Source organism: Ochotona curzoniae, unplaced genomic scaffold (genome assembly GCF_017591425.1).
Source record: "Ochotona curzoniae isolate NIBS_2020 unplaced genomic scaffold, NIBS_Ocur_1.0 contig_2723, whole genome shotgun sequence".
Taxonomy (NCBI): Eukaryota; Metazoa; Chordata; class Mammalia; order Lagomorpha; family Ochotonidae; genus Ochotona; species Ochotona curzoniae.
In genome coordinates this window covers 1834858-1906946 of record NW_024465573.1, presented here as the reverse complement: position 1 = coordinate 1906946, position 72089 = coordinate 1834858, and the positions used below count along the sequence as shown (strand labels likewise).

The following is a 72089-nucleotide window of genomic DNA, read 5'->3' as shown; positions in this document are numbered from 1 at the left end:
CCCAGTGGATGTGTATTTTAGTTTGATTTTGTAAAAATAATTGTCTATTGGACTCTACCTTGGTTCCTTAGTTGACTTTTATGGTATTTGTTGTAAGGAGTTAATGGAGAAGCGATTAAGACACCTTCTTATGGAGACATGCCTACCTAGGTAAATCTTTTGAATTCAGCTGCTACTGGTCACCATTCCTCTGCAAAGCAGCTCTTGATCAGCATTCATTTTGCATGGGCTGCAGATCAATTGGAAATTGTATTGGTACACTTGGCCAGATATCACAGGGAAGACCTTCATTCTACAATGTAAAAGGATAACAACTGGTGAAAGAGAACTAAGATCACCCGTGGAATTTCTGGAATTGCTGCCTTTGCCAGCCTTTAGGAAGAAGGGGCCGGAATGGCTCAAACAGCTTGTGTAAGGAAGGGCAGATTCCTGTGATTGGAGGTAGTTGGCAGTGATTAAATATTCCAAACACCAAACAGAAAATCTGAGAGGATGAGGATCTTGACTATGAATAGGTGGTCATCAACTTTAGCTGACTGGGAATATCAAATGCCTCTTTAGAACTTACTTATTGATATCTGATTAAGAGCATGTAGTTCAGCTTAGCATCAGGAAGCTTAGGGTACAAAGTAACAAAGTGTGTCCAGCTGTGTCAGCCAAGTATTCCCAATGAGCAACTGAAGAAGAGACTGTTCAAACCCTAATTGCACTGTCAGAGCTATTACATGGGGAAGCAGAACACATTCATACCTTAAGGGTTCTTGGAGTCAGATTTCAGGACTTAGCAATGTCTGCATCAGGAGAGGCAGTTTATCCTAGCCACCTGAATGCATGTGCTATAACAAGGAAATGTTATGAATGATCATCTGTGACTTCAGTTTTACATCTAAGCACCTCACTTCTGCCTCAGATCCTTGCCCGAAGCCAACTGAAAGAGAGGGTTCTGGGAATAAGTGGCTGTTTCGACGGGACCCCTCTGAAAACCAGGACAATGTGCCCCAGGAGTGTACCTTGCGCACCCCTCCACCAGTTAAGCTGTTTGGATCTCTCGTGCAAGATATCTGTGATAACGACAACCTGCCTAAATCTCTTTTGGTAAGTCTCATTTTGGTTTTCTGTAACTCAGCTTTGATTAGAGAATTTGTACTGGTTGCCTCTTCATCTGTTTATGGCTACGAGGAGAAATCCTCAGACGACCGCCAGCATTTTGCTGAGACTCTTTGTTCATGCTACTGCAATGAAGGAAAATGTTATTCAGGCGTTGCAGAATGATGTCAGAATTACAGCAGAAACAAGATGCTCTTGCCTACGCCACTCATTTCAGTAAAAGCCCATAGACCTATGCACAGTAAATTCACCAGCAGCTGTGTGGGTGAATCTCCGTGAATCCTTCCTCTGCTTCATTCTCCTTCCTCATGGCTGCTCCAGAATATGAATCATCCACTGATCTCAGGTTTTCTCCCATTTCCTTTTCTATGTGATTCAATCTTACCGCCCAACACATCTCACACATGTTCCGTTTGTGTCTCAAGGGCTTCAACATAGACAACCATCCTTTGGTATGTCTTATTCTTTCCATTCTAACAGAACCTGTGAAATTAAAGCTGCACATTTGGAAATACACTATTGAAAAATTTTTGTACTCAGCAGTGTACGTTTTGAACTCCCCTTTTACTTACGGAGATTTTAGGCTACGTGTGAAGAAGCTTATCATGTTAGTACATGGTCAACACAGCACTGAGGCTTGCATCTTTTATGGTGATTGAGGACAAAGATGGATCATCATCTCCCACCTCACCAAAGGAATAAAGGAAAGAGGAAAGTTTATTTTTATCACAATGTCACTGAGATAGCCACCTGCTTATGTCCTATCTTACCGAATATCCTTTGGGATGCCTGTCTCTGAGGAGTCTTCTTCTGCACTTCTGCAAAAGCAGAACACTAAGGATTGAGAAACTTGTGATGTAAGAATGTAAGCCGAAGGTTCCAGAGGGATCACAGGTTTCAGTTTTGGTTTTTAAGGTGACTTGGCACTCTAGGACATAGACAAGGGTAATAGTCACTCTAATGTGCATACAAATAGAAAACCAGTGTAGCAATAAGGTGTTCACACTTCGATTTTTAACATAGATTCGTCACATGATCTAATGGTTACACTGCTGGGTATGTAACTAAACGACCTGAACACAATGAGTCCAAGACATACCTACACCATTGTGATAGCAACACTTTCACAATCGCTGAAATTTGGAATCAACCAAGCTATCATTCATCATCAGATGTGTGGATAAAGAAAGTATAATCTACATATACAGTAGGAAATCATTCAATCATCAAAAAGAATGAAATTTTATCATTTGTAGCAAAATGGTCCGTAATAAGGGTATGCTTGAGCTTGGGACTTGTAATATGAAATGTCACGTCATTTTGTGTATTTTTTCACCTGTAGGATTTGATTTCTTTTATTGAACAAAAAGGTTTGCACAAAAAGGGCATTTTTATGTTTGGCTGTAAAAGCAGATTACTAAAAGATAAACTAAATCGTGGACTCCAGGTGGATTGGGAGCATGAATCTGTTACTGCGGCTGCAACCACATTAAAGGTAGGATATATTCTAGTATCATCTGCCCACGGTAGGAAAGCTGGAGGGTGGTTTCCTTCATAGTAATCACTCCCAAACAGCAATAGGCCTAAGGCATTACTGTTCTGAAACACGTTACAAAGTTCATGTTGAAGGCAGCTACCTTCTGAGTTTTGGAGAGTCCCATGATTTGCTCTATCCTTTTCCTGATCATTCCACATGGCACTGTACTTCCTCAGCCTCAAAAACCCTTGCAAACATTGTATCTCTTTTACTGTTGATGAGAGAATGCCAAACCTACCCTTCGACATAGAGAATGTTGACACAGACAAAGCTTCCTATGCTGGATAACTCTGACACTGTTTTTGTTACAAGGAAGAATTCTGACAACGAAAACATTTAAGCTTTTGAAAACTGTCAGGGAAACTGTGTAACATACACTTGCCTTGTAGTGAATCAGCAAATACTCAAAAGGGAACATCAAAACCTCGACTCATTTCTTCATCTTTCCCTCCCCTGCCTCCTGTGTCTGCGGCTTACAGGCAGGTTTTTAACATTTAGGACTTTTACCACCCTGCTATACTTGTTTATGGGTTGCAGTGTTTAACACACTACTCATAGGAGTCAGTGTAGAGTAGCCTCCCTTCCACCACAAATATTTTCTTCAAAATCTCACCATGGATATAGACATAATAGCCACAATGAGTTCAGAATAACGAAAATCAGTTCATGTGTGTGAAAAATGGACATTTTCGACCATGGTACATTGCTTTTCATTTTTTATTATTACTATCATTTTATGATACAGTTCCATAGGTCCTGGGATTTCCTTTACCTTCTGCTCCCCCCTGAGTTTCCCCTATATTATTACAGTATTGTAGTTCTTCATATTCTGCCATGAGTTCATCATTGTGGGCATGGGCAGCATCCTATTGTCAAGATATAGTTAACAGTTTCATCGAGAGTCCATCTTTGATCTGGAAATAGAGATACATACTGCATTGTTCCCTTATATCTGGATAAGATAGTCTCCATTACACAGTTAGTATACATCCCCTCAAATGACAAGCCACAAAGCAAAATCAACAACGGGAAAAAACAGAAATTTAAAACATCATGAAGTTAAATAACATGCTATTGAATGACCAATGTGCCATTGAAGAAATGAAAAGGAAAACCAAGAACGCTCTTGAAGAAAATGATGCTGCTGTTTGACCTATGAGTCAGTGAAGAATTTAATTAGAGGCAAAACTGTTTTGACGAAATGAAACTAAAAGCAAAAACATCAAAATTCATGAGATATAGTTTTCACTGATCTTGGTTGACGAGATGTGTCTCCTATAGACAACAAACACATTTTAAATCCAATCTAATACATTTAGGCTTCATATGAATAGGTGGCAATTTTGGTCATTTTAGCAATGAGTCAGATCAAACTAGAAGAATGGGCAGTTCTTCATCTGGGTTTACCTCCTGAGTGTCTGATAAGTTCCCCTTCCCACCTGGTTGCTGGTGGAGTTCTGATCACTGCTTGCTTAATGCCACTGGGATATGGTCACTGCAACACCACATCATCATCTTAGCTGCTTTCCCATGTCTGTCAGTCTGCAGGTGCCCCTCTGCCATTGGTCTGGCTTCTCCTGTTTTCTGGGATGTGCCCTGTCTGCTTCACCCTGGCTAATGTTTGTCTATCTTTTTAAACATGTCCTCACACTATTCTACCATCTTGATTCTCATTCACCATGCACATTGCTATACGTAGGAAGTAAAACAGAGAAAAATTTACTTTACTAATTGTCAGCAACTAAAAAATGATGGCAGTGTGGTCATGACTTCAAATTCTGTAGATGTCACCACAATGAAACAGTTGGTGGTGTTTCCTGTTTCTCCATTTGTATTTGGCCATAGGTTAAATAGCAACAATATACTGATGACCTGTGTTGACGCTTCCATGCTTGTATTGTAATAATAAGTAAACATGTTGAGCTTTACCCTGTATACACATGAGATAGATTTAATTTCCCAATGACACTCAGTTATTCCCCTGAGGATTTTGCAATCTAGTCCTTGATAATATCATGCTGTACAACCTGGAAATTTTCTAGCCTAGACACAGGAATATGAGCAGGGCTACATTGATTTTGCCATGTGGTGTTCTAGAGGCAGAGGTCAAACAGATGACATACTTTGTTTCATATCTTATGTTCTGCTTGTGTTTTGACTTCAAAGCTAGCTCCACCCATGGGTAGTGCTGTGGAAGCCAGGAACCTAGAAAGAAGATAAATGATTGAGTGTTAGTGGAGTTTGCATCAGCCAAAGGATGCCGTGAGTGTACTAAACTCCCAGGCCAGCCAGAACTCAAATAATCCTGCTTTTCATACACTGGGTCCACTTGATGGAACACGGAGTGAACATATATTATTTCCAAGCGATTCTACTGGACAGCATATATATACACTGTGTCAATGCTGTCCAGTAAAAAATATTAATTATAAATATATTAATCATATTAATATATGTTAATTATATATAGTAATATATATACTGTGTCAATGCTGTCCAGTAAAAAAATATATATATTAATTCTAGTTATATATATATGTACTCTAATTATATTATGTTACAGTTAAATATATATACAGTTATATATATGTATTACAGTAATATATATATTATTACAGTGAGACTGTTTTTCAAATACTCTATATTCAGCACTTCTAACAGCTTCTGGGACAAATAGTGGCTCAATAAACATGAAAAAGGCATGAACCTTCATTGGTTATAATGATGACTGTTGCCTGGATGCATTTCCTAACCCTGCTCCTACTACAAAGATTAATGGGCTCTATAGTGAGAAGGATGCAAGTAGCACTACAATGGGATGTGGCAACTTCCCTTTACCATCACAGCAAGTTAAAACTTCAGAAAGTTTCACGGGGTCAACTTAACATATGGACCAAATTTCCACGATCTTCACTTAGGAAGCTTAACTGTGATTCTGAAAGACAAAGAACTAAAACTGTATCCTATCTAAATTATGATTGTTCCCTTTTTGTGGGGATTACACAACCACTAGATTACAAAGAATAATTTGTGGGTAAAAACTAGGTGTGTGATATTGGATGCAAGATCCCTCTGGTCACACCTGTAAAGAACTGAGTTTCTACAAAGACTTGAAGAATGAAGCTTTGATGAATGTTTTTCTCCTTAGGAGAAAACTTAGGTCAGAAGGTCTACTACTCACTTTTGCATGGTTATTGATATTTCTGTTATTTGATTACAAACACTTCCTGCACAAACAAAAAGCATAGAACTGGAAATAAATAGACACAATGTATATTTTATTTCTTATCAAGAAACTGGAGTAAGGATGTTTCATCAGCAAACCATGCTTCTATTATTTTGTGCTTGTGTTGGTTTGTAAAAGTACACCTAAGCAGGAAGTGTCAGATAATGGGAGTAGACTTTATCTTCATCCCTACCACTGCCTAGAGTACACGTATGCCTCTGCTTTTAGCCAGGAAAAATCCTAGCCTGTGATCCAACACATGCAAGTTAGTAGAAAGTTGGAACCAAGCTCTGTGTAGCTCAGAGTTGGAGTAGCTGTGCAAAGAAAACAAAAACAAAACAACAATGCCACCAACAAAAAATAGGGACTAAATTGAGTGTTTTAATTAAAACTTTTCTGTAGGCTGGCCAAATCACGTTTTCTGTAATAATAATGTTTTTTTATATGTCTCTGTCTCTATAAGGATTTTCTTAGCAATATCCCAGGAAGCCTGTTTACGGGCTTCCTGTATGATGACTGGCTTCATGTTCTGGATGAAGGGAACGAGGATGCTAAAATAGCAGGAATTCAAAGGTGAGGATGCAATAGTTGTTCAGAGTGTATTTGAAAAAAGCAACATTCTGTTAAAAACTATTAGCTATTTTACCAATTTATCTGTTAAAATCATGACCTCTGACAAAGGATAGTTTTGGTCATGCAGATAGAGGTGGGTTTAGAATGGGATGTAGGCTGTGTTGCTGCTGTTTGTTTCTTGTATTCTCTTAACATTCACATAGAGTTCTCAGTTGCTGCACATTTTCTTTTTTCTTTTTTTTTTTTTATTGTTGCTTACATTATATTATGTAGTACAGTTTTATAGGCGCTGGGGATCCCCCCCACCCCTCCCATACCCCTCCCCCCATGGTGGATTCCTCCACCTTGTTGCATAACCATAGTTCAAGTTCAGTTGAGATTCATTGCTTGCAAACACCTGCCTAGCATAAAGTTCAGCGTCTTATTGTCCAGATAAGTTCAGTGGCCTCTTGGGGAGACCTTCTATGGTCTGAAGATAGGTCTAACAGAGTAAAGATCCAGTCAGTTAAAAGCCCCAACAAGGCCTCAGTATCATTATACAACATTATGGAATTAATTGACATAGTATTGGGTAAACAATATGTTAAAAATAATGCAAGTTCCATTCTTCGAAACATCTGGGTTGAGACAGTATCAATGACAGGTTCAAAAAATAACAAACCACCAAACAAAAAATTACAGGTTAAATCAAGGCAAACATGTGGTATCTAATCTTTTGGGATTCGCTCATTTCCCTTAGCATTATAGTTTCCAGTTGTGCCCATTTAGCCACAAAGAACTGCATTTTGTTTTTTTTAATAGCTGAGTAGTATTCCATGGAGTAGATGAACCAAAGCTTTCTTATCCAATCTTCTGCTGATGGGCATTTCGGTTGCTTCCATGTTTTCGCAATTACTGATTGTGCTGCAATGAACATAGGGATGCATGTTGGTTTGTCGTAAAACAGGTGTTTTGGATATATTCCTAGGAGTGCTATTGCTGGGTCATATGGTATGCTGATTTTGAGTTGTTTGAGTGTTCTCCAGACTGATTTCCATAAAGGCTGTACCAATTTGCAGCTCCACCAGCAGTGGAGTAGGGTTCCCTTTTCCCCGCATCCTCGCCAGCAAGCGTCGTTGGTGTTCTTGTTTATGTGGGCCAATCTTACTGGTGTTAGGTGGTACCTCATCGATGTTTTAATTTGGATTTCCCTTATTGCTAGGGAGCTGGAACATTTTTTCATATGTTTGTTTGCCATTTGGATTTGTTCCTTTGTGAAATGTTTGCCCATTTCCCGTGCCCATTTCTTGAGTGGCTTGTTTGTTTTGGTTTTTTGGTTGTTTTGAAGTTCTTTGTATATCCTGGAAATTAGCCCCCTATCGCCTATATCGTGTGCAAAGATCTTCTCCCACTCTGTGGGTTGCTTTTTTACTTTGTTGATTGTTTCCCTTGCTGTACAGAAGCTTCTTAGTTTGATGAGGTCCCATTTGTTTATTCTGTTCTCAACTGCTATTGCTTTTGGTGTCCTTCTTAGAAAGTCGGTACCTACTCCTAGGTCTTGCAGGGTATTTCCTACATTTTCTTGCAAGAGTTTGAAGGTTTCTGGATGTAGGTTTAGGTCTTTTATCCATGTAGATTGGATCTTAGTGTATGGTGATAGATGTGGGTCTATCTTTTTGTTTCTACAGGCTATCAGCCAGTTGTCCCAACAACATTTACTAAAGAGGCCTTCCCACTTGCTTAAGCTGTCATTAGTCTTTTTGTCAAAGATTAATTGGCTGTATCTGTGTGGATTCCCTTTTGGTGCTTCTATTCTATTCCATTGATCTTCCTTTCTGTCTTTGTGCCAGTACCAGGCTGTTTTGATTACCACTGCTCTATAGTATGTCCAGAGGTCCGGGATTGTGATTCCCCCTGCTAATTTCTTATTTTTCAGGATGGTTCTAGCTATTCGTGGTTTTTTGTGTTTCCAGATGAACTGTTGAATCATTGTATCCAGTTCCGTGAAGAATGTTTTGGGCAATTTGATTGGAATTGCGTTGAAAATGTATATTGCTTGTGGTAGTATAGACATTTTAATGATATTGATTTTGCCTATCCAGGAGCACGGGATGTTATTCCATCTTTTGAGGTTTTGTTCAATTTCCTTTTTAAATAGTTTGTAGTTTTCTTCGAATAGGTCTCCTACACTTTTGGTTAGATTTATTCCCAAATACTTCATACTTCTCTCTGCTATTTTGAATGGTATCCTGTTGGTTAGATCTTCTTCCATCTTGGTGTTATTTGCGTACACTATGGCTGTTGATTTTCGTTCGTTAATTTTGTACCCCGCCACTCTGCCAAACTCTCGTATAAGTTCTAGCAGTTTCTGTATTGAGTCTCCTGGTTTTTCTATGTATAGGATTATGTCATCTGCATATAGTGAAAGCTTGACTTCTTCGTTTCCTATACGTATGCCTTTGATTTCTTTTTCTTGTCTTATGGCCTCTGCAAGTACCTCTAGGACTATGTTGAATAGCAGTGGTGATAGTGGGCACCCTTGTCTTGTTCCAGATCTCAGTGGGAAGGGTTCTAGCTTTTCTCCATTCAGTATGATACTGGCGTTGGGTTTTTCATAAATTGCTTTAATTATGTTGTGGATTTTCCCATCTATGCCTACTTTGGCTAGAGTTTTTAGCATGAAGAGGTGTTGGATTTTGTCGAAAGCTTTTTCTGCATCTATTGAAACTATTATGTGGTTCTTGTTTTGCAGTTTTTGGATATGGTTTATAACATTTATGGATTTCCGAATGTTGAACCATCCCTGCATTCCAGGGATGAATCCTACTTGATCCGGATGAATGATCTGTCTGATGATTTTTTGAATTCTATTGGCTAGGATTTTGTTGAGAATTTTAGCATCAATGTTCATCAGAGAAATAGGTCTGTAGTTTTCCTTCTCTGATGGTTCTCTATCCGGTTTTGGGATTAAGGTGATGTTGGCTTCATAGAATGAGTTTGGGAGGGTTGCTTCCTCCTCTATTGTTTTGAAGAGCTTGTAGAGGATTGGGGTTAGTTCTGTTCGGAATGTTTTGTAGAATTCTGTAGTGAAGCCGTCTGGGCCTGGGCTTTTTTTCGTTGGGAGATCCTTGATGACTGTTTCAATCTCTACCTCGGTTATGGGTTTATTTAATTCTGCAGTTGCCTCCGGACTGAGTTTTGGTAAATGGTGGGAGTCCAAGAACTTTTCTATTTCTTGGTGGTCCTCAAATTTGTGGGAGTACAGTTCTTTGTAGTAATTTCTAATTATTTTCTTAATGATTGCAGTGTCTGTTGTTATGTTGCCTTTTTCATCTTTAATGCTGTTGATTCTCACTTTCTCTTGTTTTTTTTTGGTCAATCGGGCCAGTGGAGTGTCTATTTTGTTTATTTTCTCAAAAAACCAACTTTTTGATTTGTTGATTTTATGTATAGTTTTTTTGATTTCTATTTGGTTTATCTCCTCCCTTGTTTTGATGATTTCTTGTTTCCTATTGTGCGTGGGACTCTTCTGCTGCTGTCTTTCCAGATCCTGGAGGTGTGAGGTTAGTTCCTGTATTTGGCGTCTTTCTTGGGCCTTGACATGCGCTCCGATTGCGATGAATCTACCTCGTAGCACTGCTTTGGCGGTGTCCCACAAATTTTGGAATGTTGTATCAGAGTTTTCATTGGTTTCCATGAATTTTTTGATCTCATCTTTAATTTCTTCTCTGACCCATTGTTCGTTTAATAGCATATTGTTCAATTTCCAAGAGTGCCTATACTTCCTGGGGAGTTTTGAGTTGTTGATTACCAGTTTCATCCCATGGTGGTCTGAGAGGGTACATGGTATGATACTAATGTTTTGGAAGTTGTTTAGATTCGCTTTATGTCCTATCATGTGGTCGATTCTGGAGAAGGTGCCATGCACCGCTGAGAAGAATGTATAGTCTGTGGCCTTAGGATAAAAAGTTCTATATATGTCTACTAAGTCCAGTTGTTCTATTGTTTGTGTGAGCTCTGTTGTTTCTTTGTTGAGTTTTTGTTTCGTAGACCGGTCCATTGTTGTTAGAGGTGTGTTGAGATCGCCTACAAGAATTGTGCGGGTGTCTATGTCTTCCCTTAAGTCTGTAAGTAATTGCTTTACGTAAGTAGGTGCATTAAGATTCGGTGCATAAACATTAATGATGGTGATTGCTTCTTGATGGATCATTCCTTTCACCAGTATAAAATGGCCTTCCCTGTCTCTTTTGATGTTAGTTAGAATGAAATCTATCTCGTCTGAAATTAGGATAGCTACCCCAGCTTTTTTTTTTCGTCTATTGGCGTGGAATATCTTTTTCCATCCCTTCACTTTCAGTTTCTTTGCATCCTTTCTGGTTAGATGCGTTTCTTGTAGGCAACAGATGGTTGGGTCTTGTTTGATGATCCATTCTATTAATCTCTGTCGTTTGATTGGTGAATTTAGACCATTTGTGTTGAGAGTTAAAATTGAGAGGTTGCAATTTTGCCCTGCCATGTGATTGTGTTGTGTGTGTGTTGTTGCCTATGTAATTGTCTTGTTTGTGCGGCCTTTAGTTTGGAGACCTTCTTATTTGCCAACTTTGTTTGTGATTTGCCTCCTTTTTGTCCGGGACTAGCGCATTTCTAAGGAGACTTTGCAGAGCTGGTTTTGTGTAGACATATTCTTCTAGTTTTTCTTTGCTATTGAAGTATCTGATTTCGTTCTCATATACAAATGAGATCTTTGCTGGGTAGATTATTTTTGGTTGACAGTTGTTTTGTTTCAGGACTTGGAAGATCTTTGTCCATTCTCTCCTTGCTTGTAGGGTCTCTTCGGAGAAGTCAGCAGTGATTCTGATGGGTTTTCCCCTGTATGTGATCTTTTCTCTACTTCGTACTTGTCTCAGGATTCCTTCTTTGTCTTCATTGGAGTAGAACTTGAGCACCGTGTGTCTGGGTGAAGATCTCTTTGGATCATGTCTGTTGGGAGTTCTCTGCCCATCCTGTATGCGGGGTGGATTCGTGTTCCAAGTGTTTTGGAAGTTTTCCTGTATAATTTCATCGAGCACTGCTTGCATCCTAGATTCTCTTTCTACTCCCTCGGGGAGGCCGATGATCCGAATATTCAATTTTCTAAGGTAATCCTTCATCTCTTGCATCATTTTATTAGTTTTGCTGAGGTTTGTCTCCAGCTGTTTGATTCGCTGGGCACTTTCATTTTGTGTGTCTTCTGTTTCAGAGATCCTTTCCTCTGCCGCATTTATTCTGTTGATGAGGCTTTCAATCTTATTATCTTGGGCGTCCAGTTTGGTTTTGATTTGTTGTATTTCGGTGATTATGCGGTTCTGGTAGTCTTCCAGCTTTGTGTCCACGTCTCTGAGAAATTTTAGCATTATTTTCATCAATTCCTTTGCTGGTAACACTTCCATGTCTTCATCTCGTATCGTCGATATTGATAATGGCTTTTGGCCCTTGTTTGGTGGGGTGCTGGCTCTTTCATCTGGAGCACAACTCTTTCTGGTGGTTTTTCCCATTGCGTTGGTGTATTCTGGTGAGGCAAATGGACCCGTGTGTTGAGGGGCTGTCAGGTGCTTTCCTGTAGAGATTGGAGCCTGCAGGCGTGGTGTTGCCGGGCGTGGTTATTTTCAAGGCACCGTTGGTGCGTTCTCAGGGCCCGGGGCTGTAGAGCACCACCTTGGGGGCCCAGTGGATTCCAGGCACACTCTGGGCACCTCTTCTACAGGTGTGACACCCCAGGGCGTGGAGGGATGGAGGCGCTCTCTGGGTGTGCCCCCTTCACGGGAATCCGCAGGGCGTAGAAGGTTTTATGTGCTTTCTCCCTGCGTTCTCCGTGTCAGGGACTGCAGGGTTTTTCAGAGCCCACCTGGTGCGTCTCCCACACACGGGACTGTGGGTGAGGCACTTTCCAGGCGTGGCTCTTGTGCAGTGAATCCACCACTCGTGGTGTGTGGGTGTTCAGAGCCCCTGCTCCCGTGTGGCTCCCCCACACAGGCCCTTAGCGGAGGAGTGACCCAGGCGCCCTGTTATAATGACTTCACGGCAGGTTCGCACCGTGTCAGTTTGGTGCAGGAGTTTTCAGGGCTCTCCTGGTGGGTCGCCCACGCTCAGAACTGCAGGGTGGGAGGCGAGAAGTGAGCAGTTCACTCTATGGGAGTGGTACCTGCGTGTCAGGGACACACAGCGCTACACTTCCCAAATCTGAGCTCTCCTGACACCTGACACCTGCGCTGCGGAGGTGCTGCTGCTGCAGGCGGGGCGCCCAGCCCGCTCGGTGCGGCGCGCACTCACCAGTGCGCTCGGTGGTTTCGTGCACTCACCAGGCAGGATGTGGGGGACTCCAGACCCTCGCCAGCTGCCTCTGCGCACCGAGCTGCACTGGTCCCCTCAGTGCAGGAACTTCCGAGGCGCCTTCCCGCGGCCCCCCCTCAGCCACCAACACAACACCACTGTGCGTAGTTCCACACAGACCCAACAGTTTCGGCCGCCTGCTCCGCCTTCTCAGAGGCTGGAATCTCAGCAGGGGGCGAGAAATGCGGAGGCTGCCACGTCAACCCCGAGCTCACCAAACGTCCGGCTGCTGCAGTCTGCCTCCACCGCTGCCGAAGGCCTCCCGCCAGCGACGATCCCCCTGATCTCCCTGCCTCCGAGCTGGCCGCGTCTCCCGTCAGGCCGTTTTCAAAAGTGACTCAGCAGGTCTAGAGTGGGATGTCGGTTTCTCTGACTTTGCCCTGCTCCGTTCTCGTTGTTCTTCCGAGTTGTGTGGATCTTTTTGGCTCCACACTGTCCCAGGGAGCTTCACGGACCTCTCCCTGCGGTTCCCTGCTGTTCCTCTTTGCTGCTTCTGTAGCGTTCTATCCCTCTCTCACTAGACGCTCCCTCACAGCCTTCCTCCTACGTCGGCCATCTTCGCTCTCCTACGCTGCACATTTTCTGAAAGCATGGCTTTTACGTGAGAGGAAATCCACTTGTTCAAGTCGAAGGCAGGAGCTCTAGTTGGCCAGTGGTCTTTGTGTGGGATTGTCAGAGTTAGCTAATTGCAGAAGTCTACTGGAGATGGAGGAGTTGAATTGAGCTGCATTTGTGTATGCATTCCCAGCTGTATTGAGTCTGTATTATAATGCTTGGTAACATAGCTTTGCACTCATGTGCTACTACCTTGAAAAACAAATAAGTCCTTTCTGTTTAATCTATGATTGTATTTATGAGGAAGCTCCTGGGTGGTCAAATTATGGGATGCAACACATTCTTAAACATATTTATGCTAGATATTAATGAGCTGTGCTCCATTTAACACATGATATAGTAGATTCAAAGAAATATTGCAGATGACAGTTCGAGCATTGCGACATTGATCAGTATTTTCATTGTGTTTTCTTAGGGACAAAAAGAGATCAGTTCCTTTTCTCTACATGTACAATATCTTGCACTAAGAGTGTACTTTTCTGTTTTTAGACTTTTAGATAGCCTTCCAAAATCGAACAGGAACCTCATACATTCCCTATTTGGCCTCTTGGAGAAGATTGCAAAGCATTCATCTAACTACATGACAGCATCAAAGCTGTCATCGTGTATAGCTCCAAGCCTTTTCTGGTTAAAGGAATCTACAATCTTCAAAAGAATAAAGGCACACAAGAGAAAGGTAATTCTATGCCTCACTGATATGCTGTGTGGCTATTGTTTCCACTTTGCATCTGGAATTCTCCATCCTACTTCTGAAGGACCGTTTTTAAATGTGCATGAAGACATTCCTCTGGAGGGCACAGTCACATATCTTTCTGGCTGTTGTAAGCAGGTAGGAAATAAAGCAAGATATTGAGACAAGGAATTAATTATCTCTCATCCAATAATCAGACCACAGACAGTATAAAGAAAGAAGAGAGTCAAACAATGTTAGGAACAGGGGTGAGTTCAGCGATGCTGTCATTCCATATCCATGTCATTCTGTGCTCAAGTTCAGCTTCTCTGCTTCTGATCCAGCTTCCTGTCCGATCCAGCTTCCTGTCAACAGGTCCTGGGAAAGGCAACGGGAGACGGGCCAAGTAATTGGGCCCCTGCCATCTACTTGTGAGACCCAACTGGAGTTTTAGGCTTATAGCTTCAGCTTGTCCCAATCCTGACCTTTGCAGCCATTGGGGAGTGAACCAGCTAATGCAAAATCGCTGTCTCTTCCTTTCTGTAAATTTGCCTTTCAAACAAAGAAAAACACATCTTTAAAAAGACATACATGGGATTTGTGTTAACAATTTTTAATTCCAGGTCTTCACCGAGTGCTGTCTGATATTGAACAATATCCTTAAACCAAAGATTCCTCAAGTAATGGTAATTGTTTTAATGACCAGAGGAGCCGAGTGATTCTGGCAGGATGACCTGGACGATATTGACACACACTGTCCTTCCTCTGCCAATTGTGAATCATTTAAAGCTATGCCTAGGTCTGAGTTCATTTGTGCTGGTGGAGTGTAACAAGTGAAAAATTCTAGAATACTTTAATGGAGTTAATATGCCAAAGGGGCCTCAGCTCTTCACCTTACTCTGTCAAAAAATCAGACTGAGGTGTAGCAGGGCAGTGCACATAGACTGAATTTGGACAAGCAGTCATTTTTTCTACATCTGCCCTCTTTCTTGCCAAAAACATCCAGTGAGAATCTTTGCTCTTCATAAGTTTAGGATACATCTGTGCAAGGGTTTTGCCCAAGCTTGCATCTATCTACTGCTTTACAAATTTCAAAAGGGGAATAGACATGTTTACCCAATCATCATAGAAAAGTTAAATGAAAATATTATATCTAAAAAAAGTGGCATTCATTGATAAAATTGCTCACTACTTAGTTCAGAAAGTATAAGGTTTTGATCCAATGTATAATTCTGGCCCAGCGCTGTAGCCTAGTGGCTAATGTTCTTGCCTTATAGGCAACAATATCTCATATGGGCACCAATTTGTGTCCTGTATGCTCCACTTCCCTTCGAGCTCCCTGCTTGTGGCCTGGCAAAGCAGTGGAGGAGGCCCAAAGACCTGGGACTCTGTGCCTGTGTGGGAGACCCAGAAGAGGATCCTGGCTCATGGCTTCGGATCGGGTCAGCTCTGGCCACTGCAGCCACTCAAGGAGTGAACCAGTGGATGGAGGATCTTCCTCTCTGCCTCTCCTTCTCTCTGTAAATCTGACTTGCAAATAAGTTAAGAAAAAAAAAAAAAGAATGTAAAGGTCTGGGCTCAAGAACTCTCAAACTGTGAGCATTCTTTTCTCAAAAACTCACATAGAAAACAGGCTTACAGAATTTTTGCAAAGCTTGAGTTTTTCCTAAAATTCCGAGTTTTACATTTTAAGGTGAGGTCTCTGATTCATCCATGAAATTCTATGTATACTGATGACAAATATTTAAATACATTCTATTTCCCCCCTTTGTGTTACAGGTTGCTGTTGTAAAATTTCTGATTAAACATTTCTCCCGCATTTTTGAGGAAGCTGTCACTTCTCCTATGGACGAAAATGCAATAAATCTACACAGCTCTTCAAAAACTTCAGGTAACCTGCTTCATTTAGCTGATTTTGGCAATGAAGTGACACTTATTTGCCCTTCAAAAAATAAACTTAATACAGATTTCCCACATGAATGACAGCAAACTAACCACTGGAACCCAAGCTATTGCTTCACCTATTTTTGATGGATTTTTTTTTTAATTCATGGCTATTACTTCCATTATATAAACTTTCCATACATTAATTCGATTTGTTTAAATAAAAATAATCAATGATTTGATTTAAAACATTTTGTCACTACCTATGGATTTAAATATTTGATTTAAAACATTTTTTTGCAAGCAAAACATAATTATACTTTTATTCTATATTCCCACAAATGCTTTGAAGCCCTGTTGTAGAGATTGTCAGTATGTTCTGAATTAAACCCAAATGCTGAGCTCAAAGCAGTCCCTATTTGATTTCTCTCTCATTTTCTGTATAACATCCAGTGTCCTTTCAAAGTATTTTCAGAGAAACCAGAATAATTAAGAAAATATGTCCTGTTTTACTGTCAAACCATCCATCTAGAACAGCATACTTCCTGTCACCATTTTCTTGTGTTTTTTGGCCTGTTATTCTCTGTCAGGCTCAGTTTCTTTATCTTTAAAATATGGACAAGAAGCATGTTCAAATATCAGGCTTACATTATGGGTCAAATATGGATGCTCATTAAAACAGGTAGAGAAAAGGGAGTTCATATGGCAGCAGAGATTACACTGAATCTGGAAGCTAGCTTGTACTCCCTCAACTTGGCCAATTGTAGCCAACAGGCCTTTCATTTCATAAGGTAGAACTTGAGGACATGTGTGAATATTCCCTTCAAATGTGAATCTTTTCCTGGTTTTATGACCTTCATCTGGTCACTTATGGGAAATCATTGGGAAAATCTGTTTCATCAGGAATTGGGATGCCTTGAATGCCTTAGAATATTTGTGTCAAGATAATTTTTTTCTTTTCAACAGATAGTGCATCAATATAAAGCACCCACTACTGCAGAAATCCTGATACGTGACAAGAAACCAAAATTGATGGATAATGCCCAGACTACACCTGCCATTGGCTCAATCGACTGCCCTTTAATTTCCTGAGTTCTTTAATTCTGACATTTGCACATACATATGACCTTTATCCCATACTTACTTTCACATTGGATTAAGAATTATTTGACAGATGTTCACAATATTTTCCTAAATTTTGGATAAAATCCTTGCTTTCTACCCAGAAGTAATGGAATATATTAGTAATGGAATGGACAGGAAGCACCTTCAACTTAGACAAATTCACAAACATCATCTTTTCCTTTATAGGAAAATGTGTGAGATTTTGTTTTCTTGAAGACACTCTTCATTGGTCTTATAGCTAGTACAATTACCTTACACACCTGTTTTTAAATATTCCGGAGGTTCTTATGGTGAATTTCAATGTATCATAAAAAACTTTGACACACACACACACAAACACACATAGAGCAATGTGTATTAAAACAATTAACACTTTAAAGAATCCAATCACATACCCTACCTAGAAAAGCAACTTACTCAGTTGAGTTACACTTAAAGTTTAACAGTTTGATACATAAAGAAATGTAGTATGCCACAAAGTATACGGAGCACAGACTCAGTTTGCTGCCATATTCCTATTAAGGATTTAGTTTGTATCCCTCTTTCTATTGCATTTCTTTATTGCTTATATTTCTTTTAAAATTTATTTATTATATTTTTTAATACAATAAAAATTACTTTATCACTTACTAGCTTTGGCAAGTATCGTATTGGGCATTTCTGCAAGCTTCTGTTTCTCTCTGAGTCACACAAAGGCATGCAGTCAAGGGCGCAGTGCCACTGGGAACACCTTAGGAGTGTTTGGTTTTAAGTTTGCCCTTTGTTGGCCTCCAAATCTTCAAGAGGGGAGCTATACCTTCTGTATATTAAGGAGGAAGAGTTTCAAGAAGAGCCAAACACTTCTCAAACCCTCTGCTTGCTTTATATTTTCTTGCTCTTTAAAAAAAATTATAAAGTTTATTGCGAAAGTGAGGTGGTCAGAGACATATGTGGGCAATGTTCAGGAATACAGTGCACCAGGAAGGGAAAGGTGAGAGAGAAATGTCTCTGCCTTTTTATCTTGTGCTCATGGGAAAAAAAGAGAGAGCATCCTTTTACATTGCCACATATGTGCTTGGGGAGCGGAGTGGTTACATGTCACTACCCTCAGGTCCCCGATGGGGAAATGTATGTCCCTGGGGAGAAGGGGTCATTTGATCAATAGATAGGTATGTGAGAGTTATACAGAGATGGAATATGTGACTTCTGACTTGTGACACTAAGCTGGCAACATAGCTGCTCCATTTTATAAATCTTAAGGGTTGTGGGAGTATAGATTCATCACATCTTCTGCAGTGACTTTCTGTCTGATTAGATGTGTAGGGCTTACCCATCCTGGTTGTAAATCTCTTATCTGATCTAATGCACCTCTGTCATGAATCAGAGAATTTCCAGTCAGTGCCAATGGTTGTCCTTGCACTGTCATCATCATTCTGAGAAATTGCTGGTTTCCTTCAAGGAGCCAGTAACTGAAGTGGCCCAGTCATGAAGAGTATGAGACAAGGCCAGTCCTTGAAATGGGAGATCCTGATATATAGGAGGTCAACAGGACATGAGACAGGGACTGCCTGATGATGCTAAAGGCCGTCAGTGAACTCAGAACATTTGGTGTTGTGTCCTGGGTCAGGATGCCGTATTGCACCAGTCCTTCAGGCTCCTTGCCTGGCCTACCCCAACCCAGCTTCACATGCAACAGTGAGTTCAGTGACTTGGGCTGGTGAGGCTTGTGGGATAAGTTCTTTAGGCTTCCTGTCAGCCTTGCCTCACCCGTGGCTCTTGCATAAGCTGGTGGGTTCAGTGGCCTGGTGATGATTTTGTCAGCATCAAAAGCACTCAGTGTCCCCAGCCCAGGCTTACCTCATGGGTAGTGCCTCCAAGAACCCCCAGCAAGGCTGCACCAGTGGGTACCTCTAGGTTTGCTCCCAATCCACCACAGGAGTCATATGGGGAGGTAGGTTCTGGCCCTGAAGGAGCTCCTTCATACTTTCTAATCTCCCATTAGTCAACGTCCGCTGGCACATACTGAAGCTCAGATCCATTGGAGTATGGGCTGCAAGACAAACTACAACATTCTAAGGCGAGGGGGCATGCATTATTATGGAGGTTTATTACTCTGTGACATGATCAAAACTCAAGGCCACATCATTATCACTCTTTTATTCACTAACGTCTAACAATTTTCCATCATTCCAGAAGTCTATTGACTTCTTCCTCATAAGAACAAAGACTCAAGGACTTAGACTGTTATCTTTTGCCTCCAAGAGTCTGCAACTATATTGGAAATGGTTTAACTGGAAGTTGAACCAGGTACTTGTACATGGTATCCAAAGCTGTAACTTAACCATTGTGCCACATGCCTACATACAACATTGTTTTTCAGACCAGCATTGTAAGAGTGGTGGGAAATACCTCCCTCTCTGAAACTCAACTTTCAAAATAAATAACTAAACATTAAAAAAGTGAGTCTCCTTGGTAAGCCAAAGCTATTTGAAGCATAAGGATTTAGGTTAAAAATTTTATGGAGTTTAGCAGGCCTGTTAGCCTTATGGGACATGTTTCCCACTTATTGAAGAGGCAAGAAGGATTCATAAGAAAACCCACTCAAAGACGTGTCTTAAACAGGTGAGCCAGAGTTTCTTGTCTCTCAACACAGATCAGCTAAGTAGGGTTGTTCCTGACAACACACTGGATTTGAGGGAGTTAGGTCTTGGCAGCATCGACACAGACTGGCTCTGCTAAACCAGAGCAATCCTAAGATCTCAGTAGATGTTAGTACCTGAGGGAATGCAAGGCATTTTTCGTCAAGGCCCTGACTCCTTGGCACTAGAATGATGAGAACACAGATAATCCATGGGGAAACATGAAAAAATCCTGTATTTCTATTATCTGGTATCAGAGGATCCAATTAGAAATTTGTAGGCAAGTTGAAAGCAGACAGCAGTGTATGCCTTACACCTCCTAGTTTCTTATGCTTAAATTGATAACATATTTAAAGAACACTTGATTCATTCCTGTTATTCTCAAAATACAAGTGTGGAAAAGGTATTTTTCTTGTGGAAAATAAAAATTCCCATTGCCTGTGAAAATCATACAGAAAAACTTCAGAGAAGAAACCCAGAATTTCTCACCTGCTCCAGACCATTATGGAGTAACACAATGATCCTAAGACTGTAAATGAATAAATATCATTGTTAATTTATAATGTTGAGGTTAAAAACTTTAATCTGCATTATAGTCAAAGTCTTAGTGGTTGCAGTTAATAAGAAATATGCAAACATACAAAAAATTGAAAGGCCATGGTGCAATGAAGAGTCAAGATGTCTGTTACATTACACTGATTTCAGATAGAGAAAACAAAGGAAGGAACAGATTCCAGGGGACAGATTGAGAGCAATCTTTGGCAGAGAATGGACAGAAAAGAATAGGGACTCTATGGAGCAGTGAAGATAAAGTCACACAGTTGTCTGTCAAGAACCACCAGTGACTCCTGCATATTCAATGGTTGGAGCCCATCTAGGAAATTCCATCTTCCCAGGCAAGGGGAGTGGTGGCTATCATAACCATTGACAATGGCATTTTTGACTGAGGGAGAATTTCACAGTCCTTACCTGTGTTGACACGTGGACCAATGGAACAAGACAGAAATTCCAGACATTAACCCATGCACCCACATTCATCAAATCATTGCAAATAAGCTTAAATTATTTCTTGAAGAAAGGGCGATCCTCTTAACAAACTATGTTGGGGAAATCGGATTTCATATACAGTTTTAAAGAAGAGCTCTAACTTACATCCCATTAAGAAAAAAAAAAGGCACTTGGAAGTGGATCTGAATCTGAGTTTTGAAAGCATCAAATTCCTGAGCAAAACATAAGAGAATCACTGCAAGACATTGACCTAAGCAAAGACTTGGCGGGAGAGAAAGCGGGAGAGAATGAAAGAGTCAGAGCACTCTCACTCCTTGGTTCATTCCCAGCCTCCATCAGCTGGGAGGGCCCAGACAGAGTTGGGAACTTAACCCATGTCTCCCTGCCTTTGGTGACAGAAACCCAGACTTGAGCTACACTACCATTACCAAGATCTGGGTTAGCAAGAAGTTGAAGTCAGAAGCCTGAGCTGGCAGTTAAACTCAAATCTTGTGATGCCACATGGTGCTTGATAGGGCACATACTTATCCTGGTTTTGATGATATTAAATCTAGAAATAATCTCCATTTTATTTTTGTAACATTTTAACCATTCATTTAGGTATTTACCTATTTTATACTTTTATTTAAAAGTCCAGTTAGCACTTCATACCAATCATATTAAAAAATGCATGTAAAATTTTATCAATATTTTCTTTTTTTTTAATGATTTATTTTTATTATTTTCTCATTGGAAAGGCGGATATACAGAGAGGAGAGACAGAGAGGAAGATCTTCAGTCCGATGATTCACTCCCAAAGTGAGCGCAACGGGCCGATACTATGCCGATCCGAAGCCAGGAGCCTCTTCCGGGTCTCCCACGCGGGTGCAGGGTCCCAAAGCTTTGGGCTGTCCTCGACTGCTTTCCCAGGCCACAGGCAGGGAGCTGGAAGGGAAGCGGGGCTGCCGGGATTAGAACCGGCGCCCATATGGGACTCCTTTTGCGTGCAAGGCGAGGACCTTTAACCACTTGCGCCACCGCGCCGGGCCCTCAATATTTTCTTTTTTCTGAGTTATTTCTGTTGTAATAACACCAAGATTTACTCTTGGATGCAGACTATTACCTTTCGGGATGTCTCACTCCATTTTATCCCAATTATGAGAAGTTCCAATGAATTTTCTTTCTCAACATCCCTTTCATATATTTCTTTCAACTCACAGTGGCATTGTTAACTTAGGGTATCGTGATGACAATAAGTCATCATCAGATAAACTGTAAAGATGATTACCTCCCAACTCATTCTTCCTGGGTCACTCTGTGTCAAACTTGGAGCAATACTTTAATTTTATATTAAAGGCAAAGAAAAACCTTGACTGGCTCCTGATGGCCTTTTATAATGAGCACATTCTTTTTAAAAAAAATTTAAAAATTTTATTTTGAATTTTAATTTTATGGTGTAATTTCATGGAGTCTAAAATTTCTCCTCCCCTACAAATCCATCCCCCACTGATTTTCATCATATTTTTACAATAGTGTAGTCTCTCAAGGAGTTATAATTCTTGAATTTTTTTTTACTATGATGATTCAAATTTGTCTTTGATCTGAGGTCATGCTACTTTATTCCTATGAAAAGAGACATTGAGACTTTTAGAGAGTCTATAAGTTTTTGGCTGTGAGACAAGAATTGCTGCAGGATCGAGTAAAAGTTCCAAGAATAATGGATAAGAGGTTATTATTAATTTTCTCTTTTATTATAAAAATATGTAGTAGGTACATAACAAATGTGCTAGGTATTCTTCCAAGTTGTTGAGTAAACAGATTTGAAAAAAAGTATTCATACATGAATGACCACAGGTGTGTTGTTTTGTGGAAGAGCTTGATGCAAATTGACTAATGTGTAGTGTTTTTATATATATCCATAACATCTATTTTCATGTTCTACTAGTGTGTGACAGGACTCACTTGGAAGAAAAAAAAACTATATGTAAAACTAGTCAATGTGATAATGAACTAAGCTGTATATGCAGGGCTAGGTGAATAACTTTTTGGCTGCAAAGCCTAATCTCTGGGGGAAATAGCAGAGAAACACAGGCTTTCCCACTTCTAATTAGGTTATTTGGATTTCAGATACCATAAACAACCCACAGATTATATTATCAGATGGTACTTTCGGCACTGGCAAAGCTATCAGTCTCTTAGCTGGTTCAAAGGCACCCTGGCTAGGAACCATGAGCTGTGATTCTTGGCTTCCCAAACTCAGGTGGGCCTGGGACCTGCGATTAAGCTCAAGAAGTCCAAAACCGGCCCCAAACGAAGGAGAATCTTTTTCCTGGGCTGTTCGCATATAAAATTCTTCAGGATCACTTGCCTTTTTGAGCCTAGGGCTAAGAGTTAACAAGGGAAAATCCTGATTCCTAAAACAGAAGGGTGAGTGTTGATTGCATCTTTCCTACCAATCTTCTAGAACTTTTCGTTTTTCTTTTCTATTTTTTTTTTTTTTAAATTTTGAGATCGCCACTGATATGAAGGTGGTCCTGGTGAACTTCCAGGCAGGTTTGGAACAGAAATGCTGTACAGTCAAGAGTGGTCACAGGGTTTGTTGCATCTTCTGTAGAGGATGCCTTTCTAGACCTTTTTGTTCCTGACAAAAAGCTCTAAGCTTCACAAAATGGAGGAAATGAAAGTATTCAGAAGGGTGAGCTTGATGCCCCATCTGAATCTCAGTCTCTTTACAGTGAGGTTGGGTGGGAGCTGTGTTCCCATGTGTTAAAACTTGATTTTGTAAGTTATTTATGGAAATGCAGATTGAGAGAGAAAGAGACAAAGAGAAATCTCCACCATCCTAACCCTCCTCCTTGGTTCACTTTCCAAATGCTCATAACATCAAACACCAGGAACTCTTTGTGGGTGTCCACCTGGATTGCTGGGATTTAAGTACTGGAGCCATCACCACCTGCTGATTCCTAGGATAAACATTCCAACAAAGCTGTAATGTGGAGCTAAATGGGCTCCAACCTCAGCATTTTGATAAGTACATGAGCTTGAATGTCTAATCTTAACCTCTGGGCAAAATATTTACAACTGGGACCTAATTTTATATGGCTGCTGCTTCTTTTCTCCCAGGCTCATCACAGGGAAGAATGGTCTCAGGAAATGATTCTTCAGTTACTGAATTTATGCTGCTTGGATTAACACAACAGCCAGATCTGCAGCTGCCCCTCTTCTTCCTGTTCTTTGGCATCTATGTCATGGCTGTGGTGGGGAACCTGGGCTTGATTGTTCTCATTATTCTGAACCCTCACCTGCACACTCCCATGTACTACTTTCTCTTCAACCTTTCCTTTGTGGACCTCTGCTACTCCTGTGTCATCATACCCAGATTGCTGATAAGTTTCATGAAACAGAACATCATCTCCTATGCTGAGTGCATGACTCAACTCTTTTTCTTCTCCTTCTTTGTAATTGATGAGTGTTATATCTTGACATGTATGGCCTATGACCGTTATGTGGCCATCTGCAAGCCCCTGCTGTACAAGGTCATCATGTCTCCTCAGATCTGCCTTGTGTTGACAGCATGTGCATATGTGATGGGGTTTGTAGGTGCTACAGCTCATGTTGTATGCATGATGCGTCTTATCTTTTGTGATAATAATATCATCAATCATTACATGTGTGACATCCCTCCTCTTCTCCAACTCTCCTGTACAAGCACCTACATCAATGAGCTGGTGGCTTTCATTGTGGTGGGCATCAGCATAGCAGTACCTAGTCTCACTCTCTTTGTTTCCTATAGCCAGATTCTCTGCAGCATCCTGCACATCCGTTCTTCCCGTGCAAGGTCCAAAGCCTTCAGTACCTGTAGCTCCCACATAATAACTGTGTGTCTTTTCTTTGGTTCTGCAGCATTTACTTACTTCAAGCCTTTTCCTGGTGAGTCTCTAGCTCAGAATAAAGTATCTACTGTTTTTTATACCATTGTGGGTCCAATGATGAATCCTTTCATCTATAGCTTGAGGAACAAAGATGTACATGTTGCATTGAGTAAAACATTGAAGAGAAACATCCTTTACTAACTTGAAACTACTGTATAAATGCTAACTCTTTTTAAGGACATGAGCTGCAAATCTCTGGAAAAGACTAAGAAATCAAGATAAAATGATCTGGATAACAGAAAAGATTAATTTCATTGCATAAAGCACATCATATATGAAGACAGGAATGTGAGTGAAGTATTAGATTTTCAAACTTCAGAGATATTTTGCATTTTGTTATTTAAAAAAATTTAGGAATTACATTACTGTAAAGAGGAAATATTGTATGATAGTAACTCCAGAAATTGAAAAACTATGAACATTTTTACTCTGACACATCCAGAATATCTGTGCAACTTTGTGTTTGAGACATCTAGCTGTGTGAAATGGAACTCATTTATCATTTTATCCATAAATTCACCAATCTCTTTTCTTTTGTTTCATTTTCTCAAAGGAGAAATGTGAGTGATACTCTTCTCATTGTAGTTTTAGTTCTGATCTCATTGTCATTTCAAAGACCAGTGGTATTTGGAAGCCAACATTTTTTATCTCCCTTGACTAAGGACAGAAAATGAAAATGACCATTTGGAATATTTAAATAAAGGTGACTTTTATTGGGTTTAACTCCTTGGACTTTAGGGCAGGCATGTGGGTACTGCAATATGCCTTATGCTCATTGGGAATATTTTTTTTTTATCACAAATGTTTACCAATTATTAGGGGAAAGTAATTTCTCATTCCAAATAGATTTTAAAATTCTAAGCCATTGTATCTCAATAATTTCTGCTGTTCCTCTCATGTCGGATATAAACGATGTAGTATTATAATTGGCAAAGATTAAGTGAGCTGTACCAGCTTATGTTTAAAATTCAAAAAGTCTTGGCATGAGGACAACAAACTGCATGGCTCTCGGGGGGCTATTTATAGAAGGTGAAATGGGTGCAAGCGTTTCAGTGGAGACATGATGAATGAACCGATACATGAGAACACATCATGAAGTGTGTGCAGAGCCTTACATTAAGAGGGCAAGCAGAGAACATCTGTGAGCTCACGATGGAGAGGATGGCCAGGAAGAGCTTTCCTGGGGAGCTGATGTTTACCCTGAGCCCTGACTGGCAGGAGGGAGCCAAGCAAAAGGAACATTTCAGGCCTCGGTCACAATAACACTGAGTCTCAGAGGCAGTGACCATCCTACGGTGTGAGGGTCTGTGTGCCGGTGGTGTGGAGGAGGATGGGTACATATTAGGACATGGGTATGTTGTGCAGGGGAAGAGATAGGAAATGTGTGTGGAATCAGAGGTTTGAGACCAGTGTAGAAGGTTTTCTCTTTCAAAGACAACCTGTGTGAAACCAATCAAGTGAAAGAGTTCTCTCTCTTTTTTTTCTCCCGGTCTATTTTGAAATCCTACCTATGTTCACTTTTAGCCCACTCTGGAGCTACTTTAAGGGTTTCATGGTGATCTGTTGTCAAATCCATGCAACAAGGTGCCTTCAGTAACCCCCAAATTGCCGAGCATAAGAGATTTCTATTTTCTTTGTGGCTACTATTTCAAAAATGTGGGGAAGAATAAACAAAATTATACTGTTTGGAAAGTGCTATGCATTTTTAGTATTATATAAATCACATTCTAAACATTCTAAAGGGAATTTTCTCTCCATGAATGTCATGAAAATCAATGTGCATTTTATATTCAATTACATTTCACTTCATTGGGATTGTGCAGGCAGTTCTGCTGTAAGTGTCATTGCTTGGGCATGTGCAAATTTACAACTATTCATGTTTTGTTGCTGTGAAGAATTGATTACTAATGTAGTTGTGTAGCTAATTACCATTTAAATTGCATCATTTAGATATATTACACAAATTTCATCCTACAGTTTGCAAGTGCAACTTCAAATTCATTATTGGCTTAGCACTGATACAAAAACTATCACATATCAGGAAATATATGGAAACAAGAGTAGAAGGTATAAATTTAAAATAATTAAGTAAGTGTATTTTACTGATGTGATGATTATAATTTTATCTGTTAATTTATTAATTATAAAATAACTCTAAATGTAGCTTAAAAAGCAAGATAACAAAAACCAATGAAATTAGATTGTATGTAGTTCCTGAGACACATGAAAAGCAGTGCCACGTCGACAAGAGGAATTGGTGAGTGCTTTGTTCCCTGGAGTGTCCAAAGCAATACTTCCAGAGTGAGTGTTTCGTGTAGCAGTTAAACTTCAGGAATGCCTGCATCCGTGTCAGAGTGTTAAGGACTGGATTCTGCTTCTGCTATCCATCACAGCTTCAAGTTATTTGTACCGGAGTGCGAGCGGGAAGCAAGGAATATAACAGTAATTGGTTTCATGTCATGCACATTAAAGAGCTAGACTAAGTTCCTGGCTCCTGTCTTCAACATGGTCCAGCTCAGGCCGTTAGGAATACTTGGGATGTGAACCAATGGATTACAGATGTCTCTATCTATCTCTGTGTGTCTTTCTCACTAACTGCTAATCAAATAAAGTAAATTAATTGAGAGCACTTTCATTCAACATAAAATAGAAATTTTAGGGACCAGCACAATGTCTCTATGGCCAAAGCTGCATTTTGCAAGTTCTGGGATCCCACATGGGAGTTGGTTCATGTCCCTGATGCTCCACTTGCCATTTAGTTCCTTGCTTCTAACCTGGGAAAGCAGAAGAGGATGGCACAAAGCTTTGGGACCATGTACTCATGTGGGAGACCTGGAAGAAGCTCCTGGCTCCTGGCTTTGGATCAGCTCAACTCTGGCCATTACAGTTGTTTGGGGAGTGAACAAGCAGAAAGATTTTTCTCTCTGTCTCTCCTTCTCTCTGTACAACTGATCTGCCTTCCAATAAAAAATAATTTTTAAAAATGAAATAGGAATTCTAAGTACACTCATTTTATACTATATTTCTCAGCCTTTGATTTTTCTTTCCTAGTGGTGAAAATTGTAATACCATTCCTTGTATAGTATAAAACACCAAAGTTTCATACTATCTTTATCCTGAAATGCCATAATAACTTTATCCTGTTTTGTTAAAAATCATTGTTATAGATTGAACTGTATTCTCGTAAAATGCATTTATTGCTGTCCTAGTTTGTAGCATTTTAATACATGACTTGGTCTTTTGAGATGACTAAGTAGAAAGGTCATTAGTATGACCCCAATTCAACTTGATACGTTTTTGAGTAGAAGAAACTTGGATGTACAGAGAAAGAGGGACAGAAATCCCAAAGAAAGGCCCAGTAAGGACACAGTGGGAGGACAGTTCTCTGCAGGTCAAGGAAAGAGAAGTCAGAGGAAAGCAAATCTGCCAACACCTGACCTTGGACTTGGAGTCCCCTTACTGTTTGTTGACCTACGCAGGCTATTTTGTAGTGGAATCAGGAGGCTGATACACAGCCCAGAGAGAAAAATAAAAAAATCAGTATGCAGCAAGGCACCAACAAAACGTGGTGTAGAATCAGATTTTAAACTACATTTTAATTAATAAAAGAGAACTTTTGATTAATTAATACAGTCTGATTGAGGAGACTGTATTTCCTCAGGAGATTGTACCAAATAAAATTCTCTGAACACCATATAAGAAAAGAATTTTGGGGAGTAACACTATGGTGCAGTAGATTAAGCTGCCTCCTGCAGTGCCAGCATCTCACATGGGTGCTGGCTCTAGTCCCAGCTTTTCCAGTTCTGATCCAACTCCATGCTTATTTGCCTGGGAAAGCAGCAGATGACCTAAGGATTTGGCCCCTATCCCCATGTAGGAGACCAGAATGTGTCTCCTGGCTTCTCTCTGGCTCAGTGCTGGCTGTTGTAATATTTTTGGAGGTGAACCAGTGAATGGAAGATCTCTTTTTCCACCTTTGCCTTTTTGCCTATAACTCTGTTTTTAATCTTTTTATCTTTATCTTCAAGACAGAGTTAAAGGGAAAACAGAGAGATTTTCCATTCACTATTTCACTCTTGATTTACTGCAATGGCTGATTTTGGGGCTGGCAAAGGCAGGAAGTAGGATGTTCCTCCAGGCCTTCAACTTGATTGCAGGGGATCAAGAATTTGGTTCAGCTAACCATTAAATGACAGAGGACAGAACAAGTCAATTAACCACCTCAGCTATATGTTGGCAATGAAAATACGGGGCGAACGGAGACTCTATGATGGACTATGTCAATAAGTGGAATCTCCAACAACTGCAACATGCTTGGAGTGGTGAGAGTGGCAGCAATTCAGAACTGTTGAATCATCAGAACCACTTGAGCAAGACCCTCAGAGCATGCCCCACACTTGGGACCTGGGGGGGGTGGGAGACTGGGTGGGGCTTCTCCCTTAAAATCTACTTTTACATCATATATATTAAGGAAATAATATGGAACTAATTGACTTACCCATCTTCCTGTGGTGCTTGAACATTTTTACCCTAATTATGTCAAGATTGTCAAAAATAATAATAATAAGAAAAAGAATTTGGTTCAAGGTCTGCTGCATTCCCTGTCCATAACAAGGACGCTGAAGTAGAAGTGAACAGCACTTGAACAGAGCTCATGTGGGATGTGAGAACTACAGGTTGAGGTCTAGCTTGGTATGACATGATGATGGACTTGACACTTTAAATTTTAACCTGACTTGGCAATATTGGCAGGTATAGTACAGGAAAATAAAGGATAGTTGTAGAAGTTTCCCAAGACCAAATGAGATAGCAATCTGGGCAGTACTGGATCCCCCACACCTGGAGTTAATGGATCCAGCACCACCATGCAGGTCAAATCAAGGACCCTGGCCTTCTCCCAGTGGCAGATCTTGAGCACACCAGTGGGTCCTTGGCCCAGGTTGAATTTGTGGACATGTTGTCCTGGTGGGAATGGTCTTCCTGCCCAATTGGCCCATACCCTTTCCAGTTCTTACTGTTGGGTGTTGCAGCCTAGCCACATCTGGTCCACAGCAGGAGCTGAGACCTAGCTAAGCCTGTTCTACACCCACCCTGACTCTCATGAGTACCAGTCAGTGCTGGAGTCTAGTCCAATCTGGCACTCCCCAGATGTAGTACACACCCAGCCGAGAGACTGCAGCCATGTCTAGACCAGCTCAATGACCCCATTCTTGTTCTTGTGCTCACCAGTGGGGATTCCAACCCAGCTAGGGTGTTCCCCTAGTTCCTCAACCAGGCTTGTTTCACACCACGGATCTTGTATGTGCCAACAGAGATTGCTCTTCCATATGGGTGAGCCCACATACTCCCCAGCAGAATTTACTCCCAGACCCAGTAACCTCACGGCACCTGTTCTCTGTCCTGACTCTCACTGGTGGATTCCATGATCTAGCCCGGCAACCACAGTCACCTTGTCCATGGAAGACCCACAGAATTCATTCCTCACTTGGACATGAATCCTCAGGACCCTGATTACCCCATCCTGTGCCATCCATCAGACTTCCTGTAACTCCAAATCTTCAAATCCCCAGAATGCATCATTGAGTGGCCTGAGGGCTTTGTCCAGCACCATTTGTGCCTGGGATGCCCAGCCCAAGTTCCACCTGCCACTACTAAGCAGCTGAGGGAGCAAAAATCCCAACCCTCCAGCCCAGACCAGCTCGAGATCTGCCCATCGCATAGTGGTGGTGATGGATGGAGAAAACTCCTGAGCATAAAGCCTAGACCAACTCAGGATTTACCCACTGCATGGTGGGGGAGGGTGGAGCTAAAATACCTAACTTTAAGTCTAGTGCAATCAACTTACCCATTACACAGACACACAGGCTGGGGAGCAAAATTACAGACCCTCTAGCCCAGAAGAGCTTGAGATCTGCTCACTGCATGGCAAATAAAATCAGTACTTAAAGTCAACCATAGGAAAATTGTGGCAAGAAACCTTTGAGAACCTATTGCTTCTTGCCATTTTAAGAATAATAACAGCAATTCTTGTAAAGCAATTGTAGACTCGTTCGTTTTGGAATGCTGAGAGGTTTAAATACCAACCCGATTATTCATCACGTTCTTATTCTGTATTTATTTTAAAATTTAAGTTGGGACAGGGAAGCATTGGGAGGCAGGAGTTGGGTGGGGCAAGAAGACCCAGAAGAGAATATTTAGAGAGATCTTTTAGTTTCTGATTTGTTTTTCCACTGATTGCAACAACAGTTAGGCATGGTCTAAATTACAGCTGAGAATTGTTTAGTGAGCTCTGAATCACCCACATGAGAGGAAGATATCCCAAACTTGAGCCAATTCAGGTGCCTCTACAGGTGTGCATTAGCAGGAAACTAGTTTAGAAGTGGAGTTGTAACTGATAAACACGTGATTTGAAGGATATCTTTGTATATAAAACATTCAGTCATAAATGTCTAGAAATGGAGTGCATGTTATTGATTTTCAGGGAAAAATAGAGGCAGGAGCAACACCTTGGCTATTGACACTCAGTGGGAGTATTGCTTTATGGTAATGAGAATATTCTACTGTGGTTGAATCCATGATGATAATGATAGTATTTAAATTAGCGATAAATATAAGGCATATGATAACTTTTTTTCTTAACTTGGAATAAGTTTTTTTTTTAAATACAGAATATTGGTCATGATATGCAAAAGATTTTGAGCAAAATTTCTGTTTGCTTTTAGAAGATGAGCTTAGGATGAAATTAATCCTGGAAATTAAACGTTCACTTAGTTAAGTACAGGCTTAGTATTCTATACATTGACGATAATATCATCTAATATAAAGCTTAGTAGCATGTTGAACTTTCTACCAATGTCTGCATCTACAAAGTCAGGAAAGACTTAAATGGAAGAAGGATGAACTTGTGATAAGAGCTGAAGAAGTATAATGTCTTAATAATATAGGGGAAATCAGTGGATACGAGGGAAGATGAGGAGGGTGAAAACGGAAATCCCTGAGTCTATGGAATTGTAGCATGGAAAAAGTTGCAAACAATAAAATAATTTAAAAGTTCTCAAAACACAAAAAGAATCTTGGAACAAAATCCTTCATGCAATGTGATTTCATGTAAAATGAGCTTATTGGGGATGTATCTAACAATTTTCAGCTCAATAAGAGATCTTAATAGCATCAATGACACGTTCAAAAAATAATAAACAACCAAACAATAAATTACAGGTTAAATCAAGGCGAACATGTGGTATCTAATCTTTTGGGATTCACTCATTTCCCTTAGCATTATAGTTTCCAGTTGTGCCCATTTAGCCACAAAGAACTGCATTTCTCAACCCAGATGTTTCGAAGAATGGAACTTGCATTATTTTTAACATATTGTTTACCCAATACTATGTCAATTAATTCCATAATGTTGTATATTGATACTGAGGCCTTGTTGGGGCTTTTAATCGACCGGATCTTTACTCTGTTAGACCTATCTTCAGACCATAGAAGGTCTCCCCAAGAGGCCACTGAACTTATCTGGACAATAAGACGCTGAACTTTATGCTAGGCATGTGTTTGCAAGCAATGAATCTCAACTGAACTTGAACTATGGTTATGCAGCAAGGTGGAGGAATCCACCATGGGGGGAGGGGTATGGGGAGGGGTGGGGGGAATCCCCAGAGCCTATAAAGCTGTACTACACAATACAGTGTAAGCAACAATAAAAAAAAAAAAAAAAAAAGAGATCTTAATATTTCCATGGAAAATGGAAATTTTAATGAATCACCATGGTCCTCATCAGTCTTGTAAGTGAATGAATACCAATCTTATGGGATACTTTTTAAGTTTTCCCACAGGGCTATTAAGTCTCTTCACAATTTTGAGGAATATGAATAAGATAATTGGAGACTATTTTAGAAATTACTGGGGTGTAAATTATTCCAATAGTAAAATAAAAAACAGAATAAACTGCTTTTTCTTGCTTCGGCTCTTCTTCTGTTTTCCTATTTACTCAAATAATCCTATGGCTTTATTTTAAACAATTAATTATTAATGAAAGAATCAGCAGAGGAGAGAGGGAGGGGGAGAGTACATGAATTTAATAACTCATACCCATTGATTTACTTATTAAATTGCCTAAAGGGCCAAATGTGAGCAGTTGTGAGAATTCTTTCATTGTAAGGTCTCTTGCATAAATGTGTTTTTGGAATTACAAATGTGCTACTAATTCAGGCTTCTCTTCTTTGTTGAAAATGACTCATGGGATGATGAATTATAGATATAATTTCCTTTTGAAGTTCATTCCTGCAGGTTCCCACCATATTAATCTTTCTAGTTACGCACTTTTACTATTAATCAGTGTTGTTACCTAAGAGTAAAAGAGAAAATCTTGAGTGGCTCCTGTTGTCCTCCTATGGTGAACTTACCCTTGGTTTTTACCCTTGAGAGTTTCCTCTGCTGACCTAAAGCTGGCTTTGACCTTCAGATCCGTGCCTGTGGTGGCATACACTGAGACATTTGGAGAGACTTCAAATTGTCAGTGCAATGTTCAGTGAAGATGAAAACCAGTGTTTCTTGCACTCCTTACTTGTAATTAGAAGTTCTCTTGGCTGCTCTCTAAGAGATCAGAAATGGCATATCACATGCCACAAGTGTGATTGTGCTGCATTCAGGTCTAGAAACGTAACACAGATACGATATAATCCCTTAGTTAGGGGAGAAGAGTTTGTCATGGGTGCCAAGATGTTTGGGAAGGGATTATCAAACTTTCGCTCTTTCATCATAAAATATTTATTGAAGACCTAATATGTGTGCCAAGTATTTCTTAATAATGCTATAGATATTTCATAGAAGAAAATAAAAAAAAATCTGGTTTTAGGAGCTTAGATTATAATATTTGTGGCTGCAGAAAATGTGTTAATTGTTGTGGAGAGAATCAGAACAAGAAACAAAAAATTTTAATTTATAGGTTTAAATATAGAGATACATAGGTACAGGACAGGTCAGTGGGGCATTACTCATTTTAGAAATGATAATGTATGAAAAATGTTGTTGATCCAACAGGGAATGTCATTGTCATAAACTTGTTTGCAAATATAGGATAGGTAATGAACATTAACTTGATTGTACTACCTCAGGGAAAAGAGAAGAAAAACAGGTCTTCCAAGTCTTTAATAAGGGCCCTAGAATTTCATAAAAGTCCCATGGGTCACTGCACCAATAGCTTTTCTGGTACTGGCAAACCCCATTTGTGACCGCCTATGCTGAAAGGAGACACGGATGAAAACCATCACCAGAAAGTGTTATGACACATGGTTTCACAGTTTCACGGACTGAAGACGCTTTTCTGGTTCCTGAGGTGCTCAATTTGATGAACCCAAAGAAATGTTCTTTCTGGATTGTTTACTGCAATGCTCATCCGTGGCAATTCTCTCTGTCAGAATAGGAGGTCATCTCTGAATCCTGAGGTCAAAGGGTGAGTGTGTTGATGGTGTCTGTTCAGCTAACTCCTTCCAAACCTTAAATGTGAGAACCCAGCATGCTCAAAATGGTCCCTCTCTCTTCTACTTCACCATCAACAATGAGGAGGGTAGTTATAGACAAGAAGCTTTACAGACTCTGGAATGTTCAAAGAGTTTCTTAATCTTCTTGCAGAATTGCCCATAGGTGTTTTTTGAAATTCAACTTTAAGGATTCTCTTTGATTTATAAAACAGTGTAAATGAAAATGCTTATAATTCTTGATTCAGTTCATTTTCTGATATGGGACATATTCCTAGAATATCAGGTTGGTGATGAGCTGAGTTCTGCTGCTCTAATGCCTCTGTTTTTCCACTTCTCACAGAGACATCTGAGGGAAGAATGGCCTCAGGAAATGACTCTTCTGCGACTGAGTTTGTCCTGCTGGGATTAACACAACAGCCAGAGCTGCAGCTGCCCCTCTTCTTCCTGTTCTTAGGCATCTATGTCATGGCTGTGGTGGGGAACCTGGGCCTGATTGTTCTCATTGTTCTGAACTCTCACCTGCACACTCCCATGTACTACTTTCTCTTCAACCTTTCCTTTGTGGACCTCTGCTACTCCTGTGTCATAACACCCAGAATGCTGATAAGTTTTGTGAAAGAGAATATCATCCCCTATCCTGAGTGCATGACTCAGCTCTTTTTCTTCTGTTTCTTTGTAGTTGATGAGTGCTATATCTTAACATGTATGGCCTATGACCGTTATGTGGCCATCTGCAAGCCACTGCTGTACAAGGTTACCATGTCTCCTCAGATCTGCCTTGTGTTGACAGTTTGGGCATATGCAATGGGGTTTGTGGGTGCCGTGTCCCACACTACATGCATGCTGCGACTCACCTTCTGTGATGACAACATCATCAATCATTACATGTGTGACATTGCTCCTCTACTCCAGCTCTCATGCACAAGCACCTACATCAATGAGTTGGTGATTTTTGTTGTGGTGGGCATCAACACAGCTGTGCCCTGTATCACTCTCTTTGTTTCCTATAGCTGGATCCTCTGTAGCATCCTGCACATCCGTTCTTCCAATGCCAGGTCCAAAGCCTTCAGTACCTGTAGCTCCCACATAATAACTGTGTGTCTTTTCTTTGTATCTGAATCACTTACATACTTCAAGCCTTTTCCTGGTGAATCTCTGGCTCAAGGAAAAGTATTTTCTATTTTTTACACCGTTGTAGGTCCAATGATGAATCCCTTCATTTATAGCTTGAGGAACAAAGATGTACATGTTGCATTGAATAAGACGTTCAAGAAGAAAATGGTCTTTTCCTGAATATAACTACAGTTTTCATTCATGTCAGTTTTTGGTTGATCAAATGACACATAAATCCCTGAAAGGAAGATTAAGAAATCAAAAGAAAAATGCACATGATTTAGATAATGGAAAAATAAATTAAGTTACATAGATCACTAGTCAAGACAATATGACCCAGTAGAGTGTCAGCCTTTGAATATAAGTGTGTTTTCAGAGGAAAAAACTTGCATATAATTATACCAAAACAGATTGTGAATGTTTTTCTCCGACCCATCAAGAGTTGCAGTGAAGTTTTGTTCACTGTTTTATCAGGTTGGTGAACTTAGATACATTCGTGTATTCTTCATGCTGTAGCCCTCTCTCATTGATTGTTACCATAGGTTTATTTTTTGACATTGCTCTATTTCCACACAAGGTGAACTGGGGGTGATGTTTTTCCCACTTTGGTATCTGGACTGCTCACTGTTTTGTCTCTGGAGATCATGAGACATAGAGAAGAAATATATACTTATGGTCCTGCTCAAGTACAGGAAACACATAACTTTGTGGAATGGCACACTCACACACACATACAACATTTTATGGCATGGACTTCAGAGCATGAGCATAAGTACTTGAACATGTTGTTTTTGGGGGAATGATTTTCATATATATGTTTACAAAGGCTTGTTACAGAAATAGTTTTCTTCTTCCTAAATAGATTTCAACCCCTCACACATCATTGTCAGTCATTTTTTCATATATTTTATTCATATTTTTAAACTCAGAGGTTAACATGGCATAAACAATATAGTATTTACTAAGAAATGCTTGATGAGTATCTACCCTGAACCAGGTTTTCTAAATTTTTATGATCTGAAGGGTGATAAAGACAGGAATGTGTGATGTCTCAGCAGCCACTAAGCTACTGTCTCCAGGCCTAGTTGTATTTTATTTTCATTATTTTCGCCTATTTTGTTCAGAGAAACCAATGAGCATACACTAAATAGTGAATGAGTATTTAATGCATCATTCATCCTGTGAGTATTTTTAAAATTTAAGGCTCTTTTGGGTGTCTTTGCTCTTAGAGGTTAGCTGTTCACAGTGTAGAAATGGTGCAGGTGTTCATGTGGAGACACAGTGAGTGAGCTGAAACATGGACTTGTCACAGAAGTGGTACAGAGGGTATCTGTGTGTTGACATTAGTCTGGGTGATTAGGAAGAAATTTTAAGGGGGTGTCATTTTCCCTGTGAGGTCATTGACAAGAGTGAGCCAAGAAGCCAGGAGCGTTAGAAGCAGTGTAGGGATTGGAACAAAATCCCAGAGACAAGAGCCATTCTGGAGGGCACAAGGGTCAATGTGAGTGACTGTAGTGTGGAGGGGTACCTATTCGGATATTCTTAAGTGCAGTGTGCAGGAAAAGAGTTAGAAACTAAGGTTTAGGGATCAAGGCTTTGAAAGGTGTGGAAAGTGAATGTTATTTCACCTGAAGGAAACTTATGTTGTCTTCTCCCTGCTTAGCTCATTTATAACTCATACTTCAGATATGTTAGTGTTTTGTGGTGATCTGTAATGAGATCCATGAAAAATATGCCTTAAATAACACCAAATTGCCCTGTGGCATGCAACAGAGTTTTTTTCTTCATGGCTACCCTTTCAAAGATGTGATGAAGACTCTGTGATATAAAACATGTTTTATAAGATCACATTTTGGTGTTCAGACACTATCTTTCACTTAACGTCTCTAAAACAAATGTATCCTGTGATTGGTGCTATCACACACTTTGTGTGGTGAGTTTGCTATAGTTGTCCTTGCTTGTGTATGTTCAATTTGATGACTATGGTTCACACTTTTCATGTTCAGAACAATTTTACATAGGTAATTTAAATTCCTATTTTTAGACTAAATTGCCTATTATTTTTAGGATATACTTATTTTATTTTATTTAATTTCATTTTTATTAGAAAGTCAGATACACAAAGAGGAGGAAAAACAGAGAGGAAGATCTTCCATCCGATGTTTCACTCCCCAAGCGGATGCAGAGGCTGGAACTGAGCCAATCTGAAGCTAGGAGCCAGGAGCTTCTTCTAGGTCTCCTTTGTAGGTGCAGGGTCCCAAGGCTCTGGGCCGTCCTTGACTGCTTTTCCAGGCCACAAGCAGGGACCTGGATGGGAAGCAGGTCTGCTGGGATTAGAACTGTGCCCATATGGGATCCTGAATCGTTCAAGGCGAGGAATTTAAGTACTACGTTATCACACTGGACCCTAGGATATACTTTTTTGCAAAGTCAACTTAATGCTACAATTTTTGCAACTGCCACTTCACTTCTATTTTTACCATAGCAATGAAGTAGAAGGTCTTACAGCTGTAGGAATAAATTGAAACATGTGAAGAGGGCACACATTGGAAAATGAGGTCACTATACGTTAGTATAGGGTGATATCAATTTTTCTTATAAGCTTATTTGTTTCAACATAATTCTAAAGAGGTCTTAAGAATGCAAAATACTCATAAATCAGGGGAGATTGTACACATTTCATTACTGAGACACGTGACCAAGAATGGCTTATACATGGAGATGTCAGGAATTGTTGAAGCTTTTATTATAAGAAATTTCTAAAATATAATTTCTTATTGATGTTTTAGTGCAGCATGTAAACTGCTTAAAATATCCACATTCCCTAACCCAGTCCCTGACTGTGCGCCCTGCTGGGCTCTTCATTTTAGGATTCTGCTGTGCACACTCTAGGAGACAGATCAAGTTGTTGGGTATCAGCCACTTTCAAGGCAGACCTAGATGGAGTTACTGGTCCTTGGTTTTAGCCTGTCCAAATTATGATCCTACGCTGTTTTGGGAAAGTGAATCAGTAAGTGCAGTTCTCTTTATCTGTGTGTGCTTCTGTCTTACTCTTTCTCTGCTATTAACATAAATAAGGTAGCATATGAAAGTGAAAAATGAAAGAATAATTTCACTAACTATGAAATAGAAATTCGGTTGAGCAACTATATTATATGTTATTATTTTTATGTATTCCTATGAAAGGTTTTTTTTTGTGATTGGAAAAATAATGCCATGTCTTATAACTGGCAACATCAAGTTTTCAGTGAAATTCTGTGCTACCTTTATATTGGTTGGTAGAATGGTTATTATGTATTAAATGGTTACCCTAATATGCTACAGCCAAACCCCTATCATGTTTCCATGTGACTAGTCTTTTAAAGGAATGACTAAGATAAAAGGTGATTAGTAGTGTAGTGACCAAACTGCTTGATGTCACATTAAGAGTAAAAAGGTTGGGGCCCAGCGCGGTGGCGCAAGTGGTTAAAGGTCCTCGCCTTGCACGCAAAAGGAATCCCATATGGGCGCCGGCTCTATCCCGGCAGCCCCGCTTCCCTTCCAGCTCCCTGCCTGTGGCCTGGGAAAGCAGTCGAGGACGGCCCAAAGCTTTGGGAACCTGCACCCACGTGGGAGACCCGGAAGAGGCTCCTGGCTTCGGATCGGCATAGTATCGGCCCGTTGCACTCACTTGGGGAGTGAATCATCGGACAGAAGATCTTCCTCTCTGTCTCTCCTCTCTGTATATCCGCCTTTCCAATGAAAAAATAATAAAAATAAATCTTTAAAAAAAAAAAAAAAAGAGTAAAAAGGTTGGGTGTCCAAACAGATCAAGGCTAAGCCATCAAAAACCTGTGAGGACACGGTGCCAGGGCCGAGTCTGTCAGATGAAGAGGGAGATCTCAGGAAAAAAAAAATCCGCCAACTTCCTCATCATGGACATCTACCTGCAGAATTATGGAAAGGATACATTTCTGTCATTGTAGCAACCCATTATGTGTTACTTTGTTATTGTAGAATTAGCAAACGAACACAGAAATAATTAGAAATGGTTTTTAGTCTTTAGCAACCCTCAGGGACAGAAATGAAAAACAAAGCAGACTAAAACTAACTAAGTAAAATAGAACTCAAATACTCATGCTTTCGAGGAACAGGATTTAAGTAGTCCAGAGAAGGAATCAATAAAGTGTTCAAAGTAAGATGAATGGATAAAGAAAATGTGGCATAAAAACTCAAAGGAGTATTTGTCAGTCACAGAAAAGAAAAAAAGAGTAAAATTTGTGTTTTTAAGCAAAATATATGAAATTGGAGGACACCATCTTGAGTAAAATTAAACAGTCACAGAATAACAATTAAGCTGTGATCTCCCTTGTAATGTGGGCACCTGTGTCAGAAAAAGTAGATGCTCTCAGTAGGTCTCCTAGTGACTGAAGGAGTGGCAGGCATGAAGGGAGTTTGGAATTAAAGAACTGGGGAAGCCAGGTGTGGTTTATTAGTTGTAACAAGCACATTCTACTAATATGAGATGTTTATAGAGAAATATCAGTGTGGGGTACATGGTGATGCTTCCATTGTATGGTTTTATACATTTGAACTATCCTAAAATGCAAATGCTTATTCAAAAAACGGTGCTCCTCAAAAATGCCAGAACGTGAATCATTTTGTGCTGCACAGTGCGTGCCCTCTGAGAGAATTTTATGAGGGGTAAAAATGGTAGAGGGAGGACATCTGTAGAGATGATCTCCAGAAGGATGGTTTACACCTTAAAGGGTACAGGCATGGATGATGGTGTCACACAGAGGTGATGATGAGGTTGTGTATAAGTGCTTCTATCATCATGTCCCTGGAGGAATTTGCTGACATCTGAAGGACAAGAGCAGTTTTCCTTTCTCTGTTCCAGAGGAATTTGTTCACCTCTCAGTAGATTGCTCTCAGCGGTGGAAGTAGACTGCTACATCAGTGTCCTTCCTATGCTACTGCATTCGTAGTCTCAGGGTCAAGGTCCTGTGGAACCTCCGTGGTCAGTCAGTGCAGACAGGCAAAGCCAGCAGGCTCTCACCATGATGCTTTGTAAAGACTGGAGTAAGGCAGACAAAGGCAGTTCTTCCCTATGGCAGGAACAGTGTTCCTTAAGTAGGAACGTCATTGAGTTAATAACTTATCCTGTGTATCTCAAAATATCACATGAGGAATATTTTCATGTTTCCAATAATGGAAGGCTATTTTCAAAAAGAAGTAAATGTCCTTTGTTTAATCTAAATTATGGAAATTTAAATGATTCCCTATGCCTAGGTCTGCTTGGTCTCTCAGGGAAAAGCCAAAACTCAGATTGGAAGAAAATGAAGAACTCTTAGAAATGTACCTGGAATTATGGAAAGTGTAACTCCAATAATCCAATCCATACTGTTTTTTTTTTTTTTTGATTGTTTGCTTGCTGTTTTGGCTGTATCCCATGTGTTTTGATGTTTTTATTTCAGTTTGGTTCCTTCCAAATAAGCTATTTTCTGAAGTTGAATTCATCACGGGCTCATGAATTATACGATGGCATCATTTTTCCCAAGAGACGTCTGTGTTTCCTTTTTGTCACTCGTGTTGGTTACTCGGTGGTGCGTTGTTTTCTCAAAGTGCTATGATTTGTTGTTGTTGTTGTTGTTGATATGGCTGTTCTAACTCATACCAGTTGTTGACCTCATTTCATGACTTGTCACTTATGGTAATGTATATTGATGGAGTACTGGGGTCTATCATATACAGACGTGGGGGTATAATGGAACATGCATCCCTGCATCCAGATGAAAGATGGATCCCCAATGAATCTGCTGGACATGTGCAGATGATGGGATGATGGAAATCAGTATGGAGAACACTCAAACAACTGAAACTCTGCATACCATACGATCCAGCAATAGCACTCCTAGGAATATATCCAAAACACCTGCTACACGAGAAACCAACATGCACCCCTATGTATAGCAACACAATCCCTAATTGCAAAAACTTGAAAGCAACCAAAATGCCCATCAACAGAAGACTGGGTAAGAAAGCTATGCTTTATTTACTCCATGGAATACTACTCAGCTTTTAAAAACAAACAAACAAACAAACAATGAAATGCAGTTCTTTGTGGCCAAATGGGCCCAAATGGAAACTATAATGCTAAGGAAAGTGAGCCAATCCCAAAAGGTTAGATACCACATGTTTGCCTTAATTTAAGATGAAATGATGTCAATCTGTAAAACAATACCTGTAAACTAATATTATTTCAACCTCAAACAGCCTGTACTCATGCAATAAGATATTGTGACGTAACCGATGAACCAACAATGAATATGAGGCAGACTGCTTATGACCTACATCAAAGAATTGTAAAACCTAATATACTTTTAAGACCCTATGCTACTTGGGAATGGAGCAGGAGAGCAGAGAAATCATCCATCTCCTTAGAATGTGTGAGGAAGACGTGAGGTATAACCTATCAGGAACATAACAGGTAGTTTATAGACAAACCTAGATTCTTCAGTGGGGGATGCTGATGTTCTTATCAATTTCTAAACTCTAAAGCAAATATATCATACTATGCACCCATATCATAATTTTAATATCAATGGAAATTGTCCCAAAACATGATCCTAACTGAAGCCTTTCTCCTTTACCTTTATTTGGTCATTGACTTACTATGGGATTTTGTGCTACTAATTCATGGTTCTTTATTTGTTGAATTTCACTCATGGAATGATGAATTATTGATACAATTTCCTTTTGAAGTTCATTCCTGCAGGTTCCCAGCATATTAATCTTTCTAGAAATACACTTCGACTATTACTCAGTGTTGTTGCCTAAAAGTAAAAGTGAAAGTCTTGAGTGGCTCCTGTTGTCCTCCTATGGTGAACTTACCCTTGGTTTTCACCCTTGAGAGCTCCCTCTGCTGACCCAAAGCTGCCTTTGACCTTCAGATCCGTGCCTGTGGTGGCATACACTGAGACATTTGGAGAGACTGCAGGTTCTCACTGTAAAGTTCATAGAGGATGGAAGCAGTCTTTCTTTCGTGCACTAATTACTTCTTTGTTACTTGTAATTAGAAATTCTCTTGGCTGCTCTCTAAGAGATCAGAAATGGCATGTCACATGCCACAACTGTGATTGTGCTGCATTCAGGTCTAGAAACGTAACACAGATATGACATAGGCCTTTACTTCGGGGAGAAGAGTTTGTCATGGGTGCCAAGATGTTTGGGAAGGGATTATCATTCTTTCGCTCTTTTATTATAAATATTTACTTAGGATGTAATACATGTGTCAAGTATTTTTTACTGATCTGTAGATATTTCATAAATGGAATAAATATTACATCTGCTCTTTTTTTTTAGCTCAGATGCTAATATTTGTGGCTGCAGAAAGTGTGTTTATGTGTTGTAGAGAGAATCAGAACAAGAAACAAAAAATTTAATTTATAAGTTTAAATATAGAGATATATAGGTACAGGACAGGTCACCATATTTCCTGAAGTGGGGCATTACTCATTTTAGCAATGATAATGTATGAAAAATGTTGTTGATCCAACAGGGAATGTCATTGTCATAAACTTGTTTGCAAATATAGGATAGGTAATGAATATTAGCTCCATTGTACTACCTCAGGGAAAAGAGAAGAAAAACAGGTCTTCCAAGTCTTTAATAAGGTCCCTAGGTTTTCCTAGCTCATAAAATTCCCATGGGTCATTCTACCAAATAGCTTTTCTGGTACTGGCAAACCCCATTTGTGACCGCCTATGCTGGCAAGGAGACACAGATGAAAACCATCACCAGAAAGTATCATGACACATGATTTCTCAGTATCAGGGACTGAAGAAGCTTTTCTGGCTCCAATGGTCCTAAATTTGATGAGATCAAAAGTAATCTTCCTGGATTGTTTACTGCAATGCTCATCCATGGCAATTCCCTCTGTCAGAATAGGAGGTCATCTTTGAATGCTGAGGTCAAAGGGTAAGTGTATCGACTGTTTCTGTCCTTATAACTTTTACTCTTACTGTGAGCCCCTAGCATGCCTCCAAATGGTTTATCTCCTCTGATGTCAGCATTGATCCTGAGGATGGTAGAGAGCACTGCAGACATTGTAGAGTTAAGAATGTTTGAAGAGTTTTCTAATCTCCTTCCTACAGAATTGCCCATAGGTCTTATGGAATTCAGCTTTAAGGATTCTCTTTGATTTATAAAATGGGATAAACAAAAATGCTCATAAGTCTTGGCTTCATTTCATTCCCAGATCTGGGACACATTCCTATTAGTATGGGTTGGTGGTGAGCTGAGTTCTGCTGCTCTAATGCCTCTGTTTTTCCACTTCTCACAGAGACATCCGAGGGAAGAATGGCCTCAGGAAATGACTCTTCAGTGACTGAGTTTGTCCTGCTGGGATTAACACAACAGCCAGAGCTGCAGCTGCCCCTCTTCTTCCTGTTCTTAGGCATCTATGTCATGGCTGTGGTGGGGAACCTGGGCCTAATTGTTCTTATTGTTCTGAATCCACACCTCCACAACCCCATGTACTATTTCCTCTTTAACCTTTCTTTAATGGACCTGTGTTACTCCTGTGTCATAATACCCAGAATGCTGATGTGTTTTGTGAACAAAAACATCATCTCCTATGCTGAGTGCATGACTCAACTCTTTTTCTTCTGCTTCTTTGTAATTGATGAGTATTTTATCTTGACATGTATGGCTTATGATCGTTATGTGGCCATCTGCAAACCCCTGCTGTACAAGGTCACCATGTCTCCTCAGATCTGCCTTGTGTTGACCGTTTGGACTTATGTAATGGGGTTTGTGGGTGCTGTGGCCCACACTACATGCATGCTGAGACTCACTTTCTGTGAGGACAACATCATCAATCATTACATGTGTGACATCCCTCCTCTCCTCCAACTCTCATGCACAAGCACCTACATCAATGAGATGGTGGCTTTCATTGTGGTGGGCATCAACACAGCCGTGCCCAGTGTCACTCTCTTTGTTTCCTATAGCCGGATCCTCTGTAGCATCCTGCACATCCGTTCTTCCAATGCCAGGTCCAAAGCCTTCAGTACCTGTAGCTCCCACATAGTAACTGTGTGTCTTTTCTTTGGGTCGGCATCACTTACATACTTCAAGCCTTTTCCTGGTGATTCTCTGGCTCAAGGAAAAGTATTTTCTATCTTTTATACCATTGTGGGTCCAATGATGAATCCTCTCATCTATAGCTTGAGGAACAAAGATGTACATGTTGCATTGAATAAGATGTCCAAAAGGAAAATAGTATTTTTGTGAATATAGTTCTAGCTGTCATCTGTGTCAGTTAACTAGAGACCAAAACAAATATTCACATGCTTTATATAATAGGAAAAATAATTTAGTTTTATAAATCACTAGTCAATGCCATGTGACCAAGTGGAGTGTCAATCTTTTATTATAACCGTGTTTTCAGTAGAATAAATTGCACAATAAGTACACCTAAAAATATTGTGAAGCTTCAGATATGGAGTGATCCAGCATTACAGTGAAGCTGCATTCTTACATACATTAATGTATTTATGACATAACAGCCCTTTGTCATTGACCGTTATCACAGATTTTATTTTTGATTGCTTTGTTTGCATACAAGTTGAATAGTAGGTGATGTCTTTCTCATACTGGTATATGGTGTTCTTGTTGTCTCTTGAACTGGTGATTCCTGCAGAAGGAAGGTATTCCTTTGGGGCTGGTTAGGCACACAAAAGAAAAAAAAACCTGAAAAGGTGTTAATTGCTTGTACTTCATGGTGGGAGCAGGAGTAGTTGTACATGCGATGTGTTCATTTGAAAAAAAAATTAGCTTACATATTTACAAATTATTTTTATGTAAATAGTTTTATTCTTCCCAAATAGATTTCAAAATCTTATATCATTATCAGTCATTTTTACTTTTCATTTGTTCTTTATTTGCTTTAAATCAGAGAATTATGTGACATAAATAATACTATTCAGTAAGGAAATGCTTGATGTGTATCTACCCTGCACCAGGTGTTTCTAATTTCTATGATCTGAAGGATGATAAAGACGGAATGTGTGAGGTCTCAGAGGGCTGATTGTTTAGACAGATACGGATGAAGGGCAGATGCTCTTGAGGAACATGTCATGTGAGGACATATGATGGGGAGGTTATGCAGAATGATCACATGAAGGTGATGATACAGAGAGTACGTGTGAGCTACTTTAGAGTGGGTGTTTAGGAAGGGTCTTTGTGAGGAGGTGCTGGTGAGTATCCTGAGTGCTGAGGACAAAAGGGATGCATGCACAGGAGCATTCCATGCAGAGGCTGCTGGGGCCAGGTCCCAAAGGCAGTGACTCCAGCTGTGTGTGTGGGCACTGTGGCTGTGATGTGGTGGAGAGGGCTACCATGTGGACATTGGTTCTGGCCTAAGCTGCTCTGCTGATGGGTCAGCCACCTGCTAATGGCCTGGACAAAATAGGAAAAGATTCCCCAAATGTTTGACCTCAGCCACCCCTATAGGGAATGCAGATTAATCTCTTCATTGCAGTTTGGTCCTGCATAGCTGTTTTGGCCATTTGTGAAGTGAATCAATGGATGAAAGATGTCTCTCTTTCTGTGCCCCTCAGCCCAATCAATGTCCACCAGCTGTACGTTTGACTTTCAAGTAAATGAATAGATCTTAAAACTGAAAAACCGAAACAATTAAATAAAAGTTCTCATATGTCAAATCTCCAATGTGTTACACATAAAATGTCAGTGACATTTCAATATTGGCTTAATGCTGTTTGGTTAATAAAGATTGATATACACTGAGTGACCTATCCCCCAAAATTAAATTATTGCAGCTCTAAGCCCCAGAGGCTTACTATTGGCAGGGTCCCTTCAAGACGTAAGAACATTGAAAGAGCATGATGGCCTTTGTTTTAAAGATGAGAAAATTTGGATAACCACAGATGCAGGAAAGCACAGAGGAAGGGCCCTTTGACCACAGAGTGGGTGCCATCTCTATGGTAGGTGTTGGTGCTTGAATCCTGTTTTCTTGGTTCTACTTTTTCAGGTTACCCTGTGAACTGTCAAATAATGAATTCATAAATAGTCAAAGTAAAATCCATATCTAGATTAAAACATGGAATAAATACTCCCCTGATTTTATTTCAATGAGGATCTTGGAGATTTTGTATTTGGACTAATTCAACAAGGACACAAATTCTTTTTTAAATAACCAGACTTCATTTATTGAAACTGCTTTCTTTAATTAAAATCCTGTTTTTCCAAGTCATGAATGTTTGAGTTATGTGTTTGCTAATCTTACCGTAACAAAATATCACAGATTGAGTGACTACATGGACAGAACTTATCCTCTCCCAGTTTTGGAGTTAGTGGTTGGCACATTTGGTTTCTCCTTAGGCGTTTCTCCTTGATTGCAGAGCTGCCCTGCCCTGAATCCTCACAGGCTATTTCTTCTGTTGATTACTTGCCACTGCTTGACTGTGTAGATCTGTTTCTTATTTTACAAGGGCATAAAGTGGTTTGGTTATAATAATAACAATGATGACCTAATTCAGTTACTTCTTTAAATGACGCAGTCACATAAAGAGATAGTGGGGGTTATTTAGGGTCGCTCCTACTCGGCTACAACTGCCATTGGTTTGCATGGGGGCCATGTGTGTAGTGGGCAGGATCAGGCTGGGCTGGACCATCCTTTAGCCTATGTAGAAGACAGGTCTGGAGGGCCCGGTGGCGTGGCCTAGCAGCTAAAGTCCTCACCTTGAAACGCGAAAGGGATCCCATATAGGCGCCGGTTCTAACCCCGGCAGCCCCACTTCCCATCCAGCTCCCTGCTTGTGGCCTGGGAAAGCAGTCGAGGACGGCCCAAAGCTTTGGGACCCTGCACCCGCGTGTGGGATACCTGGTCAAGTTCCTGGATCCTAGCTTCGGATCGGCCTAGCATTGGCCGTTGCGCTCACTTGGGGAGTGAATCATCGGACAGAAGATCTTCCTCTCTGTCTCTCCTCCTCCTCTCTGTATATCTGACTTTCCAATAAATAAATAAATCTTAAAAAAAAAAAAGAAGACAGGGCTGGAGACAGAACTGATGCAGCAATTGCAAGTAACAATGCGCATGAAGACTGATTTGAATAACAGACTGTGATGGACCCTCTGTTGGCATGCATACACAAGAATCATGTCTAGGATCACCTCAGATGAAGTTTCTTTGCAGTCTCCCAAAATGAACTGATGGATTCAGAACCCCAACCGTGAAGAGAACTGCAGATTTCATAATCTAACTGTGGAATCCATGTGTCAGAGCTGGGCCTCCTCAGTAACCCCCACCAGGCCCACCCCTACCCTAGTTCCTGTACTTGCCAGAATGTACAGCAGACTGCTTCAGTTTGTCCCATGTCCAACTGTTTTCTTGATGGGCCCACTCCTGGATATTTCCAGGTGGTTCTGCAATTTAGCTTGACAGAGTTTGCCCCCAGTGTCAGCATCTTCCAACTGATGCTGCAGCAAATCCTGATCAATCCACACCCACTCTGGTTTATGCATGTAGCAGTAGGAACAGTCAATCCAGCCCAGCTTTTCCCAGATCCAGCGACCTGTTATGCAAGCTAACAGGTGTTGTAGCCCTGCCTGGTCTGGTCAGCCCCCATACCAACTCTTGCTATCCAGTAGGAGTGATGGTCCAGCGGGGGAGCCCCTTGCAGACCCCTTATTAGGTTCATCCCTCCCCCACCTCGCATTGGTCTTACGTGTACTGGTTGGGCACTGCAGGCCCACACAGCTTCTCTCACCTCAGCATTTGCCAGTGGGTGCTGTAGCCTTTCTGATCCTGGCCCCACCCCCAATCCCTGGTCATACTGGTGGGGGCTACAGCATAGCCTAGACAGCCAGCGCTCAGTCCCAGTCCTCATGTGTACTGAACCCGGCCTGACCCTCATTCCATTCTGGTGCTTGGATTTGCCTGCATGTGATGTGAACTTGCCCTGCCTGATTTGCCCCAAACTTGTGCCAAATGTATGCTGGTGAATACAGTTCTATGACCTGGTCTGAGTTGTTCCCTATTGTGGCTCTTGAGCTCACCTATAGGGTCTGTGTCCTGGCAAAAGAGTTTCCAAAACTCCTCTATCAGAACCTCTTCCAATGCCAGATCTCACACCATATAATGGGTGCATGAGCCAACCCTACTTGGTTAACATTCTATCCTGGCAGGAATAGTGCCCTTTCCTGACTGGCCCTTGACGCATTCCAGGTTACATTCGGTGTTACAGCCCAGCCAAGCCTGGACCATGCACAGACACAACTCACATGTGGCTTAGCAGGAGAAAAAGCCTAGCCTAGCCCATCCTGTACCTACCCTGGTTCTTATGAACATCAATTGGTAATGTAGCCTAGCCCAGTCCGGTGCACCTGACTCTGGTCCACAGTTGTGCCAAGGGACACTGCTGCCATAGCCAGGCAAGATGCAGCTCTCACTCCCGCCCCCGCACTCACCAGTTGGAACCACAACCCAGCCAAGACTTCCTCTTAACTCCCCAACCAGGCCTGATCCCAACCATAGATCTTGCACATACCAGTGGTTGCTCTGACCCAGCTTGGCGTAGTCCCTTACTTGTCATGACCTTTGCTTTTGGATGCTGTTGCCTGACCTGACCCAGCTTGTCCCCAATCCTGACTCTTGCTTGGGGCTGCTGGAAGCTGGCCCTGCTCAGTCTGCTTCCATCCCTTGCTCATGCAAACTATTAGGTATGACGGCCTAGCCCAGCATGACCTGCACTCCAGCCTGGTTTCTGCACTTGCTGGTGAGCTAAGATTTGCTAGGCCCTGTCCACTCTGCTCCCTTCCAAAACCAACCTACACTTTTGCCAACAGTTGGAGCTACCTTACCCTGCTTACCTGACCCCCAGACCTGAATCATGTGCTCATTATCAGGGGCTATGACCTCTAGGGGAGTTTCCCAAGTTCCCCCGCTGGGCCCACTTCCTGACCCAGATCTCATGCAGGCCCTTGCCTGGGATAGTCTGATTCTTCATCTTCGCCTTGTATGAGCTGGTGAATATTGTGGCCCTGTCTGCCCCTGACCCTGTTTTAGGATACATTTGTTGGTGCTACAGGCTGGAACTGCCCAGACTATTCTTGGCCCCAGTACCTGTGAATGATGGCAGGTTCCATGTTTACACCTAGCTCAGCACATTCCAACCCCAACTCTTGAGCTAGCCAGCTGGACTTGTATTTCCACAGGATTAGGCCCACATGTCCCCCATAGAATCTACCCCCAGACCTGGTTCTCTCATGTGTTGGTTAGTGTCATGGCTCTGCCTAATGTGACCCATCTACTGTTCTGATATTCAGTCAGGTACTTGGACATAGACCTGCTAGAAAGGCCCCCAGCCCTAGTTTTTGCATGGACTTGTGTGGTGGTCAGGAATGTTCCATGATACCAAGCCAAAATTAGGACTCCCATGTGGCCTGGTATATCAATCTGACCCATACACAGGTTCCAGTCTTTCCCCTCAAAACCAGCTGGTCTCAGTCCCCTTGCTTACCTGCAAGTACAGTGACCTTGTCCTTGGGAGTCTCTCAGGATTCAGTTCTCACCGACATGCACAGTGGCCGTATCCATGGATGTCCCTAGGCAGTAATTCCACAGCCCAAAGACCCCAGAACTCGCCATCAGGCAACCAGTGGGCCAAGCCTGGAACAATTTGGATTTCTGGCTATGTGCAATCCAAAGATTGTGGCAGGGACTAAGTTCCCAAGAGATCCTTTCACAGTCTACTTACCATGAAGGGACAAACCTCTCAGGTCCAGACAAGCCAAGGACTCGCTCAGTACTTGGCAGTGGTGGCTTGGGCTAGGGTCCCAAATACTGAGTCCGACTAGGCTAAGGTATTCCCAGCAGTTGGCATGCTGCTAGAAGCTCCCACCACCCATGTCTCGAGATTGGACTCCCCTAGGACGCTCCCACCTCCAGTAGTAGTCTTGTGATCCTTGTCTCAGAAGACTTGGAACCTACTGCCTGTAGGTTCCAAATCCTCCTGAGAAAGGAGGCATGAACACATGAACAGGTACTTAAAATGGTGCAGGTGGATGTTTGAAACATGATGGCTAGATTTTTTTTGTTACCTTAGACAGGAAGTCATTACGTAGTTATGGCTCTTAATCTGGGAAGGGATCCCATGACTTCATTGTGATGCAGGTCTCTGTGTGAAAGGAGGCCTTAACCAAATGGTAAAACCAGTAAGGAGGGTTTGTGAACCATCATCAATGGGTGGGTAGTAGCTTCATCAACTCACCCAAAAAAGGCAACACAAGTGGCAGAATTCTTACTGAGTGAGGCTTTTCCATACTTTGAGTTCCCAAGGAAGCTCTAGAGTAAAAGTGACCCTTTCTTCACTAGGAAATAATTCAAATATATTTAAAGAGCTTTAAGGATTACTTGAAATACACATTCTTTCTAGAGGCCACAAACTTCAGGAAAAGCAGAAAGTGTAAATTAATTCTGAATGTTTACTCTAAAAATATTGTGGCAAGAAAACTCTGAGAACATTCTTTTTAACATGTGCTTATTTTTATTGGAAAACTGATATAGAGAGGGGAGGAGAGAAGAGAGGAAGATCATTCTTCCATTGATTCACTCCTCAGGTGGCAGCAATGGCTGGAGCTGCACCGATCCGGAGCCAGGAGCCTGGGTCCTCTTCTGGATCTCCCACAGGATCCCCAGGCTTTGGGCTGTCCTCAACTGCTTTCTCAGGCCACAAGCAAGGAGCTGGATGGGAAGTGGGGCCATCACAATTAGAACCAGCACCCATAAAGGATCCCGGCATGTTCAAGATGATGACTTTAGCTGCTAGGCGACTGTGCCAGGCCCTGAGAACATTCTTGTAAAGTAATTCTAGACTCATTGCTTTGGAAGGCTTCTTCTGACTACCGTTTTCCTGTGAAATTTAAAACCAATTAGGTTGTTAGTAGTTTTTGCTTTGTATCTATTTTAAAAGTTAGGTTGGGGCAGGGAGGCATTGTGAGGGGAGGACTGGGTAAGTCACAGAGAACCAGAAGAAAATAATTGGACAGATCTTTTATTTTCTGTTTTTTTTTTCTTCCACTGCTTGTAATAATAGTTAGATATGCTGTAAGCTAAAGCTGAGAACTGTTTACTGAATTCAGGATCTCCCAATTGAGCGGAAGATATCCAAAACTTGAGCCCATTTTGGTGCCTTCACAGGTGTGCATTAGCAGGAGGCTAGATTAGAAGAGGAGCAGTTTGATAGATATGATTTTATATAAAATTTTCAGTCATGAATGTCTAGAAATGGAGAGGATATTATTGATTTCCAGGGAAGAACAGAGGCAGTTGTAACAATTTGGCTTTAAAAACGCAATGAGAATATTTTTTGTGGTAATGAGAATATCCTGTATTTTGATTGAATATATGATGGAAATCGTTCTACTTATATTTGCAATATTTAAATAAGCATCTGGTAAAGATTTTTTTTTGACCTGGAGAAAGTTCCTTTGTACACAGAATCTTGGTGATGATGTTTAAAGCATTATGGGGCAACATTTGTGGTTGCTTTTAGAAGATAAGCTTAATATGACATAATCTGGAACATGAACATTTCACTTAGTTGAGCACATGTTTTCCTTTCTGTACACTTGCAATAACACAGTATAACACAGAGCTTAGATGATTTCTGAGTTGGTAAGCTAGGGCATATAGGCTTTGAGCTACTCAAAAAGCTGTCAAAAATGTGCAAACATGGGTACCTATTAATTAAACAAAGAATGCTAATTTGATTAAATCTGCCATAGCTGAATTAAGTTTATATGGCAATCACGCATATGGAAGAAAGAAAGTGACATAGTTTCAGTGTAAGAAAAAATTCTTTTATATAGACCCTTTATCTATTCGTACGCATGCTGGTTTCATATCAAGTGAAATAATGCCTATCATTGAAAGCTATAGCTTAGGTACTGGAATAATATTCCTTAGCAGGGACCATTTTGTTATAAAGGGTTGAATTTCCATCTTTTCAAAGGGTGAACACCATTCCGTATAGAAGTCCCACATTTTCTGAGTTGTTTTCTTGTCTCCACTATTGTAGATTCTGTAAATATACATCAACAGAATCTACAATATATATATATATATATACACATATACATATATAAACAAGAATACTGAAAAAAATCCTTCATGCAATGTGATTTGATGTAAAATGAGCATCTTTGCAATGTGTCTGACTCGTTTCAGTTAAATAAGAGATCTTAATATTTCCATGGAAAATAGAAATTTTAATGAAACGCCAAAATCCCCATCATTCTTGTAAATGAAGAAATACAAATCTTATGGGATGTTTTTCAAGATTTCCCTGAAGGATATTTGGTCTCTTCACAATTTTGATGAATGCAAATAAGATAGTTGGAAAGTATTTTAGTAATTATCAGATTTTGAATTACCCTAATACTAAAATAAAAGTGCAGTTTATTATTTTTGTTACGTCTGCTCTTTTTCTGTTTTCCTATTTAATGAAATAATCCCATAGATTTATTTTAAACCAATGCATGGAACAAGCACACCCAACCACCGATTTACTTCTTAAATTGCCTAAATGGCCAGATCCCTAAAGCTTGGGACTGGGAATTTAGCACAGTGGCAGAAGTTCAACAACTTGAGCCCTTACTGTATTCTCTTACAGTCCATATTACCATGAGTTGGTCAAGAGCCACGCCTTGTATTGAATCTAGATTCTTCAAGGGGGATGCTGAGATTCTGATCAATTTCCAAACTCTAACTCACATATCTCCTCTTCTGTGCCCATAGCATATTTTAATATTAATGGAAACAATTCCTAGGCATTTTTCAAATTGAAGCCTCTCTCCTTGACATTTCATTGGTCATTGACTTCCTGTGTGATTTTAATTAAATATTCAATTGTACAAGACCATCAAATCTGATAGTGCAAATTTTAAGGTTTTTCATTCTTTTCTGTGTTTCTTCTGGTTGTAAGAATGATAGAATTTGCTCAACCATATATGCTGCTCTTTGTGCGGGTTGTAATTGTTTATTTTTCATACCAAGTGTGAGCAGTTGTGAGAAATCTTCCATAAATGTGTTTTTGGAATTACAATTGTGTTACTAATTCAGTTACTCTGCTTTGTTGAAAAATCACACATGGGGTGATGAATTATAAACATAATTTTCTTTTGAAGTTCTTATGATATTTATCTTTCTAGAAATACACTTCGACTATTACTCAGTGTTGTTGCCTAAAAGTAAAAGTGAAAGTCTTGAGTGGCTCCTGTTGTCCTCCTATGGTGAAATTACCCTTGGTTTTTTACCCTTGAGAGTTTCCTCTGCTGATCCAAAGCTGCCTTTGATCAACAGATCTGTGCCTGTGGTGGCATACACTGAAACATTTGGAGAGACTGCAGGTTCTCACTGTAAAGTTCATAGAGGATGGAAACAGTCTTTCTTGCACTAATTACTTCTTTGTTACTTGTAATTTGAAGTTCTCTTGGCTGCTCTCTAAGAGATCAGAAATGATATGTCACATGCCACAAGTGTGATTGTGCTGCATTCAGGTCTAGAAACATAACACAGCTATGACATAGGCCTTTATTTAGGAAAGAAGAGTTTGTCATAGGTGCCTGGTTGGAGGGGAAGGGATTATCATTCTTTCGCTCCATTATTGTAAACGTTTAATTAGGACATAATACATGTGTCAAGTATTTCTTACTGATTTGTAGATATTTCATAAATGGATTAAATATTACATCTGCTCTTTTAACTCAGATGCTAATTTTTGTGGCTGCAGAAAGCATGTTTATGTGTTGTGGAAAGAATCAGAATAAGAAACAAATAATTTTAATTTTTCATATCCAGAGAGATATGATGTAGAAGAAGGGAATGCCAACCAGTTTTCTGCAGTGGTACATGACTCATTTGGTAGGAATGGTAATGTATGAAAAATGTTATTCCAACAGGGAATGCCATTGTCATAAACTTGCTTGCAAATATAGGACAGGTAATGAGCATTAGCTCCCTTGTACCTCCTTGGGGGAAAGAGAAGAAACACAGGTCTTCCAACTCTCTAATAAGGTCCCTAGGATTTCCTAGCTCATAAAAATCCCATGGGTCATTCTACCAAATAGCTTTTCTGGTACTGGCAAATCCCATTTGTGACCGCCTATGCTGGCAAGGAGACACGGATGAAAACCATCACCAGAAAGTGTTGTGACACGTGGTTTCTCAGTTTTTCAGAGACTGAAGAAGCTATTCATGTTTGTTTGGTGCTAAGTTTGAAGAGACCATAAGAAAATATTCAGAACCATTTACTGCCAATGCTCATCCATGGCAATTCCCTCTCTGTCAGAACAGGAGGTCATCTTTGAATGCTGAAGTCAAAGGGTGAGTGTATTGAATGCATCTCTCCTGATAAATGCTTACTCTTACTGTGAGCACCTAGCATGCCTCCAAATGATCCATCTCTTTTCTGAGTCAGTATTGTCCTGAGGATGGTAGAATGCATTGAAGACATTGTACAGTTAAGAAAGTTTGAAGCATTTTCTAATCTCCTTCCTACAGAATTGCCCATAGGTCTTATGGAATTCAACTTTAAGGATTCTCTTTGATTTATAAGAGAGGTAAATGAAAATTCTCATAATTCTTGATTCAGTTTATTCCCCCATCTAGAACACATTCCAAGTATATCAGGCTGGTGATGAGCTGAGTTTTGCTGCTCTAATGCCTCTGTTTTTCCACTTCTCACAGAGACATCCGAGGGAAGAATGGCCTCAGGAAATGACTCTTCAGTGACTGAGTTTGTCCTGCTGGGATTGACACAGCAGCCAGAGCTGCAGCTGCCCCTCTTCTTCCTGTTCTTAGGCATCTATGTCATGGCTGTGGTGGGGAACCTGGGCTTGATTATTCTCATTGTTCTGAACTCTCACCTGCACACTCCCATGTACTACTTTCTCTTCAACCTTTCCTTTGTGGACCTCTGCTACTCCTGTGTCATCATACCCAGAATGCTGATAAGTTTTGTGAAAGAGAATGTCATCCCCTATTCTGAGTGCATGACTCAACTCTTTTTCTTCTGTTTCTTTGTAATTGATGAGTACTATATCTTGACAGTGATGGCCTATGACCGTTATGTGGCCATCTGCAAACCACTGCTGTACAAGGTCACCATGTCTCCTCAGATCTGCCTTGTGTTGACAGTGTGGGCATATGCAATGGGGTTTGTGGGTGCCGTGTCCCACACTACATGCATGCTGCGACTCACCTTCTGTGATGACAACATCATCAATCATTACATGTGTGACATTGCTCCTCTCCTCCGGCTGTCCTGTACAAGCACCTATGTCAATGAGCTGGTGGTTTTTGTTGTGTTGGGAATCAACACAGCCGTGCCCAGTGTCACTCTCTTTGTTTCCTATAGCTGGATCCTCTGTAGCATCCTGCACATCCGTTCTTCCAATGCCAGGTCCAAAGCCTTCAGTACCTGTAGCTCCCACATAGTAACTGTGTGTCTTTTCTTTGGGTCGGCAGCACTTACATACTTCAAGCCTTTTCCTGGTGATTCTCTGGCTCAAGGAAAAGTATTTTCTATTTTTTACACCATTGTGGGTCCAATGATGAATCCTGTCATTTATAGCTTGAGGAACAAAGATGTACATGTTGCATTGAATAAGACGTTCAAGAAGAAAATGGTCTTTTTTTGAATATGGATAGCTATAAGTGTCAGTCATATCACGTCAGTTTTTGGTTGATCAAATGATACATAAATTCCTGAAAGAATGAATAAGGAATTTAAATAAAAATGCACATGTTTTAGATAAGAGTAAAATTTTATTTAGTTACATTAATCACCGTCCTGACAGTTTAAAAAATATCTGTGTCAGCTTTTTAAATAAGTGTGTTTCAGTACACAATTTTCACAATAATTATACCATAAAAGATTGTGAATGTTTTGACTCAGAGTGATCCAGAATTAAGTGAAGCTGTGCTCATGGAATTACCATGTTGATATTGTAGACACACTCCTGATTTCTCAATGTTGCAGTCCTCATTAATTGTTACCAGGGCATTTGTTCTGTGAGAATGCTTCATTTCCACACGAGGAGTAGAATGGGTTTTGCTTTCGACATTCCAGGATATGGTGCAATCTCTCTGTTCTCTCTGAGGATGGTGAGAAATGGAGAGGGAAGATATTCTTTTCAGTAGAGGGGATAGAAAAAAACTTTTTTAGGCAGGAAAAAAAGGGTTTTATTGGTTGGATTTCAGAGCAGGAGCATGATAATTGAACATTCTGTGTGTTCAGTGGGCAAGACTTTATTATAAATCTTTACAAATGATTGTTACAGAAATAGTTTTCTTCCTAAATAGATTTCAAACTCTAACCCATCATTATCAGTCTGTTTTCATATTTTTCATTCATGTTTTATACCAGAAGATTACGTGGTATAAATAATATAGTATTTAGTAAGGAAATGCTTGATGTGTAGCTACCCTGTACCAAGTGTTTCTAATTTCTATGATCTGAAGGATGATAAAGATGGAATGTGTGAGGTCTCAGAGGGCTGATTGTTTAGACAGATACAGATGAAGGGCAGGTGCTCTTGAGGAGACATGCATGTGAGGACATGTGATGGGGAGGTTATGCAGAATGATCACATGGAGGTGATGATACAGAGAGTACGTGTGAGCTACTTTAGAGTGGGTGTTTAGGAAGGGTCTTTGTGAGGAGGTGCTGGTGAGTATCCTGAGTGCTGAGGACAAAAGGGATGCATGCACAGGAGCATTCCATGCAGAGGCTGCTGGGGCCAGGTCCTAGAGGAGGTGACCTCCAGCTGTGTGTGTGGGCACTGTGGCTGGCTGTGATGTGGTGGAAAGGGCTACCATATGGGCATTGGTTCTGGCCTGGGATGCTCCACTTATTGGTCAGCCAACTTCTTACAATTCTGTATAGTCTGGGATTCCCCTCCTTACATTTTCAAACCCTAGGTTGATATTTTCATAATGTCACAACTTTTCATAAGGAGTTACCATTCCATTAGTCTGCTATTTAAGTGTGTCCTGACATTTCTGGTAGAGACAATGTCTGACAGTCCATTGTCCATTGTCTAAATACATCCAACACTTTATTATTACATTGTGTAGTGCTTCATGAACAATCATATGTCCATCATTCAAGTGTATACTGACATATAGGTATGGATAATGACGAGGAGTTAGTACCTTATTTTCAGGGTATATTTAGCAGTGTCTATCTTTGACTCAGATGTAGAGATGCATACTGCAATGTGTCTTCACATCTGGATGTGATAACCTCTGTTAAACTATTGCTAAATATATTATATATTTAGCAATATATATTATTATATATTGCTATATATATTAATATTAATATTAATAATAATTATTATATATAATAGTATTTAATCTATAATATATTATATATTATATATAATATTATATATAATAATATATTCTAGAATATATTATATATTAGAATATTAGATTATATATAATATTAATTATATAATTAATAATAGATATATTTGCGAACTATATAATATAGCAATATATTATATATATTATCAATATATTTTTATTATAATAAAGAAGTAATATATTATGATATATATTTATATTATATAAAGATATTATAATGATATATATCATTATAATTTAATATAACTTTATAAAATAAAGCCTGATTGGGGGGGGGGGGTTATGGGGGTGTGGTGGGGGGTGTGGAGAGGGAGTGGGGCAGCGTACGGGGGTGTGGGGGGGGGGGGGTGGGGGGGGTGGGGTGGGGTGGGGTGGGGGGGTGGGGGGTGGGGGGGGTGGGGGTGGGGGGGTGGGGGGGGTGGGGTGGGGGGGGGGGGTGGGGGTGGGGGGGGGGTGGGGTGGGGGTGGGGGGGTGGGGTGGGGGGTGGGGTGGGGTGGGGGGGGTGGGGGGTGGGGGTTGGGGGGGGTGGGGGGTGTGGGTGGGGGTGGGTGGGTGGGGGTGGGGTGTGGTGGGGGTGGGGGGGGGGGGGTGTGGGTGGGTGGTTGGGGGTGGGTGGGTGGGGGGGTGGGGGTGGGGTGGGTGGTTGTTGTGGGGTGTGGGGGGGGTGGGGGTGTGGGTGGTGGGGGGGGTGTGGGGTGGGTGGTTGGGGGGGTGGTGTGGGGTTGGGGGTGGGGGTGGGGTGGGGTTGGGGTGTGGGGGGGTGGGGGTGGGTGTGGTGGTGGTGGGGTGTGGGTGGGGTGGGGGGTGGGTGGGGGTTTATGGGGGTTGGGGGTGGGGGGTGGTTGGTGGGGGGGTGTGGGGGTGTTGTGGTTGTGGTGGGGGTTGGGGGTGGGGGGGTGGGTGGTGTGGGTGGGGGGGTGTGGGGGGTGTGGTGGGTGGTGGGGTGGTTGGGTGGGGGTGGTGTGGGGGGTGGGTGGGGTGTTTGGGTGGTGGGGTGGTGGGGGTTGGGTGGTGTTGTGGGGGTTTGGTGGTGGTGGGTTTTGGGTTGTTTTTGGGGGGGTGATTGTTTGGTGAGGGTAAAGTAATTATAATGTGGGGTGTGGTGGGAATGGGGGAGGTGAGGGTGGTGAATATTTGGGGGGAGAGTGGGGGGGGGTGTGGGGGAAAATTAGAGGGCTATGGTGATGTCATTGTAAGATGGCAGCTGGCCCTGGGCCAGGAGGCTAGTTTTGGTCCAGCAGTAAGCAAACAGGAAGTAATGGGAATAGGCTGATGCTCTCGCTGTGATTATGTCATTGCTACTGGCCTAATTATAGCATCCAGTGGATCTACGGGGAGAAGTGATTGGTGCTGAGCGATACATAAGCAGCCTGCTTTCTGCAATAAAGATTCTGGTTTTGGTTGTGGTTCCTGTTTTCCCCAGACACTCAAGAGTGTGGCTAATTATTAGTATTACAGCAGGCCAGAGACACTATGTGAAAGCTTTTAGTGCTTCAATTGATAACACACATTGTAATTAGTCAGGTCTTCATCATTGTCATAGATGAAAAAAAAAACAGCCTCATAAGTTTCATGAAAATTTTCACTAAAGGATTTTTGGTTTGGTCTGCTAACAAATTTTAGGATTTGAAAATAATAACCTGGATCTGTTTTGGTAACGACTAGATTTTAAAGTATTTTATTGTAAAATGAGTACATGATAGTTTACATTTTGTTGACCTCTGCTTTTGTATGTTTATCAACACTCAGTTTATTTTAATGAAGTAAAGTAATTAAAGTGAGAGAAAGTGAGTGACATGAAGAGCCCCATCTACCTGTTTATCCTCTGGATGCCTGCAATAGTAGAGAGTTAAAGCCAGGATCCAGGTTAGGTAATGGTACCTACTGGCATTCATTTGGTCTCCCATATGTGTGGCAGGAATCCCACCATTTGAAGCATCCTCGCTGCCTCCTGAGGTCCTTATTGATAGTTGTGGGGCAGCAGAAGCCAGAGCCTGTTGATAAACTGAAATAATCCCATGTGGGATAGCAATGTGCTTACCACTAATAAATACTTAACACAAATTCCATTCTCCACACCAATGTTTGGATATTAGTACCTAGCAATCATCCCACTATATCATCCCACTATAGTATTTCTACACTGTAATATTTACCCTTGTTTTTTTTATACTTCCTAAAGTGTTTTTACACTTATTTGGATGTAAAACTAGCAATTAAAATATCATATTCAAGGTTGAATATATAATCTTTTAGAAATATTTCCACCCTGTCTAATTTCTTTTTTTTTAATTTCTTTTTTTTTTTTTATTACATTGCATCATGAGACACAGTTTTACAGGCACTGGGATTCCCTCCTTCCCTCCCCAAAACCCGCTTCCCCCAACCCCATGGTGGATTCTTCCATCTTGTTGCATTACCACAGATCAAATTCAGTTGAGATTTTTTTGCTTGCAAGCATCTACAAAACATAGAGTCCAGCATCTTATTGTGCAGATAAGTTCAACAGTTTCATGGGGAGACAGTCTCTGGTCTGAAGGTACAGCCGAAAGAGTATCATCCCAATCAATTGAAAGCCCTGACATTACATCAGTAACAATTTATAACGTACCAGAATTAGTTGATATGATATTGTGTAACCAGCATGTTCAAAGAGAGAGAGAGAGAAAACAACAACAACAAAAAGAGTGCAGGTTCTGAACCACATCCTATGACTTCTACATTGACATTACAATTATTAGTTTATATACAGCTGGGTTCTATACACCTTAAAATGGCTATAGATTACTATTTCTAATTTCTAAATTTCTAATTTCTTGACTGTAGTAACAGTATGGTTTATTCAAAGTTGTAGGTAAATATTTTTCCTAAAATAAGTGCTATTAAAAACAAGGAGAAAGAAGTGGCCTTCTGCATGGCTTTTTGATGCTTTCTTATGATGTATTCAAGTCAGTAACAGAGTAGCTGACAGTACAATAAGCCTCTGTCGGTGGCACAAGAATTCACCATAAAATCAAATTTAGGTTCCAGGAATGAGGCAGAGCAGATGAACACTGATGTTTTTGTCATAAAAATATTTATTATCTACAATATGTACTAACTGCATAATATTTCAAAGATAGAGGCAAGATGTGAATTCATCAGGAATCTTCTTTTTCTCTTTGGAGGCGTGATTCATTAATTGAGTTATGTGATTGTCATTTAATGAACTACACTGCACCTCAGGGTAGGTAATTTCTGTTAGCTGCAACACATCTCTGATCTCTAGGGAAACAGAGGGTAAACATTGTCTTCCAACTTTTAATGAAGTCCCTTGAATTTCCTCACTCATACAGAAACCCTTGGGTCGTGTATGCAGTCTGTACTTGAAATATTGGCAAACCCTGCTTATTGCGCGTTCTGCTGCCCAAAGCTGTGCCCTGGAACTATGCTCAGTGAAATCTGTAGTGTTCCAGAAGCAAGGGGACAGAGACACGTAACTTAATCCCTCGATTCCAAACTGTCTGGAAACAAGAAAGAATAGTTATTCTGGGCTACTCCTTGTTAAGACTCATCAGGCCGCTTGCTAGTGTGAAATTCCTGGAGAAGCTTTAATCACATGGTTTATCATTGAACCCTGCAGCAGAAGGGTGAATACTACTTCCTCTGTTTTCCTGACTCTCCTTCCTCCAGAAATTACCTTTCAGACAAACGTGACATTCAACTTTACTCCTTGTCTCCTTTTTATAAACGGGTGAATATGAAGGTACACAGGGAATGGGTTTGAGTTCTTTTCATCATCCTGGATTGCAATGTGGTTAGAGTATGGCTTGAAATGAGATGACAAATGTATTTGTTCTATTGCACTCTTTCATTTCAACATATTTTATTACATTCATTTATTTAATGCTCTTGTTTTTCCTCTTATCACAGATATGTCTGAGGGAAGAATGGCCTCAGAAAATGACTCTTCAGTGACTGAGTTTGTCCTGCTGGGATTAACACAACAGCCAGAGCTGCAGCTGCCCCTCTTCTTCCTGTTCTTAGGCATCTATGTCATGGCTGTGGTGGGGAACCTGGGCCTGATTGTTCTCATTGTTCTGAACTCTCACCTGCACACTCCCATGTACTACTTTCTCTTCAACCTTTCCTCCATTGATCTCTGCTACTCCTGTGTCATAACACCCAGAATGCTGATAAGTTTTTTGAAAAAGAACATCATTACCTATGCTGAGTGCATGACTCAGCTCTTTTTCTTCTGTTTCTTTGTAATTGATGAGTGCTGTATCTTGACAGTGATGGCCTATGACCGTTATGTGGCCATCTGCAAGCCACTGCTATACAAGGTCACCATGTCTCCTCAGATCTGTGTTGGGTTGACAGCATGGACATATGCAATGGGGTTTGTGGGTGCCGTGGCCCACACTGGAAGCATGCTGAGACTCACCTTCTGTGATGGCAACGTCATCAACCATTTTTCATGTGATATTCATCCACTTCTCCAGCTGTCCTGTACAAGCACCTATGTCAATGAGCTGGTGGCTTTCATTGTGGTGGGCATCAATGTGACAGTGCCCAGTGTCACTCTCTTTGTTTCCTATAGCCAGATCCTCTTCAACATCCTCCACATCCACTCTACCCACGGCCGATTCAAAGCCTTCCGTACCTGCAGTTCCCACATAACTGCTGTGTGTCTTTTCTTTGGAGCTGGGGCATTCATGTTTCTCAAGCCCTCTCCTGCTGGCTCTCTACCTCAAGATAAAGTAGCCACTATTTTTTATACCATTGTGGGTCCAATGCTGAATCCTTTCATCTATAGTTTGAGGAACAAGGATGTCCACTCTGCACTGAGCAAGATGTGGAAGAAAAGCTCCACTTTCATCTCAAAGCTGTGAGTTTGCTATAGATCCTGATTTTAGCAAGATACGTGACTATAAATTCTTAGACAGAAAAAGAACTCATAATAGTATGAAAGTGATATAATAATAGAATTAATACTTAGTTTCAGGACTAATTTCACAAGTCAGAACAATGCATGTAAGTGTGGCTTGAGGCGTCCACCCATCCATTAAGCATCTGCAGAATAGTCCATTTCCCAGTTTCCTTTAGGAAATGTTTTGTTGCATGGAGAAAAAGCTGGAATAATAGTAACGTCTTGCACGACTTCATGGGAGGGATGTGATGATACAGGGTCCAGTTATGTGTTCCCTTGCAAACAACCTTTTTGACTTTTTTTCACATTTTATTATTATTTCTATCATTTTATAGTACAGTTCCATATTCCATTATCTCCTCCCCAAGTCCATTCCTGCGCCCCCCCCCAGTTCCTTTATATCATTACTAACATATAGGTCTTCATACTCAGTCATATGTTCATCATTGCAGGCATGGACAATGGCAGAGAGTCCATAATCCTATTGTCAAAATATAATATAAACAGTTTCACTGTAAGTCCATTTTTGTCTGTAAACAGAAATGCATACCACACTGCATCCTCACATCTGGTTGTTAGTCTCCTTTACATAACTACTGTACATTCCCTTAAATGAAAACTCATGATACAAAATCAATAATAGAAAGAAAAATAGAAATTCACAATACCATGAAGTTAAATGACATGTTACTAGTTATGACAGCCTCCAATACACAACTACTGTACATTCCCTTAAATGAAGATCCACAAAATAAAATCAACATCCGAGAGAAAAAAGAAATTAACAACACCAAGAAGTTAAACAACATGCTATTAAATGTCTAACGTGTAGCTGAAGAAATGAAAATCAAGAACCTTCTTGAAGAAAATGATGCCACTGCATGATCTACGAGTCACTGAATGATTTAATCAGAAGAAAGTGTTTTGAAGAGATGAAACCAACAGAAAACAACAAAACCCATGTGATAGAGTTTCCGCTGATCTTTGTTGGAGTGTGTCTCCTCCAGACAATAAACAGATGGGTTTTGCTTTTTTAATCCAGTCTACTAATCTATGATGTTTGATTGAGCTTAAGCAATTTACATTCAGAGTTAAATATACATAGGTGGTACTTTGGTCCTGTCATTTTAGGAATGGGTTGTTCATTGATTTAGTCTTCTGTTGTTAGTCTACTGGGATGTTCTTCCCCTTTGCCTTTGGTTTTGGTAAGTGCTATTCCTCTTCTCTGTCAAGAGAACATCTTGAAGTATCATTTGTAGGGCAGGTTTGGAAGAGGCAAATTCTTTTAGCTTTTCTTTACTGTGGAAGAATTTTATTTCATTTTCAAAGATGAAAGAAAGCTTTGCAGGGTATGTTATCCTATGCTGACAATTTTTTTCTTTTAGAATCTGGAATATGTCACTCCATTCTCTTCTTGCCTGTAGAGTTTCCTGTGAGAGATCTCCTGTGAGTTTAATTGGCATTCCTTTATATGTCAATTGATGTTTTTCATGTGCACATTTAAGGATCTTTCCCTTATGTTCAATTGAAGAGAGTTTGATAATCATATGTCTTGGTGAAGATCGCTTTTGATCAAGCCTGTTGGGAGTTCTGTGTCACTCCTGGATCTTGTTTCCCAATTCTTTCTCCAGATTAGGGAAATTTTCCTTGATTATTTCATTAAATATATTTGCAATCTCAGCTTCTCTTTCTGCACCTTCTGGGACTCCCATAACTCTTATATTTGGCCTCTTAATAGTGTCTTTCAATTCTTGAATACTTTTTTTGGCCTGATCCAGCTCTGTTTCCAGCTTTTTGTTTGCTTCCCCCTGGTGACAGGAGATATCTGCCAATTCTGAGATTTTTTTCTTCTGCTTGCTTCATTCTATTTTGGAGACTCTCCACTGTACTTGTAATTTGCTCTGCTGTGTTCTTAATTTCTGATATACCAGCCTTGATTTGCTTTACTGCTTCCTTAAATTCTTTGAACTCTTGCATGAGCTTCTCATTTTTGACCAGAATCTTCAAAATGAGTCTTATGGATTCTGTGTCCCCCATTTTCTCGATGTCTTCCTCAGTTAACTCTAAGGTTGGCATAGGGTTTTGCTCCTTTGCAGGGGAGTGCTCAGTAATATTCATTGTGCCTTTGTTTCTTCTTTTGCTCTTGATCATTGTACTTCTGGTTAGCAGAGTCTTCTTCTTGGGGCAAGTTTCTAAGCTGTATTACCCACAGGTCTACAATGCGATTTTACTTATTGCAGTTGGCACACAACTCTTTGCTTGCAGCCACTTGTGCCACAACCTCCAGCGAGTTACAGGTCTGGGTTCTTATGTCAGATATCCACCGTGGTCTCCACAGCCCCAGCTCTTGGCTCACCACTCTCCACCTCCTGTGATACTGTGCTGAGGCTGCACTGTTGTCTCTGCAACCTTTCTTCCTCTTCCGGTTGGAGTGGGTTCCAGGATTAGAGAGACACCAGGTGTCCTATCTAGTTAGGTTGTTGGTGTGGCTGATCTTGCTGGAACTTGTTGGACGTTAGGTCTGGGTGCCACACGGACCTGGTAGGTGGTGGAGTTCTGTCTGGTGTTGGAGTTCAGATCGCAGTGCTGGAGTATCAATCACTGCAACGCCACACTGCTGTGCCCGCTGCTTTCCTGTGTGTGTCAGTCTCCAGGTACTCCTCTGCTGTTGTTCTCTCCTTTCCTATCTCCTGAAATATGTCCTCTCTGCTTCATCCTGATTAAATGTTTCTCCGTCTGATCAAACCTGTCCTTACCCTATTCCTCCATCTTGATTCTCTGCAAAAAATTTTTTATACAAATGCTCATCAATCCTTAAGTGAGGAACATTTCCACCAAATAGGTTTAAAAATCTTAATTCAACATTAATCATAATTTTAAAACATTTAGTTTAATATTAGATTGTTTTTCTCTAATATGTTGCAGTCCAACCTCTATCATCTTTCCATTTGTCTAAAGCCTCTAAAGAAGTAAGTAAGTTAAAAGGCCATTAGTAGGACACTACCAAAACTGCTTGGTGTCTTTCTGAGAAAAGAACATTAGATGTACAACAGTAATCAAGACCAAGCAATCAACAGATGAATTCCCCTCTGAGGACGTGGTGGCAAGTGGAGGAGAGAAAAGACAAATCTGCCAATTTCCTCATGCTGGACATCTACCTCCAGAATTATTGAAAGGATAAATATTTGTCAATGTAGTAACACAGTTCATGGTATTTTGTTATGGTAGAGTTAGCTCACTAACACAGTCAGAAATTGGACATATTTTTTAGTTTTTTGTAACGCACAGGGACAAAAATGGAAAGCAAAACAAAATAAAAAAATAACTAAGTAAAATAGAACCAAAGCACTCATGCTTTGGTGGAACAATTTTAAGTAGTTCAGAGAAGGAATCAACAGTGTGTTTGTAAATTCAGATGAATGGATAAAGGAAATTTGGCATAAAACCCCAAAAGAATATTTCTCAGTCACAGAAAAGTATAAAAGAATAAAATCTGTGTTTTTAAGTAAAATGTATGAAATTGGAGGATACACTGTTGAGTGAAATTAAATGGTAATATTGCTCCAATTGTGCTCCCTGTCTCCATCACTTCTATCCACCATCCTCTTTCATTCTTATTTTCTTTAAATTTTTACAGTGACATCCTTTCAATTTACTTTATAACCATGAGTCTCATACTCCATCAACTGAAGACTTCAACAAATAGTAAGCAGAAAAAAAAAAAACCCACTGTGTCTCAAGAGTGTAGACATGGACTAGTTCACTGCATAAAATATCCACTTGGGAAATAACAGGGAAAAATGTTGAATATTTAGAAATGCTAAAAATTGCCAGTTGTTTTGAAAAAAAAATCAAGGTGCAATGAGATAGCACTTTACAACTACCTGAGGATTTGAAATCAATACCAGTTGCCACACTAGGTTCTGACATGCATGTCGAGAAGCTGGTCACTCTTGTGTTGAGGGGATATAAAACAATACTATTGCCATTCTGGAAGACAGTTTGATTTAATGCAGTAATCATGGAGCTTCCATTGGCCCAGACGTTGTATTCCTGGGCATTTATCATAGATAAATGAAATTAGACTCACACACAAAGCATCTTGTGCTCAAGTGTCATACCTGATTTTATCTTCATGCCCTTAAAGCAAATTTGTCAGATTCTCTCTTATATATGAACAAATAAACAAACTATCAGAATTCCATATTAGTGTGGTATAGTTATCAGAAAAATAAACTACTTGTTGATGAAGCAATGTGTGGATATGCAAAGAAGTATTATATGAAGAAATAATGCAATCCTAAAAGGTTATATGGGCACTAGTGCCATAACCCAGCTGCTAACATCCTCTGCTGGCCTACACTGGGATCACATATGGGCACTGGTTTGTGTCCCAGATGCACTGCTTCCCATCTTTCTCTCTGTTTGTGGCTTGGGAAGTCAGCCAAGGACTGCCCAAAGCCTTGGACCCTGCACCAATGTGGGAGACCCAGAAGAAGCTCCTGGCTCTTTCTTTTGGATTGGCTCAGCTCCAGCGATTTCGACCGCTTGGGGAATGAATCAGCGGATGGAAGATTTTCCTCTGTCTCTCCTCCTTTCTGTATATCTGATTTCCAACTAAAATAAGTAAATCTTTTATTAAAAGTTTATATGTACTATATGTTTCAATTTCTGAAACATTGCTGAAATGATAGAATTATAGAAATAGAGACCGACTATTGAACTGTGAAGTTAGACTTGGTTGTGGGGTCCAGTGGTAGCCTAGTTGCTCAAGTCCTTGCCTTACATATGCTGGGATTCCTTAGGGGCACCAGTTCTAACAGCAGAAGCACCACTTCCAATCCAGCTCCCTGCTTGTGGCATGGGAAAACAGTTGAGGACCGCCTAAAGCTTAGAACCCTGCATCTTTGTGGGAGACCTGGAAGAGGCATGAGTCTCCTGGCTTTGGATTGGCTCAGTTCTGGCCATTGCGGACAGTTGGGGAATGAATCAGCAGAAGGAAGGTCTTCCTCTCTGTCTTTCCTCTTCTCTGTATATTTGCATTTCAAACAAAAATAAAAAAAATCTTTAAAAGAAGAACTTGGTTGTGGTACCTTGGCTGTGGCACAACAGGTCCAACTGCCACCAGCACTGCTCGCATGAAATGTGGGTGATGACTTGGGTCCTGGCTGCCCCATGTCTGACACAGCTCCTAGTGGAGCACCTGGGAGAAGCAGTGGATTACAGCCTGGGAGCCTGGGCACCCACAGACCTCTGTGGGAGACTCACATGAAGCTCCTGGCTTCTGGCTTTGGCTTGGCCTTGCCACAGCTGTTGCAGGTATCTAGGGCACAAATTGTTGCATGGAAAAATCTCTCTCCCTTTGGGTTTTCTTTCTGTAAGTTTGCCTTTTAAACAGATTTTGTATTTATCCTTTTGTCTGTAGCTGTATTATTTTAAAATAGAAGATATAATTGCAGAGAAACTGGGGAGAAAGAGATTTTGTAGTTTTTTGGTTCACTCTCTTTTTGTTATTTTTTTTTAAAGATTTATTTTATTTTTATTGGAAAGGCAGATATTCAGAGAGGAGAGACAGAGAGGAAGATCATTCGTGCGATGATTCACTCACCAAGTGAGCACAACGGCTGATGCTATGCCGATCCGAAGCCAGGGTGCAGGGTCCCAAAGCTTTGGCCGACTGCTTTCCCGGGCAACAAGCAGGGAGCTGGCGCCCATATGGGATCCCAGGTGTGCAAGGCGAGGACCTTAACCACTGCGCCATCACGCCGGGCGCTTGGTTCACTCTCAAATTTGTTGCAATGGCTGTGTTTGGGCCAGTCCAAAGCCGGGTGCCAGGAGTTGCCTAGGGACTTCCTACTTGGCATTAGGGGCTTCAAGGATTTGGCTCAATCTCTGTTGATCTCCCAGGCCATAACCATTACCCTGGGCTGTAAGTGGTATAGCTAGATCTTGATCAGTGCTCATATGGGATTCAAGTGCCACACATGGAAACCCAGCACCCTATGCCATAATTCTGCACTGATATTTTGAATATTAACATGGCTTGGCAAGACTGGTAGTTGCACAGTAGAAGAAAAGTAATCTGCAGTTGTAGGAGTTTCCCAAGACCAAAAGAGATAGCAGGGCAGCAGCCATGTCATGGCATATTTCAAGTGGCATTCCGGCACCTGCCCACAAATGTTCCTGCTTTGGAATATCAGATGAGGTTTCCTTATCTGGGAGATTGGAATCAGCTCATTACTTTTGTCTTAGATGGAATGAAAAATGTGTAGTGAATCCGGGCAACTAGCATAAAATGAGAAGCAGCATAACTCAGGACACAAGTGAAAATGCAGTCCTCTTAGAGGAAAGCAAGGTTGAAGCTTTTAGAAAATTTACTAGCACAATGCGAATTTTCCCCAGGATAGACAGGCACCAGACACTCATTTCAGTAGGCAATCCATATCTGACATGAAGAGGAAACTAGAGATTCTGCCTAATGACTCCCAGATGCCATTACACCTACTGGCAGATATGTGCTTTGGAGCCAGGAGAGGGACAAAGTAGGACTGAGGAAGAAGAGGGGGTGCCTGTCATAAAGATGCAAGGCCCAATTCCCTGAGGGGGCACTAGCTTCACTACTACCTCAGGGACACCAGGGACAGGGTAAGTCTGGAGACTCTGCATCTGGGCCACACAGATCCTCTGATAGTGAATGTCAGCATTGTAAGCCAGATGGGCACTGCATGAAGGACTGTCCTTGTTCACAGAAGAAGGGAAGCTCCCTGGGCCTTAGTTTGTGTGACAACAGAAAGGGCTCCAGTGGGAGATCAGCTGGGTTTCTGGAGTCGCCCGGATCAACTTGTACCATAGTAGTCAAGATTGTTTCCTGGAAATCACTTCTGAAGGAATCGGGCCATTTTGTGGGATTCCGCTGAGTGATTTTCATCATCCACTGCACTTTTACTACAGTTGACATTTGTCCTGAGGCGAGTGTTGCAGAATCAGCACACTTGCACATGGAGCTATGAAGCAGTCATACTCTAAGAAACCACACTTCGAAGGTGATCAATTACTCAATTCTGTTACTAAATCCGGTCATATTGGTGAAGGCAGCTACATGTGTGAACAAACTGGAAGGCCTATTAGCCTACAGGAGGTTATACATGGACAAAACCTTTTTACTCAATCTATTTTTCCAAAAGCCTGCTGCTTATGACTGGATTCCACAACAGTGGGAGGGATTGAAGTGAAATTTGACAGAGACACCAAATACGCATTCCCCATCTCATGTGCCCATGCTGGCATTAAGAAGGGTCTGCCTAGTGCAAAGGGTTTCCCAGTTTAATATCAAGAGACACTGAGTGTCTCTTCAGCAGTACTGTTGCACAGGGAGATTGAGGTAATTTACTGTGAGGAGCACTCAAAGGAAATACTCAGACCATTAAAGGAAATAACTCAGCTGATATAACTGCCAGCTGGCATCCTTCCAGGCCACAGAGACTCAGGCAGTCTTGAACCTTGTCTCAGAACCTACTTGCCTGTAGTTTCCCAAGCTCCTCAGAAAGGAGATATGAGCAAAGGGATAGGGACTGAAAATGGTGCTGGTGGATGTTTGAAATGTGATGCCTAAATTTTCTTTCCTTAGACAAGAAGTCATTAAGTCCTTATGGCTCTTAACCTGGAGAGTGATGCATGACTGCACTGTGATCCAGCTGTTTGTGTGAAAGGAGACCTTATCCAGATGGTAAAACCTGTAGGGGGCCTTGTGAACCATGCAACACTGGGTGGTTGAGCAGCCTTATCAACTCACTCAAAAAGGTGGCAGAAGTGGCTCAGCTCTGAATGACGCTGTTCCACACTTTTGAGTTGAAATAAGACGCTGGGCTTTATGCTAGATATGTGTTTGCAAGGAACGAATCTCAACTGAAATTGAACTGTGGTTATGCAACAAGGTGGAGGAATCCACCATGGGGGGAGGGGTATGGGAGGGGTAGGGGGAATCCCCAGTGCCTATAAAACTGTATCACATAATACAATGTTAATAACAATAAAAAAAAAAAGAAATGCAAGCTCTTGAGCAAATGTGGCCCTTGCTTCACTGGGAAATAACTCAACATGAGTGCAAAGAGCCTTAGGAATCACCTGCAATACACATTCTTCCCAGAGGCCACAAACCTCAGGAAAAGCAAAAACCTGTACAGCAGTTCTTCTTCTAATAGTCAAATAAAAAATAGAATAGACTATTTTTTTCTTCTTTCTGCTCTTGTTTTGTTTTCCTATTTACTCAAATACTCCCGTGGTTTTATTTTAAACAGTTAATAATTATTTTTTCTTTTAAAAATATTTATTATTATTATTATTATTATTTTACAATCTTGACATAATTTTGGCAAAAAGGTTCATGGAAGAGAGGAAGATGGGCAAGACAATTAGTTCTGTATTGTTTACTTAGTATATCTGATGGGATTTCAGGGAGAAGGTCCATTCGGTCTCCCACCTACCTGAGGTCCCACATGTGGGGCATGCTCTTAGGGTCTTGCTCAAGTGGTTTTGATAGTTCAATAGTTCTGAATTGGTGCCACTCTCACCACTCCAAGCATGATTAGGTTGTTGGAGAATCCACTGATTGACCTAGTCCATCACAGAGTCTCCGTTTGCCCAGATTTTCATTGCCAACATATAGCTGAGGTGGTTGATTGACTTGCTCTGTCCTCTGTCATTTGATGGTTAGGGTTCTGAGTCTGGAAGCTTAATTGGGGGGGATGCCCAAAGAAACTTTGTTTGAGATGTTCCCAGAACCAGATTCTTGTATGTAGTAGCAAGCACAGGACCCAGCACAGTGCATTGCCCTGATCAGCTGGTGGTTGCAATTGCTGGGTTGGTTCTGTTTCCATCCCTGTCTTCCACTATAACTAATGGATGTTGCAGTCCAGCCTGGTTCTGCCCAGTTCATACTTGGCCCTCACATAAACTAGTGGGAGCTTCAGCCTAGTCGGACCGACCCACAATAACTCCCACCAGGCACGCCCCCATCCTGGTTTACCAGTATGTGTAGCAGACAAGTTCAGTCTGTCCTACATCCCCTTCTGCTCTCATACATGTCAATGGGTATTAAAATCTTGTTCTATCTAACCAGCTGAACTATCCAGCCTTCACGGATTTTGTTGGGTGTCTCTCTGTCTAGCCATATCAGGCCCAGTCCTAGTTTTTGTGCCCCTGTGTGAGGGGTGGTAATCTAACAGGAAGGAGCCCACTATTCATCTCTCAGGCCACTCTCACTCCCAGATTATGCCCTCTCCAGGTGGTTCTGTGGTTTAACTTGACAAAACTAGCCCCCAGTGCCAGCTTCTGCCAGCTGATGCTGTGGCTAAGCCCAAACAACCCGTACCCACTCCAATTGTAGATTGCACCAGTAGGAATAATCAGCCCAGCCTGGATTTTCCCTGATCTGGTCCACATGAGGCACACTTGTGTTGTAGCCCAGCCTAGTCTGGTCTGTCTCAATCCCAGATCAAGTTCTCCAATGGGAGTAGCTG

General features: G+C 40.9%; 5 protein-coding genes across 6 annotated transcripts; all 5 read left to right on the top strand.

Moving 5' to 3' along the window:
• The first annotated feature begins 21936 nt into the window (after window positions 1-21936).
• Window positions 21937-24763, top strand: LOC121154243 (olfactory receptor 147-like). 2 transcript variants are annotated; one of them, XM_040977197.1, is made up of 2 exons: window positions 21937-21946; window positions 23841-24763. In XM_040977197.1, the coding sequence occupies exons 1-2, from the start codon at window positions 21937-21939 to the stop codon at window positions 24761-24763; spliced, it is 933 nt and encodes a 310-aa protein (XP_040833131.1). The 2 variants fall into 2 exon arrangements, with proteins under 2 accessions (XP_040833131.1, XP_040833132.1); XM_040977198.1 differs by lacking the exon at window positions 21937-21946 and having other exon boundaries at window positions 23825-24763.
• A 9695-nt stretch (window positions 24764-34458) lies between these two features.
• LOC121154242 (olfactory receptor 8B8-like) lies at window positions 34459-35400 on the top strand. Its single transcript, XM_040977196.1, has one exon. The coding sequence runs from the start codon at window positions 34465-34467 to the stop codon at window positions 35398-35400; it is 936 nt and encodes a 311-aa protein (XP_040833130.1). The 5' UTR covers window positions 34459-34464.
• Window positions 35401-43554: 8154 nt separating this feature from the next.
• Window positions 43555-44496, top strand: LOC121154241 (olfactory receptor 145-like). Its single transcript, XM_040977195.1, has one exon. The coding sequence runs from the start codon at window positions 43561-43563 to the stop codon at window positions 44494-44496; it is 936 nt and encodes a 311-aa protein (XP_040833129.1). The 5' UTR covers window positions 43555-43560.
• A 10488-nt stretch (window positions 44497-54984) lies between these two features.
• On the top strand, window positions 54985-55926 carry LOC121153953 (olfactory receptor 8B8-like). The gene has a single exon (XM_040976713.1). The coding sequence runs from the start codon at window positions 54991-54993 to the stop codon at window positions 55924-55926; it is 936 nt and encodes a 311-aa protein (XP_040832647.1). The 5' UTR covers window positions 54985-54990.
• Window positions 55927-61573: 5647 nt separating this feature from the next.
• Window positions 61574-62533, top strand: LOC121153952 (olfactory receptor 145-like). The gene has a single exon (XM_040976711.1). The coding sequence runs from the start codon at window positions 61574-61576 to the stop codon at window positions 62531-62533; it is 960 nt and encodes a 319-aa protein (XP_040832645.1).
• Window positions 62534-72089: the final 9556 nt, after the last annotated feature.

Bases quoted from the DNA above. Each gene is read 5' to 3' on its own strand.
- LOC121154242 (XM_040977196.1), top strand. From the start codon at position 34,465: ATGGCCTCAGGAAATGACTCTTCTGCGACTGAGTTTGTCCTGCTGGGA.
- LOC121154241 (XM_040977195.1), top strand. From the start codon at position 43,561: ATGGCCTCAGGAAATGACTCTTCAGTGACTGAGTTTGTCCTGCTGGGA.
- LOC121153953 (XM_040976713.1), top strand. From the start codon at position 54,991: ATGGCCTCAGGAAATGACTCTTCAGTGACTGAGTTTGTCCTGCTGGGA.
- LOC121153952 (XM_040976711.1), top strand. From the start codon at position 61,574: ATGTCTGAGGGAAGAATGGCCTCAGAAAATGACTCTTCAGTGACTGAG.